General features: G+C 47.6%; 2 protein-coding genes across 5 annotated transcripts; both read left to right on the top strand.

The window, feature by feature from the left end:
• Window positions 1-12,991: 12,991 nt before the first annotated feature.
• Window positions 12,992-31,584, top strand: LOC125156597 (zinc finger protein 77-like). The gene is made up of 4 exons (XM_047842755.1): window positions 12,992-14,174; window positions 21,229-21,355; window positions 29,199-29,379; window positions 29,786-31,584. The coding sequence occupies exons 1-4, from the start codon at window positions 14,172-14,174 to the stop codon at window positions 30,795-30,797; spliced, it is 1,323 nt and encodes a 440-aa protein (XP_047698711.1). The 5' UTR covers window positions 12,992-14,171; the 3' UTR covers window positions 30,798-31,584.
• A 17,977-nt stretch (window positions 31,585-49,561) lies between these two features.
• Window positions 49,562-60,682, top strand: LOC125159308 (zinc finger protein 77-like). Of its 4 annotated transcripts, XM_047847527.1 has the most exons (5): window positions 49,562-49,659; window positions 55,178-55,304; window positions 58,291-58,348; window positions 58,489-58,540; window positions 58,785-58,921. In XM_047847527.1, exons 1-4 carry the CDS (start codon window positions 49,597-49,599, stop codon window positions 58,493-58,495), a joined length of 255 nt encoding a protein of 84 aa, XP_047703483.1. In that variant the 5' UTR covers window positions 49,562-49,596; the 3' UTR covers window positions 58,496-58,540; window positions 58,785-58,921. The 4 variants fall into 4 exon arrangements, with proteins under 4 accessions (XP_047703483.1, XP_047703455.1, XP_047703475.1 ...); XM_047847499.1 differs by lacking the exon at window positions 58,489-58,540 and having other exon boundaries at window positions 58,785-60,682; XM_047847519.1 differs by having other exon boundaries at window positions 58,489-58,928.
• The last annotated feature ends 3,741 nt before the right edge of the window (window positions 60,683-64,423 follow it).

The raw sequence follows: 64,423 nt of genomic DNA, 5'->3' as shown, positions 1-64,423 counted from the left end.
GCTGTCCTCAGTCCCCCAATATGACCTGGTCACCGGCCGACAACACACTGAGCTAACAACACGGAAGGTGTGGATCCCAACAACATTGCGATTTCAGCACCGACGGTGGGAAATAGTCTGTCTGTGACATTTTCCGTGGGACTCTTGCTTGTTCATAGCATAACCGTGAAATCCCTGATTTCAAACATGGTCTACAAATAGTTTACAGTTGCAAATACCCAGGTGAGGTTTTCCTTGTGAAGTGGTGTTCCTTTTCTCTCTGGTGCCTTTCTGATTCTGACTCTGCAGTTTTGCAGGGACAACCCCAGAATTCGTGTTTAGAGGCTGTGAATGGGCACCTGTTCTGTGGCCATTAGGGGTTGGCCAGTGTCGTATGGTCACAGGAGGGGGCACAGGATGCCCCAGGACAACAGTTTATTACACTCAGGTCTGAGAGGGATGGTCAGTGCATGTAATGAGGGGGTGACCCCGGGGAGCACCACGGGAGTGAGCACGAGCAGGAGGGTGGGCGGCCGTGAGCCCGAGGCCATGTGGGCAAGTGCCTACAGTGCCTGGATCAGCACGGAATGTGATGGTGTGCTTTGAGCCAGGTGTGTGGCACTCAGCCCCTGACGCTGAGTATAGAGTCTGGGAAAGAAAGGCTGGATTTGAATCTTGATCCTGAGTTGGTTCCTTTCTTGTGGTTTTTGGAAAATCACCTGCACTTACAGGCCTCAGTTACCTCCTACAAGGAGATAAAAATAGTATGTACCTTGTAGAATTTGCTGAGCAGCAACTAGATTTCTATGTGCTGACAGGGTTCCCTTAAGGAGGACATTTAACACACTGCCGGATATGAGTAAGCAGCACGTCCGTGTTCACACAGTCAGTGAGGCAGTCATAGCCTCAGACACGGAAGCCGGCCCGGCGCTCGGTACTGGGCTGTGACATTCACTGAGCAGAAACCATTTCACCCGCCTGTTCTCGGACGAGGCACTCCCTTGTCTGTGATGCGTCAAGGCACATGAAGACCACGATACGGTCATGGGTGTAAAGAGGCTAAAAAATAGAGTCCAGTCCATACAGCTCCCCACATATTTCCTGCTTCTTGCTGATGTGCCTGCCGCCTCTTTTATTTTTTTTAATTTTTTAAAAATGTTTATTTTATTTTTGAGAGAGAGAGACAGAGCATGAGCAGGGGAGGGGCAGAGAGGGAGGGAGACACAGAATCCGAAGCAGGCTCCAGGCTCTGAGCTGTCAGCACAGATCCCGACACGGGGCTCAAACTCACGAACTGGGAGATCATGACCTAGGACACTTAACCGACTGAGCCACCCAGGCACCCCGTGTTGCCTCTTTATTCATAGTTTGAGCTGCACCGCATCCCGCCTGCTTTCTAGACCAGAAGTGTGAAGATCTCCAATCACAAACTTACCTGTACCTCCTGACGGCATCTAGTCCAGAATAAAGGAGCCCTTCCCACACGCCCCCATCATCTGTCACACGTCTGCATGCGTCATGTCAGAACACATCCTCACGCGGTACATGTCACAGTGTGTCCCTCACACCGACACCTCCGCCCACCTTCATGAGTTGTGGTCATCCAATGTCCCGATCCACTGTGATCCTCTCTGCCGACAGGTGTGGTCCTGGTGGTCTTTGAGTGGAGGGCGTTGATGAAGTCATCGCCTTAGTCTTAGTAATGTGTTACAATCACGGTAATGACAAAGATCGTAAGTATATAATAATTTAAAATATCGACCCAAAAGAAAAAATCCCTGAAATCCTGTGCAGCTGGTACCATGACTAAGAATGCATGAAAATATTAACCCAGAATTGTCCTAAACGAGAAATAGCAAGGCTGACTTGACACTACATAAGTGCAAAGGGATATTTTGATAAAATCTCTCTTGTAAAGAAAGTTAGATTTGTTAGTATACAAGTGATAGTTAAACACAACTTAGGAGTTCCTGGGAAACAAGTAGAATCATCTGTTTGAGTAAACAAATGTAGATTGGGGGGGCACCTGGGGGGCTCTGTCGGTTGAGCGTCCAACTTCAGCTCAGGTCATGAGCTCATGGTCTGTGAGTTTGAGCCCCGCATCGGGCTCTGTGCTAATGGCTCAGAGCCTGGAGCCTGCTTCAGATTCTGTGTCTCCCTCTCTCTCTGCCCCTCCCCTACTCATGCTCTGTCTCTGTCTCTCAAAAAGTAAATAAACATTAGAAAAATTAAATGCACACCGTTTTAATCTCACGTAAATAGAATAAGTCAGCATTTACCAATGACTTGGATTCAGCTCTGTGTAAATGGAGAACTCGTACATTTACCCTGAGATATGCGGAAGGTGCTAATTTCTCACACGGAAGGATAGAATATGCACTCAACAAAGCAGCAGAGGGTCAAAATTCCATGTGCCTTTTAGCTGTGCCATTATATCTGTTGTCCTGGCATCGAGATCCCTGATCTCCTAAAATTATTGAGATGACGGATATTTGCTATACAAATGAAATCTCCCCCTTTTTTTCAAGTAACCTCTTCAGCCAATGTGGGGCTTAAACTCATTAACTGGAGATCAAGACTGATCACCGACCAAGCCAGCTGGCACCCACAAATGCTATGTTATTATACAAATACGGTATGATCTAGAAGAGAGGGGAGTCAAAGCACCAAAGAAAATCAACAAACGTGACAACCTAAATTAGGGGCCTGGGGGACAAGGTGTGACTGGCTGGAAAACCCAAAGCTATGGATTTCTGACCCTAGAATCTGTATACCATGATGGGGAAGATCATGAGTGGAACACAGGACTGCTAAGAAAATGGAAGAGAAAAGCTCGGTGTTTGGTTAGGGTACATGGTTGAATGACAGGCTAGTACTCAGAAAGATGGGCCGCGAGCCCCTATGCATTGATTCGTCTGTATGGTGACCCCAACTCTAGACTAGGGCATCTTCACTTGTGCGTTCCTTTTTGAAGTTTATTTTGAGGGAAAGTGTGAGTAGGGGAGGGACAGAGAAAGGGGGACAGAGGATCCCAAAGCAGGCTCTGCATTGAGAGCAGAGAACCCGATGTGGGGCTTGAACTCACAAACTGAGATCATGACCTGAACCAAAGTCGGATGCGTGACCGACTGAGCCACCCAGGCGCCCCTTCATTTCTACTTCCAGTACTCATGCAATTTGACCATTGGTGAATTGTCACCTAGAATCATAAAGACAGGGATTCTGGGAAATATGCCTGCCGGCCTTACCCACGATTAAATAACACAATTCAGCAGAACCATAGTTATCTACATGTAGATTTCACTGACCTTGCATAGTAGTATTGTAGTACAGTGAAGGGATGGAAGGAAGATGCATGTGGAGTTCATATAATGCGTCTCAGCCAGACACATGTGTGTATAATCTGGAATGTTTATGTATATGTCATAGAGATGTTGTGCATGTGGTTGGAAGGACTAGGAAACCAAAATAGTAAAGTAAGGATTTCCCATAACGCTGCAAGTTGGTACCAAAATTGATGATAAGATATACGCAGTGCAGGCATATACATACTCTGGGTCCAGTATTGTATCCCCCAAGTTTCATGTCAAATGGACTTCCGACTACAGCCTTCTCTAGACATAAGGTGTTCGCACATGTAATGAAGATGAAGCCATACTGGGTCAGGGTAGGTCTTGACCCAGTGACGGGTGTCCTTATAAAACTGGGAAATTGGGACACAGAGGCCTGCACTGAAGACAGGGCTTGACCATGTGAGACAGAAGCAGGGATTGGCATGATGTGTCTACCCACCAAGGAATGCAAAGGGTTGTGGGCAACCCCCAGAAGCTGGGAGGGAGGCCTGGGACAGTTTGTCCTTCAGAGCCTCCAGAAGGAACCAGCCTTGCGGACAACTTGATCTCAGGCTTCCAGCCACCTCAGTTGTGACACCACAAATGTCTGTCTCTGTGTTATGGCTGCACCAGATAATGAAGGCATTCTGCAGGAGGGAGGGAGTCTTGGATGTCCGAAGGACACCAGAGGCCACTGTGCCCCCAGCAGAGTGAGGGGGGAGAGGGTGGGTCACATGCACTGGCTGACCAAGAAGACAGACTTTGGTGGTGGGTGGCGTGGACCCTCAAGATGAGCTGATCAGGCACCCGCACAGGACCCCTCTGTTACCATGAGAACAGGCACTAGGAAGGTGATGTCGGCCAAGGTGGTGGGTCACACTGGGTTGGTAGCAGTGGCTATGATGTGGAGGTTGAAGCCCAGATAGTATTTGAAGTTAGAGCCATCAGAATTTCCTGGCTTGGTTGTGGGTTGAACACAAGAAAGAGTGGGAAATTAGGCTTCGGGAAAATCACAATCTTTTGTACGTCAAAGGTCAACATCAAGAGATTGAAATGCCTCCCATAAAATGGAAGATCATATTTGTAAATCAAATGTGTGATGAGATTTTTATCGTCCAGAATACACAAAGAATGCTTATATCTGAATAACAAAAACTCGACCCAGTTAGAAAGCGAGCAAAATGTTGCGTAGACATTTCGTTTCGGATGACACACAAATGTCTAATACACACGTGCAAAAATCCTCAACGTCACTAACTAAAGGGAAACACAAGACAGAACACAAGACAATACCACTTCCCATTCACGAGAACGGCTAGGAGCCAGATTCCAGAAAACAAGCGGCAGTCAGGATGTGGAGAAAAGTGGAACCGTGTGCTTGGCTGGTGGGAGTGTCAGGGCAGCTGACGTGGAAAAAAGTTTGGTGGTTCCTCAAGAAGTGAGGGGCGCCTGGGTGGCGCAGTCGGTTAAGCGTCCGACTTCAGCCAGGTCACGATCTCGCGGTCCATGAGTTCGAGCCCCGCGTCAGGCTCTGGGCTGATGGCTCGGAGCCTGGAGCCTGTTTCCGATTCTGTGTCTCCCTCTCTCTCTCTGCCCCTCCCCCGTTCATGCTCTGTCTCTCTCTGTCTGAAAAATAAATAAACGTTGAAAAAAAAAATAAAAAAAAAAAGAAGTGAAACACAGAATGGCAGTGTGACCCAAGTGTTCCAGGCCTACATAAACGGAAACAGACACTCAGATGTGTGCACACGAATGCCAGGTGCAAAGCTGTGCAGACCCCGCAAAAGAGGGAAACATCCCAAGTGACCCCGGTGTGTGGATGGGTGAACCGGGTGCGGCATAGACACAGGACGCAGGTGATTCAGCCCCAAAAAGGAATGAGGCATGGACACGTACTGCAAAATGAATGAATCTTGAAGGGGGAGTTAAGATGGCAGAACAGCCCGGAGACCCCGAGCGTGTCTCGTCCCTGAAATGCAGCTAGATCAGCACCAAAAGACCTTGGACACCTAGGAGGTTGACCAGAGGATTAACACAACAACCTGCAGAACCCGAGTCACAAAACTTGGCAAGTACGTGGTGCCGAGAGGTGAACTGGGGGAGAGAAAAGCTGCGGAAGGAGAGAGGACAAAGAGAGAAAGAAAGGGGGAGAGTGGGGTGCATCGGCAGTGCGAGAAAAGTACTCCTCTGAAAGTAGCTGGAGTGAAGGAGAGAGAAAGAGTGAAAAACACTGGCAGGGGACTCAACAAGAAACCCGTTCCCCAAAACCACCGATGGGGAGAAAGGAGTGGGTTTCAATACCACCAGGCTTGTATAAACAGTGAAGTAGAGCCTGAAGTTCCTGAGTTTGGTGCCTGACGGTGCTCTGGTGGGGAAGTGGGGTGAATGCCCAGGAGCAGGCAGTGGGGTCTGAGGGGTCCATGGGCGACACGGGGAGAAGCGGTTCCCCCGCTTGGAGTGCATTTGGTAGAGGCCATACGGCCTCCCCATGGGCAAAGGTCCCAGTGGACCCTGGAGGGCAGACTCGTTTGCTGGTATTGGGAGAAAGATGCCAGAGTGCGGTGAAACACGGGGCGGCTGTGTGTTGTGGTTTGCCGTAGTCTGAACCTCTGCTGCCGCGCAATCGCGTGAACGTTTTCTGGGGCCTGCCGGGCACCGACCTTTGCTCAGTGAGACCCTCCCCCAGAGAGTTGGCACGGGTCCAAGCTGCAAGGGTCTCTGAAGCGTGGGGTTTTGAAACAACACCATCCGAGATAAAACTCTGGAGGGAGTTGCCGCCTGGCAGGCGGACAGCTTGGACGTGGACAGGTAGAGGTGCGGAGGGGACAGAGGCCTGAGACAAAGGAGGGGTGCTTGATCGCGGGTCCATGAGAGCAGGAAGTTCCTGCGCCAGAGAGGAGGCAGCTGGGTGAAGCCATTTCCGCCTCTCCCGCCCACGCACATGCGTGCCACACTGATCCACCCTAGCGAGCTAAGCAGCGCCACCAACTGGGGAATGGAGCCCTGACACCAAGCCCCGCGCAGCTGTGCCCTCCATGCTCATCCCCTAGAAGACCAGCACAAGCCCCTCCACCTGCTTAGTGTACGGACTACAGAAGGATTCACAGTTCAAGTTCTAGGGAAAACTAGATGTAACTTCATTCTGGTTTCATTCTCTGTGGGCTGGTTCCTTTATTTGTTCATTTTCTTTACTTCTGCTTTTGCTTAAATTGTTTTTTCCTTCTTTCTTTCTACCTCATTCTTGGATACAGAAAGAAAAATGTATTATTTTTATATTTTGTACTTTTAAAATTCTTTTTGTTCTCATTTCATGTTGTTCTATTTTATTATGTATATATATTTTTAATTTTTAAATTTTTCTTTTTTTTTTTTTTTTTTTTACTTTTCCTTCTATTCCGCCCCCCCCCCCCCCCCCATTCTACCAAGCTTCCTTCCACAAGCAGATCAAAACACACCTAGGATCTAGCTTCCTTTGATCTTTTGTTTTTAATTTTTCGATTTTAGTTTTTTATTTCATTAATTTTTCTTCCTCCAAAATCAGAAACAGGGAGAAATTCACCCCAAAAGAAAAAACAGGAAGAAATGACAGCCTGGGGCTTAATCAACACAGACATAATCAAGATGTCTGGACGGGGTGCCCAGGTGGCTCATTCGGTTAAGCGTCTGACTTCAGCTCAGGTCGTGATCTCACGGTTTGTGAGTTCGAGCCCCATGTCGGGCTCTGTGCTGACAGCTCAGAGCCTGGAGCCTGCTTCAGATTCTGTCTCTCTCTCTCTGCCCCTCCTCCACTTGCACTCCATGTCTCGCTGTCTCTCAAAAATAAACATTAAAAAAAAAAAGATGTCTGAACTAGAATTTAGAACCATGCTAATAAGAATACTAGCTGGGGTTGAAAAAAGTATAGACTCCCTTTCTGTGGAGATAAAAGAAATAAAATGTAATCAGGACGAAATTAAAAGTGCTGTAACTGAGATGCAGTCTTGAATAGATGCCATGACGGTAGGATGGGCAAAGCAGAGCAGGGAGTCAATGATTTAGAAGATAAAATTATGGAAAATAATGAAGCAGAAAGAAGAGGGAAACAAAGGCAAAAGATCATGATACAAGACGTAGAGAACTCAGTGACTTATTAAAAAGGACTGACGTCCGAATCATCTGAGTCCCAGAAGATGAAGAGAGAGAAAAAGGGGCAGAAGGTTTATGTGAGCAATGTTTATGGGAGAAAACGTTCTAATCTGGGGAAGGACACAGATATTAAAATCCAAGAAGCACAGAGAACTCATTTGGTTCAACAAAAACCGGCCATCACCAAGGCATATCATAGTCAAACTCACAAAATACACAGACAAGGAAAGAATTATGAAAGCAGCAAGGGGGAAAAAGTCCTTAACTTATAAGGGAAGACAGATCAGGTACACAGTAGTCCTATCCACAGAAACTTGGCAGGCCAGAAAGGAGCAGCAAGATATATTCAACATACTGAATTGGAAAAATAAGCAGCCAAGAATTCTTTATCCAGCAAGGAGAGATTCAAAATAGAAGGAGAGATAAAGAGTTTTCCAGACAAAGAAAAACTAAAGGAGTTCATAACCACCAAACCAGACCTCCAAAAACCAAAACTCATCTATATGCTGCTTACAAGAGACTCATTTTAGACCTAAAGATACCTGCAGATAAAAGTGAGTGGATGGAGAACCATCTATCATGCTAATGGTCATCAAAAGAAAGCTGGAATAGCTATGCTTATATCAGACAAACTAGATTTTAAAATGAAGACTGTAACAAAAGATGAAGAAAGGTGTCATATCATAATTAAGGGTTCTACCCACCAAGATGATCTAACAATTGTAAATATTTATGCCCCCAACGTGAAGCACCCAAATATATAAATCGATTAATCACAAACATAAAGAAACTCATTGATTATAATACCATAATAGTAGGGGACTTCAACACCCCAATTACAGCAATTGACAGAGTATCGAAGAAGAAAATCAACGGCTTTGAATGACACACTGGATCAGATGGACTTAACAGATATATTCAGAACATTTCATCCTAAAGCAGCAGAATTCACATTCTTCTCGAGTGCACATGGAACATTCTCCAGAATAGATCCATACTGGGACACAAATCAGCCCTCAACAAGTACAAAAAGATCGAGATCATACCATGCATGTTTTCAGACCACAGTGCTAGGAAACTCAAAATCAACCACGATAAACAATTTGGAAAGACCATGAATACTTGGAGATAAAAAAAAAAAAATCATACTGAAGAATGAATGGGTTAATCAAGAAATTAAAGAGGAAACTAAAAAGTACATGGAAGCCAATGAAAATGAAAACACAACAGCCTAAAACCTCTGGGAAGTAGCAAAGGCGGTCGTAAGAGGGAAGTCTATAGTAACCCAGGCCTTCCTAAACAAGGAAGAAAGGGCTCAAATACACAACCTAACCTTACACCTAAAAGAGCTGGAAAAAGAACAGCAAATAGAGCCCCAAACCAGCAGACAAAGGGAAATAATAGAAAATTAGAGCAGAAGTCAATGATACATATAAAAACAAAATCAAACAAAACAAAAAACAGTAGAACAGATCAATGAAACCAGGAGCTGGTTCTTTGAAAGACTTAACAAAATTGATAAACCCCTGGTCAGATTGATTAAAAAGAAAAGAGAAAGGACCCAAATAAATAAAATCACAAATAAAAGAGGAGAGATCACAACCAACACAGCAGAAATGCAAACAATAGTAAGAGAATATGATGAACAGTTACATGCCAACAAATTGGGCAATCTGGAAGAAATGGACAGATTCCTAGAAACATATAACTTACCAAAACTTAAACAGGAAGAAATAGAAAATTTGAACAGACCCATAACCAGTAAAGAAATTAAATCAGTAATCAAAAACCCTTTGGGGCGCCTGGGTGGCTCAGTCGGTTAAATGTCTGACTTCGGCTCAGGTCATGATCTCACAGTTCGTGAGTTCGAGCCCCGCATTGGGCTCTGTGCTGACAGCTCAGAACCTGGAGCCTGCTTCAAATTCTGTCTCTCCCTCTCTCCCTGCTCCTCCCCCGCTCATGCTCTGTCTGTCCTTCAAAAATAAATAAAAAACATTAAAAAAATTAAAAAAAAACACACAAAAAAACCTTCAACAAACAAGAGTGGAGGGCCAGATGGCTTTCCAGGGCAATTCTACCACTCTTAAGGAGAGTTAACACCTATTCTTTTGAAGATGTTAAAAAAAAAAAAAAAAAGAAATGGAAGGAAAAGTTCCAAACTCATTCTACAAGGCCAGCATTACCTTGATTCCAGAACCAGACAAAGACTCCACTAAAAACGAGAACCACAGACCAATTTCTCTGATGAACATGGATGCAAAAATCCTCAACAAGATACTAGCCAACCGGATCCAACAATACATTAAGAAAATTATTCACCACGACCCTGTGGGATTTATACCTGGGTTGCAGGGCTGGTTCAATATCCACAAAACAATGTGATACATCACATTAATAAAAGAAAGGATAAGAACCACAGGATACTCTCAATAGATGCTGAAAAAGCATTTGACAAAATACAGCATCCTTTCTTGATAAAATCCCTCAAGAAAGTAGGGATAGGAGGATTATACCTCAAGATCATAAAGGCCATATACGAAAGACCCACAGCTAATATCATCCTCAATGGGGAAAAACTGAGAGTTTTCCCCCTAAGGTCAGGAACATGACAAGGATGTCCACTCTCACCACTGTTATTCAACATAGTGTTGGAAGTCCTAGCCTCAGCAATCAGACAACACAAAGAAATGGAAGGCATCCAAATCAGCAAGGAGGAAGTCAAACTTTCACTGTTTGCGGAAGACATGATACTCTATGTGGAAAACCCAAAAGACTCCAGCAAAACACTGCTACAAGTGATACAGGAGCTCAGCAAAGTTGCAGGATATAAAATCAATGTGCAGAAATGGTTTGCATTTCTATACACTAATAATGAAGCAACAGAAAGAGAAATCAAGGAATTGATCCCATTTACAATTGCACCAAAACCCATGAAATACCTAGGAGTAAACCTAACCAAAGAGGTGAAAAATCTATACACTGAAAACTCTAGAAAGCTTATGAAATAGGGGTACCTGGGTGGCTTAGTAGGTTAAGGGTCTGAGTTTGGCTCAGGTCATGATCTCATGGTTTGTGAGTTCAGTTGCCACATCAGGCTCTCTGCTCTCAGCACAGAGCCTGCTTTGGATCCTCTGTTTCCCTCTTTCTCTGCCCCCTCCCAGGCTCATCCTCTCTCAAAAATAAGCGAACATTAAAAATTAAAAAAAAAGGAAGTTTATGAAAGAAATTGGAAGAAGACACAAAACAATTGAAAAACATTCCATGCTGATGGATTGGAAAACTATTGTTAAAATGGCAGTACCTACCCAAAGCAATCTACGTATTCAGTGCAATCCCTATCAACATAGCACCAGCATTCTTCACAGAGCTACATCCTAAAATTTGTACGGAAACTGGAAAGACCCCAAATAGCCAAAGCAATCCTGAAAAAGAAAACTAAGGCTGGAGGCATCACAATCCCAGACTTCAAGCTGTATCACAAAGCTGTAGTCATCAAGACAGGATGGTACTGGCACAAGAACAGACACGCAGATCAATAGAACAGAACAGAGAACCCAGAAATGGACCCAGAAACGTATGGCCAACTAATCTTTGACAAAGCAGGAAAGAATATCCAATGGAAAAAGACAGTCTCTTCAGCAAATGGTGTTGAGAAAACTGGATACCAGCATGTAGAATGAACCTGGGCCACTTTCTTACACCATTCACAAAAACAAACTCAAAATGGATCAAAGAGCTAAACATTAGCCAGGAAGCCATCAAATCAAGGAGAAAGCAGGCGAAACCTCTTTGACCTTGGACACAGCAACTTCTTACTCAACACGTCTCGGGAGGCAAGGGAAACAGAAGCAAAATTGAACTACTGGGACCTCATCAAAATAAAAAGCTTCTGCACAGCGAAGGAAACAATCAGCAAAACTAAAAGGCAACTGACAGAATGGGAGAAGTTATTTGCAAATGACATATCAGATAAAGGGTTAGTACCCAAAATCTATAAAGAAATTATCAAACTCAACACCCCCCCCCAAAAAAATAACCCAGGGAAGAAATGGACAAAAAACATGAGTAGACACTTCCAAGGAAGACATTTAGATGGCCAACCAACACATGAAAAAATGCTCAACATCACTCATCAACAGGGAAATACAAATCAAAACCACAGTGAGATACCACCTCACACCTGTCAGAATGGTGAAAATTAACATCTCAGGCAACAACAGATACTGGCAAGGATGCGGAGAAAGAGGAACTCTTTTGCGCTGCTGGTGGGAATGCAAACTGGTGCGGCGACTCTGGAAAACATATGGAGGTTCCTCAAAAGATTAAAAATAGAACTACCCTATGACCCAGCGATTGCACCTACTACATATTTATCTAAAGGATACAGGAGTGCTGGTTCAAAGGAGCACATGCACCTCGATTTATTATAGCAGCACTATCAACAATAGCCAAAGTATGGAAAGATCCCAAATGTCCATCGACTGATGAATGGATAAAGAAGATACACACACACACACACACACACACACACACACACACACACACACACTGGAATATTACTTGGAGATCAAAAATACTGAAATCTTGCCATTTGCAACAATGTGGATGGAACTAGAGTGTATTAGGCTAAGCGAAATAAGTCAGAGAAAGACAAATACATGATTTCACTCATATATGGAATTTAAGATACAAAACAGATTAACATAAAGGAAGGGAAGCAAAAATAAGATAAAAACAGAAGGAGGTAAACCTTAAGAGACTCTGAATTACAGAGGAGAAACAGGGTTGTTGCGTTGGGGGAAGCCTAAGGGGTGAGGGGCAGTAATGAAGACACTTGTTGGGATGAACTCTAGGTGTTATACGTAAGTGATTAATCACTGAATTCTATTCCTGTAATTATCACTACACTATATGTTAACTAATTTGGATTTAAATTTAAAAAAGAGAAAATAGCCTATGTGAAAGAGACCAGACTCACATGGACACGTACTCATATATAAAATGCAGAGTAGACAAATCCATAGAGACATAAACTATGTTGTGACCAGGAGACATGGTTTCATGGCTGTTTTGAACTTTAAATCTGTTTGAAAAAATGGAGCTGTAATTCACATACCATAGCTCACAATTTTTTTAAGATTTATTTATTTATTTATTTATTAAAAAAAATTTTTTTTTCAACGTTTATTTATTTTTGGGACAGAGAGAGACAGAGCATGAACGGGGGAGGGGCAGAGAGAGAGGGAGACACAGAATCGGAAACAGGCTCCAGGCTCTGAGCCATCAGCCCAGAGCCCGACGCGGGGCTCGAACTCACGGACCGCGAGATCGTGACCTGAGCTGAAGTCGGACGCTTAACCGACTGTGCCACCCAGGCCCCCCAGATTTATTTTTATTTAGTTTTATTTATTAAAATTTATTTAAGTGTTTTTATTTGAGAGAGAGAGTGCTAGGAAGAGGCAGAGAGAGGGAGGGAGAATCCCAAGCAGGCACCATGCCATTGGCAGGGAGCCCAACTGGGAGTGCCAGCGGGATTAGGGGTGCAAACCCATGAACCCACAAACGGTGAGATCAGGACCTGAGCCCAAACCAAGAGTTAGATGCTTAATGGACTGAGCCACCCATGCTCCCGGTGCTCACACGTTTAAGAGTAAAACTCAGTGCTCTGTTTTTTGAATGGTCACAGAGCTGTGCCACATCAGTGTACTATGTGCAGAAAGGAAATAGAGCCTTTTACATTCCACATTCACAGGAACTGACTACAAACTGCGGTGATTTTCCTTGCAGAATATAACGCACACCTGAGTACTATAACATGTCACACCTGTGGCTGTGTCCTGCTGGGGCCCAGGGGTCCCATGTCCCACGGAGGCTGAGAGCACGGGCATGTTTGGTTGACCTGGGGACAGAGAAGCGGGAGCGGGGCCTTGCGGTGTCAAGAGTCAGGTCAAAACGCTGGGAGACCTTATCTTATGTTCCGTGACATCACTGGTCATTGAACTGTTCTTAAACCTGGGACAGGGGCACCGTCACCTCGCCCGCGTGTGGACCACAGACACAACCGTCACCAGGCCCTTCTGCCCTGTCTCGTTCCGATCCGGCGCGGGACAAGGGAGGCTCCGCGGAGAAACCGAGTCAGGTTCCCGGGACAAAGGAAGAGGCAGGCGGGTCAGCGGGCCAGGAGGGCGTTCGGCCCGAGCCGACCTCAGGGCGGGCGGATCAGACACGTGTGTACCGCCGGCCCGTCACTCAGGGCGTAGGAGGCGGGGCCTGGGGGATCTGCCCAATCTGGCGCCACAGGGGCGGTGCCGGGACCACCCTCCAATCAGAACATGAAGGGCCTCAGGCTGCCCTATCACAGTGCGGCAGTGCGGTGTCTCGGAGAATTGTCCAATCGAGGTGGTGGGGAGTTATCTTCGGAACAGCATCCAATCAGATCGCATTGCCTGAAGCAACGCCCAATCCGTGCTTGGGGGCGCATAGCGCGGTGCATTTATATTACCGGGTCCGGAAACACTCCAATCAGGCCCTGGTGGGTGGGGGATGGGGTGATGCCATCCCGCTCGGTGAGTGTGAGCTCTGAGTCGTGGCTGCTGGTGTGCGCTTGTCCCGCGCTCACCCAGTTTTCCGGTCCGCTAGCTCCTCGGTTGGAGGAGGGGCACGTGAGGGCCGCGGAGTCGCCGGGTCGCGGGATCAAGAGGAGGACGCCCGGAGAGCTCCGTGAGCGGCCGCGAGATGGTGAGTGGCCGGTCCCTGGCCCGGGACGCGGAGGGGCTGGTTCCAACCGGCCTGAACCGGTTTGTAGCGACCGCGGACCCCTATTTCCCTGTTCCCCGCGAGTTCTCTCCCGAGTTTCCCCTGCGGGCCTTCGGATGGGATCCCGGCGTTCTCTCCCATCCTCGCGAGTGGGTCTCATAGTCTCTACCCGAATCTCCGCCGTGGACCGCGGTCCTAACCCTAGATCGGCCATGGGCCTCGGGGTGAGGTTCCTTTGTCCTGTCCCCTCTCCTCGTGGGGTCCCGGGGGTCCCGTCCAGGGATCTGTGGGCCGCGGGGTGGGGTTCCGGCGTCCTATCCCCTCTCCTCGTGTGGGTCCCGCAGGTCCTGACCCAAGTCTCTGTCTCTGGCCATGGGGTGGGGTCCCCGTGTCCCGTCACAATCACGGGTTTCCATGTGACCACCCGAGTCCTGGCTGGTGGAAGGAGGCGGGGACCACCACGTGCGGGGGCAGTAAAACCTGGGAATCGGAGTCCGGGAACTCGCGATGGACCTGAGAGATAAATCCAAATTCGAGCTTGTCGAGGACACTTTGTTACAAAGGAGTTCCAGCAGGGACCAGGTCCCGTCTCAGAGATCCTCGGATCCTCAGAGATTCAGCCTCTCCCGTGAAACAGAACCGGCGCTTGGCTGTTCTGCAAGAGGGGGATGGGCAGGAAGGCCCAGTGTCAGGATCCCACCCCTGCGGTGGAGGAAGGCCTCATTGGCTCAGGTCCCCCGGGCCTCGTTCCTCAGCTCAGTGGATGTTCAGCGTGTGGGCCACCCACAGCCAGGGGCCTGTGGGGAGGACAGTGGCCTGGGTAAAGTTTGGGTAGGAAAGGGGCAGTGGTGGACAGTTGGTCAAACCAGGTTCAAAGGAAAAATCCAAACTGAGTAAGGAGAGACGTGTGTTGACAAAAATGATTGCAAAGGTGGGGGAGGGGACTGTTGCACTAGGGGCAGGGACCCTGCAGGGGGGAAGGACTGTTGCACTAGGGGCAGAGGCTGTGCGGGGGGCTAGGCAGGCTGTGGCAATAAGGTCAGGTCGGTGTGGCGGGGGCGGGGGGGGGGCCTGTTGCATTAGGGGCAAGGGCTGTGCAGGAGGGCGGGGGGCTACATCGACAGGGAGGACACTGTGAGCCTAAGACCAGCGAGTATCTCAAGGGTCGTGTAGAAGCGAGGAGAGGAGGAAAGAAACCAGGCATGAGCAGGTGTGGTGCTGACGTTGGGGTTCCCTGAGGCCAGCCTGACCCCTGTCCCCCAGGAGGGGCTGTGTGTGGCTCAGGCTGAGAGCAAGCCCACGTTCAGGGGTCTGGAGGAAGGAGAGAAGCCAAAGCAAAGCGGGACCAGCCAGCATTTTGTGCCCCTTGGTCACGGGGACAAGCAGCTGAGCTGATCGCAGATGAGGCACGAAGTGTGGGTGTGGGGGGTCTGCGCGTGGCCCTGTCGTGGGTGAGCCAGGGGGACTTCCTGTCAGTCTTCTGCTCTGACGGGGGAGGGGCCCTCGTGCGGCCTGCTGTTTTCCAGACCCCGACAGGGTGGGGGAGGGAGTGCCTTTCCCTCCCACTGAGGTTTTCCTGGGAGCACAGGGCTCAGGTAGGCGTCTGCATGTCACCTGGGAGCAGGACCTGTCACCCTGTCCAGCTCAGCACGGATGGCTCTGTCCTCCGCCAGCCGCGCGTTGAGCAGGTGTAAAATGCCCGAGTTCTTTCTGCCTCCTTTCTTCCCCTTCAGGGCAGAGGGTGGTAAGTGTGTCAGGTCGTTCCTGTCCCTGCTGACCCGGGTTACTGGGGGCTTTATCCAGAGAGCGTCCCCTGGGGAAAAGTGTCTCCGGACAGAACTGTCCTTCTCCATGAGGGTTGGGGGGGATCTGCAGGGGGCTCCACACCTTCATGCCAGGTGGGTGGAGTCACGGATCAGAGGATTCATCCAAATGCTGGTGACAGTTCCATGCAGGTCCAGAGTTGCAAAACTGTGATCCTGACCCACTTCTGGTTAATTGATGGTGGTCTGAGATACACAGAAATCCCTTGAACTGGGTTGTGTTCAGTTGTGACTTATGATTTGCTATCATGAGGCTAAAGTTAACAAGCACCTGTTCTCTGAAATGGATACACAGTTTCCATTTATTTAAAACCAGAGCGTGCCCTAGAACTTCCTTTCTTTCATCTCAAGCACACGTGGAAGCAGTGATTCTGCACGTTTTCCTTCACATGCTGGGAGGGGGTCTTTGTGTCATTCGGATGACCCAGGGTGCTCGAAGCTCAAAGCAAAGACCCAGGTCTCAAGTTCCTGCTTGTGGCTTCATGTCTCTAAGTGTAAATGCATCGCCATTTTTACATGATGGGGAAAATTGCATATTGTAGATTGAGGGTAAGTTAAAATTTACTAAGTGATGGGGATGCAGCGTGTGAATCAGCCATCAATGCTGGGTCCTGTCACATGCGGCAGTGGGAGTTGCCCGCTTTATGGTCCCGCCCGAGGGCGTGACACGGATCTCCTGGAGGTCAGGATCTCCCGGACGTCACACATTGGTTTATCTGATTCCCCCGGGGCTGAGCATTTCTCACTTGTGGAGTTCCCTCTTCTGTGGAAACGTTTCCAGCGTGTTGTCACCTGTAACTCACGGGTCTGCTTCCTGATGTTCTGTTTCCTTCACATCCTGTGGACATTTGTCTGTTTCATTTCTACGTGTTGTGTTTTGTCCAGGTCAGGGTGTGTCATTTCTCTGTGCTGCCTGCGTGGATGGACCTGTCATATTTCCCTTTTTTTTTTTAAGGTTATTTATTTATTTATTTTGAGAATGAAAGAGCACGAGGGAAGGAGGGGCAGGGAGAGAGGGAATCGCAAGCGGGCCCAGCACAGAGCCCGACGCCGGGCTCCATCTCAACCCTGAGATCATGATCTGAGCTGAAATCTTGAGTTGGGCGCTTAACAGGCTGAGCCAGCGAGGCACCCCCTGCACATTTTCAGTAGACTTGAACTTCCTCATCTCTTCCTGTGCAGACAACCTTCTTTTGTTCTGTGAGAAAACTCCTCCTTCACTCAGGTCATAATCACACGCGCTGGAACTTTCTGTGTGTTCCACTTGTTTCCATGACGGTTAAATCCACAGGTCTTGGTTACTGTCCATGAAGAGGACGAGGGAAAGGATTCCTTTTTTTTTTTTTTTTTTTTTAATGTTTATTTATTTTTGAGACAGAGACAGAGCGTGAACAGGGGAGGGGCAGAGAGAGAGGGAGACACAGGATCTGAAGCAGGCTCCAGGCTCCGAGCGGACAGCACAGAGCCCAACGTGGGGCTCGAACCCACGAACTGCGAGATCATGACCTGAGCCGAAATCGCAGGCTTAGCTGACTGAGCCACCCAGGCTCCCTAGGATTCTTTTTACCCCTTAGATAACCATCCTTCCCTGGCCCCATGTGTCCAAGTGTCCCCATCTCTGCTGATGCCCTGTGGCACCCGCTGAGCGTGTACCCACTTGCTAGAGTCAGGGGCGCCTGTCTCTGCATTTCTTTGTCAATCAGGCTGTTCATCCGTCTGTCTGTTACTGCCTCGTGTTCTAGTTACTGGTAAGTTGTAAGTTGAAACTGTCACTGACTTTACCCCCAACACTGAGTTTGTTCCGGAACAGCAGGGAATTAGTTCTGAACGTGTAAGATACACAGGACCACAGGCAGTTACTAGAACAGAGGAGAGGGACGCTCTCCTAGAGAGGCCAGGAGGGGCCGGGATGCGGAAGAACCTAGAGCTGGAAGCACAGGGGCTCCCCACTGGCAGGGCGGGGGTGGGGAGGCGGCGTCCCAGCTGAGGCAGGCTGGGCTTGCAGGGCGCTGGGCTTGCGGCTGGGGCGCCCGGGGAGGACGGGGCAGGACGCGAGGGCGCCCCCTGCCGGCCCCCCACTCCGTCCCTAAGGAGCTTTCCGTGTGCGAATCTCTCCATGTCCTCCGTTTGACCTCCGTGTTTCCTCAGAAGCATCTGGGAGTGAGAGGCGGGTTTGCTGTATTTAGTGGATTTGTCCCTCAGCGCCAGGAAGGACGTCTCCCGCTTGGCGTGTCTCGTGTTGGAGGGAACGAGCAGAGCCGTGGAGACCAGTCGAGGCCACACCTGAGTGACAGGGACGGTTCGGAGGGAGATGCCGTCAGACACTTGTCATCTAGGCCGTGTGCATCAGCAGCGTCAGCCTTGCAGAGCGTGTACTTGCATGAATCACACGATTCCCCGGCAATAAAATGCGAAAGAAAAGTAACATAACCCTATGGATTGTTCTAATCCGGGACCCCGGGTCTGAAGGCAGCCCACCGAAATGTTTGTTGGCACTTATGCCAGCCCCGGGGAGAAAGTTCTCCCTGTGGAGGCAGACCCGGAGTCCCGTTTGCCTCCAGAAGTATTGTTCTTGGGGTGTCTGGGTGGCTCAGTTGGTTGATGATGGTACTCTTGATTTCAGGGCAGGTCATGTTCTCATGGTTCGTGGGTTCAAGCCCCCGGTTGGGCTCTGTGCTGACAGTGCAGAGCCTGCTTGGGATTCTCTCTCTCTCCCTCTCTCTGCCCCTCCCCTGCTCCTGGTCGCTCTCTTTCTCTCTCTCTCAAAGAAAAAAAAAAAAAAAAAACCCAAAAGCAAAACAGAAGTCACTTATTTTTCCAGGAACAAGTGGGCGTAGCTGGGTATAGCAGAGAATTACAATTTGGGACAGGTAAGCCACAGGAAAACCACAGGCAAGTCTGAAGAAGAAAGGGAGGAACAAAGGGAGGAACACTCTTTTCTAGAAGAGAAGGGGGCGTTGGGAGGGGCTGTGCCAAGCTAGAAGTCCATTGGAGCAAACTGGGAGAATCCAGGTGTAGCGGCTTCTCATTGGCTGGCATGTGACTGTCTCACTGGCTGAGCCCTGGCTCGCTCTCATTGGCTGAGCCATGGTTGTCTCACATTGGCTGGGTTGTGACTGTCTGTCTCTCATTGGCTGGGCTGTTGCCACCCGAGGAAATAGTCTTCCTTCCTCCTGCATGAGCAGTGATGCGTTACGGGTGTGCAGGTGCGTCTCTCCGTCTTGTGTCTGCCCTTGGCCCTGAGCGGCAGTTTCGGGAGCTTCCCCTGTGGACTCCTGCCTGCACTTCAGTCGTGTCGCCTTTACTCAGCCTGGAAGAGGTGCCCGGCCTCTGGGTGGTTTTCATCGCTGGCGATCGGGAGTCGTGCCGCGGGGAGCAGAGCGCGTGCGCACGCGTGTGTGTGATGGCGCTCGTCCTCCCGGGTCTGGGGCAGGTGGATACGAGGAGCGGACCTGCCGTGTGGGGTGGGAACGCCACGTTGCTCATGTTGGGGGTCCACCAGACTCTTCCAAAGCGGCCGCCCCCGCTTACATCCGCAGCAGGATAAATGAAGGAGAATGCGCCCCGCTCACGTCCTCGGCCGGCGCTTCCTGGGGCGTCTTTATAGCCAGTGTGGTGGGTGCGAAGGGGCCTCTGCTGGTAGTTCGAGGTGCGTGTCCCGCGTGACGAATGTCTAGCATCTTTTCATCGACCCGCTGGCCATTTGCATACGTTCTTTGGAGAAGTGTCTGGGTGCGCAAATGTTAGGCGTGGACTTTTCCCCGCCGCCCCTTTTCCGGGATGAGGGAGTTCCTTTCTGTTCCTAGTTGGCTGAGTATTTTTGTCAAGAGAGGGTGGTGGGTTCAAGGAGATACCTTTTCTGTGTGTAAATGATCATGGGGTTTTTGTTTCTCTTCTGTTCATGAAGTTTATGACTGCTATTTTCTTGCTGAACCAACCATTTTATTCCCAGATAAATCCCGCTTGGTCACGTTGTAGAATCCATTTTATATATGACTGGTTTTGGTATCACCATAAACTGGCCTCATAGAGTAGGTTGGAAGTGTCTGTGCACAATTAAATTTTGTGGACGGACCCCAGATGATTGGTGACATCGAGCATCATTTCATGTGCTTTTTGGCCATTTGTGTATCTTCCTGGGGAAATGTGTACTCGCATTCTTTGTCCGTTATTTGGTTGTATTATTTGTCTTTATACTGTCTTTTTTATTGTTGTTACATGAGTTTTTAAAAACCTGTTTAGATCACAAGCCTCGTATCAGCTGTGTGACTAGCAAACCCACATTGTAGCCCCAGACGAAGGGGTGTTGCCTTTGTTGTAACTGTTGTAGCTGGGTTCTGTGTCCTTAGGTTTTGGGGACGTGTCTTTTGTTTTGCAACTTCTGATTATTTTTATCATAGTTGTTTGCTCTCTATTTCAATGATGCAGTGTTCTCTGATTTTGCTGAGAAGATATTATGTGTTTTTTTTTTCCTCTCTGTTAAAGTCACCTCTTGCCCTTTTAGTATCAATCTCTCAGGGAACTTTTCTTTCTGGTGCCCTTTTGCTTGAATTCTGGGTACTGGGTTATATATTTCAGAGGCCCTGCTGACTTCTGAGTTTCTTCAGGAACCAGAACTTGTCTTACACACCAGGTGTGCCAGGCGCCCGGGCCCTGGCCTGTGTCCGTGCCCAGAGCCCAACTAATCTGGGGAAAGGGTCGTGTCTGCCTCTGTCGGAAGAGAGGGGACGCCACCAGGCTTCTTGCCCTTGTTCCTTCCAGGGCGAGAGCTGCTCCCATCAAGCAGCCCTGAAATCTGAGTGTCCACAGCATCCTGACATTCTGGTTCCAGTTCTTGGAGCTGATGACGAGGCATAATCGTCTTTGAGCAGGCCAAACGTGTGTCCTCCAATTTGTGTGCTGTCCGAGTGAATATCTCACTTTTCAGTCTGTACAGAACTGGTCTGCTCAGATGTGTCTCAGTAGAAATAACCCAGTAAATTGGGTGTGTGCAAGTCTATGGCAGCTGTTGTCATCACCCTCTGCTTCAAGTCCCAGCCCTTCCCGTCACTGTGCGCAGTGCAGTGGGTCTGCCTGGGTGTTGTCACTCCCTACTCACGTGTGACTCATGGTCCTAGGAATGGAGTGCAGCTCCCTGCCTGTCACACTTTATCCTCCCCCACACGTAGGTGATGATGGAGCTTTGCTGCAATAGAGTGTGTGGTATGTTTCAGGACTCTGTGGTCTTTGTGGATGTGGCTGTGAACTTCACCCCGGAAGAGTGGGCTTTGCTGGATAGCAGTCAGAGGAACCTCTACAGAGATGTGATGCTGGAGACCTGCAAGAACCTGGCCTCAGTGGGTAAGGACGGCTCCATCCCTTCCCTAGTCTTGATGCAACAAATGTTTCTTACAATTGTCTGATTTTGCTGGGGCCGAGGAATGGGAGTACGTTGGAGGAGGGGTAGACATGGTCCAAGCCTTCATGGAACCTACGTAGAGTCACATAGCTTTTCCACGAGAAAAGTTTTATGTGTTAACTTGCTCTATTCATCTTGATTAAGGTCTGAGACTCCCTAATTTAATAAACGTGAATGCGGTCTCTGGTGAGTGCTGTTTTGTGGTTTTTACTCCTGTGGAAGTTACACGGTGGCGAATACACATTGGACACCTTAATATTGCTGCACTTAAATCCTCACTTAACGAGCAGGGAAGGCGGCAGAGTAGGGGACCCTGAACTCACCGCGTTCCCCGGACACTCTGAGGCAATAGGAACGTGTACTCCCACTAACTCTGCGATGCCTCGAAAACTGGCGGAACAGGTCTTTCAAAGCTAACATGAAGGCTACATGGAAAAGGGTAGGCAGGGGGGAGATGTGGTTGGAAACCAAACCCCCAGTGTGGCTGTCCACAAGTGGGCGGGACATCCCAGTTACCGAGAAGCTGGGGAATCAGTCCCCACACCATGCACCCCTGGCCCGTGGGACTACAGTGGAGAGACCAGGACCCATAACACCTGCCTTTGAAAATCAATGAGCCTTAAGTTTTGGGGGTGAAACGTCACAAGGGCTTCACTCTAGGCTGTATCGTTTGGCAGAAGGTCCGGCATAGGGGCAGCCTTTTGAAAATCGCCTTAGTTGTATGTGATAGAGATTTATTGATTAATTTTAGGACACGCACTGGAGGCTCAGGGAACTTCCTCCAGGAACAGACGTGTAGGCAGGTGTCAGTTCCCTTGCCCCCCTTCACCCTAGATGGTCAGGTGCTTGTGGGAGCCAGTTCTGATGCTCTGCGTCTATGCTGCCAACACCAGTTGCCACACGACAGCATCCCCCCAGAGGACCCCCACCGCCCCCAGGATACAAAATCAATGTACAGAAATCTGTCGCATTCCTATAGACTAATAATGAAGCGGCAGAAAGTTAAATTAATGAAGAATGCCCTCTTTTTAAAAAAATTTTTTTTTCTCTCAACGTTTTTATTTATTTTTGGGACAGAGAGAGACAGAGCATGAACGGGGGAGGGGCAGAGAGAGGGAGACACAGAGTCGGAAACAGGCTCCAGGCTCTGAGCCATCAGCCCAGAGCCCGACGCGGGGCTCGAACTCACAGACCGCGAGATCGTGACCTGGCTGAAGTCGGACGCTTAACCGACTGCGCCACCCAGGCGCCCCTGAAGAATGCCCTCTTACAATTGCACCAAAACCAATACAATATCTAGGAATAAGCTCAACCAAAGAGGTGAAAGAACTGCATTCCAAAGAGGGTAAAACACCAATGAAGGAATTTCAAGACAACACAAAGAAATGGAAAGACTGTAGTACCCCAAGCAATGTAGAGATTTAATGCAATCCCTGTCAAAATTCCAACAGCATTTTTCACACAGGTAGCACCGACATGCTAAAATTTGTATGGAACTACAGAAGACTTCAAAAGCCGAAGCAATCTTGAGAAAGGAACACGAAACTGGGGGTATTCCGATTCCAAATTTTGAGTTCTATTACAAAACGGTAGTAATTAAAACAGGATGATACAGGTACAAAAATAGAAACAGAGATCAGTTGAGTGGAACGGAAAACCTAGAAATAAGCTCACAATTATATGGTCGACTAACCTTTTTTTTTTTTTTTTTTAAGTTTATTCATCTTGAGAGAGCTCGAGAGTGAGTTCAGGGGAGGGGCAGAGAGAGAGGGAGAGAGAGATCCCAAGCAGGGTCTGCACTGTCAGCAAGGAGCCTGATGCAGGGGTTGAACTCCCCAACTATGAGGTCATGACCTGAGCCAAAATCAAGAATCAGATGCTTAACTGACTAAGCCACTCTGGCACCTCGTCAATTAATCTTTGACAAAGGAGGAAAGAACATACAGTGGGAAAAGTATAGTCTCTTCAACAAATGGCACTGGGAAAACCGGACAGCCACATGCAGAATGAAACCGGACCACATTGTTCACCACACACAAAAATAAACTCAAAGTGGATTAACGACCTAAATTTGAAACCTGAAACCATAAAACTTCCTGAAGGGAGTGTAGGCAGTTCTCTCAGACATTGGCTATGGCAACATTTTTCTAGATCTGCCTCCTGAGGCCAAGAAAATAAAAGCAAAAATAAACTATTGCAACTGCATCCAAATAGAAAGCTTCTGCACAGTGAAGGCAACAAGCAACAAAAGTAAAAGGCAGTCTCCGGAATGGGAGAAAATACATCCTATAATGGGTTAGTATCCAAAATATATAAAGAACTGAAACAATACAATACCCCACAAGAAGCAATCTAATAAAAAATGGCCAGGATGGCTCAGGTTGTTGGGCGTCTGACTCTTGATTTTGGCTCAGGTCATGGTCTCACGGTTCGTGGGATCGATTCCCACCTTGGGCCCTGTGCTGATAGCAAGGAGCCTGTTTGGGATTCTCCTCTCTCTGCTCCTCCCCCATTCATGCTGTCTCATTCTCTGTCTCTCAAAATAAATACATATTTTTAAATACATATATGCATATTTTTAAAAATAAGTTTTTTGAGGGGCGCCTGGGTGGCGCAGTCGGTTAAGCGTCCGACTTCAGCCAGGTCACGATCTCGCGGTCCGTGAGTTCGAGCCCCGCGTCGGGCTCTGGGCTGATGGCTCAGAGCCTGGAGCCTGTTTCCGATTCTGTGTCTCCCTCTCTCTCTGCCCCTCCCCCGTTCATGCTCTGTCTCTCTCTGTCCCAAAAATAAAAATAAACGTTGAAAAAAAAAATTAAAAAAAAAAAATAAGTTTTTTGATTAAAAAAATTTTTTTAAATAAAATTTTTAATTTTTAATATTTTAATTTTTTTAGACTTACTTAAATTTATTTTTTAACTTTTTATTTTTAAATAAAAATGTTTATTTTTGTGAGAGAGAGGGAGGGGCAGAGAGAAAGGGAGACAGAATCTGAAGCAGGCTCCAGGCTCCGTGCTGTCAGTACAGAGCCCAACGTGGGGCTCTAACTCACCAACTGTGAGCTCATGACCTGAGCTGAAGTTGGAAGCTTAACCGACTGAGCAACTCAGGTGCCCCTATTTTTTTTTTTTATGTTTGTTTATTTTTGAGAGAGAGAGAGAGAGACAGTGCATGAGTGCAGATGGGCAAAGAGAGAGAGGGAATCTGCAAGAGTCTCCAGCCTCCAAGCTGTCAACACAGAGCCCAATACAGGGCTCGAACCCACAGACCATGAGATCATGACCTGAGCCAAAGTGGGAGCTCAACCAACTGAGCCACCCAGGTGCCCCAATAAATAAACAATTTTTAAAAATGGGTAGAAGACACGAAGAGACACTTCTTCAAAGAAGACATCCAGATGACCAACAGGCACGTGAAAGGGACTCGGCATCACTCCTCATCAGGGAAATGCAAATCAAAACTATAAAGACATATCCCCTAACACCTGTCAGCATGTCTGAAAGAGAAAACACGAAAACAAGTGTTGGTGAGGATGTGGGGGGAAAGGAACCCTCGTGCAGTGTTGGTGGGAATGCAAACTGGTGCAGCCATTGTGGAAAACTGCGTGGAGATTCCTCAAAGAATTAAAAATAGAACTGCCCTATGATCCAGGAATCATAGCGCTTCTGGATATTTACCCCCAAAACACACACACACACACAAACCACTAATTCAGAGGGATACACGCACCCCTGTGTTTATTGCAGCATTAGCTACAATTGCCAGACTATGGAAGCAGCCCAAGTGTCCATCACTAGATGAATGGATAAAGAAGCAATGGTGCATATACAAATGGAGTATTGCCCAGCCACAAAAAAGAATGAAATCTTGCCATTTGCAACAACATGGATGGCGCTAGACAGATCACACTAAATGAAATAAGTCAGAGAAGGACAAATACCAAATGATCTCACTTATATGTGGAATCCATGAAACAAAAGCAAACGAGCAAAGGGAAAAAATGAGGGTGAGACCAACCAAGAAACAGACTCTTAACTATAGAGAACAGAACAGACTGGTGGTTACAAGAGGGGAGGTGGGGGGCATGGGGGATGTAGGGGTTGGGGATTAAAGAGTACCCTTATGATGGAAAAAAAAGAAATTGAAGATGATACAAAAAGTTGAAAGATACAGTATTCTCATGGATTGGAAGGATTAATATTGTTAAAGTCCGTACTACAAAAAGCACCCTACAAATTTAGTGTACCTACCAACCTACCAATAAATAGTATTTTTCAAAGAGCTAGAGCAAATATCCTAAAATTTGTATGGTACCTGAAAAGCCCCCAAATGGCCAGAACAGTTTTAGGGAAGTGTAACAAAGCTGATGATATGATAATCCCAGATTTGAAAATATACTGCAAAACTGTAGTAATCAAAACAGTATGGTATGGCACAAAAACAGACGTAGATGAAGGGAACAGGATAGAGATCCCCCAAAGAAAGCCACGCTTATATTGTCCAAATATCTACAACCAAGCAGGTCAGAATATATGATGTGGAAAAGACTGTGTTCAGTAAATGGTGTTGGGGAAAACTGGACAGCGACCTCCAAAAGAATGAAACGGTGCAGAGAAAGGGGAACCCTCCTGCACTGTTGGTGGGAATGCAAACTGGTGCGGCCACTCTGGAAAAAAGTATGGAGGTTGCTCAAAACGCTGAAGATGGAACTACCCTACAACTCAGCGACTGCACTACTAGGTATTTACGCAAAGGATTCAAAAATACAGATTTGAAGGGGTACACGCACCCTGATGTTTATAGCAGCATTATTTATCATAGCCAAGCTATGGAAGCAGCCCAGATGTCCATCGACTGATGAATGGATAAATAAGATGTGGTTTATATACACAACGGAATATCACTCAGCCACCAAAGATGATGAAATCTTGTCATTTGCAACTACATGGATGGAACTGGAGTGTATTAAGCTAAGCGACATAAGTCAGAGGAAGACAAATACCATATGATATGAGTCATATGTGGAATTTAAGAAACAAAACAGATGAACATATGGGAAGGGGGAAACAATAAGAGACTCTTAAGGATAGAGAACAAGCCGAGGGTTGATGGAGGGAGGTGGGCGGGGGATGGGCTAGATGGGTGATGGGATAGCACCAGGGGCTGTATATAAGTGATAAATGATGGCTTCCACTCCTGAAACCAATATAATGCATATTTACTAACAAATTTAAGTGAAGACTTGAAGGGGCGCCTGGGTGGCTCAGTCAGTTCAGCATCCGACTCTTGGTTTCAGTTTGTGATTTCACAGTTCATGAGTTCAAGCCCCGAGCTGGTATTCTCTGTCCCTCTCTTTCTGGCCCACCCCCACTCATACTCGTCACTCTCAAAATAAATAAACTAAAACAACAAAACGGGGCCACTTTCTTACAGCTTACACAAAAGTAAACGATATGGGTTAAATACCTAAACGTAAGACTTGAAAGTATATACCTCTTGAAAGAAAACAGAGACAGTAAACTGTAAGGACATTAGCCTTAGTGATATTTTTGTGGACTTGTCCCTCAGGGAAGGGTAAAAAAAAAAAAATAAATAACAACAAAAAACAAAAAAAACCCCACACTAAACAATTGAGACTATACGAAACTGAAAAGCTTTTGCAGTGAGGCAACTATCAACATGATGAAAAGGCAACCCTTCGTTTATGGGAAGGGGAGAAGATATTTGCAAATGATATTTCCGATAAAAGGTCTGTATCTAAAACATAAATAATTCCTACAACTCAACACCAAAAAAAAATTTGATTATTAAATGGGCAGAGGAACTCAACAACAGACATTTTCCTGAAGAAGATATTGAGATGGCCAATAGACATTCAAAAAGCTGTTCAGTATCACTAATCCTCAGGGAAATGCAAATCAAAACCACAATGCGATATCATCTCAGAGAAGATAGATTGGTTAGTATCAAAAAGACAAGTATTGGTGAGGGTGTGGAGACCAGGAAACCCGTCGTTGTTGGTGTGAAGGTAAACTGGTGCAGCCATGTTGGAAAACTGTATGGAGCTTCCACAAAAAACTAAACCACAAGTACCATATGGTCCATAATTCCACTTCTGGGTAGTTGACCACAGGGGAAAAAAACTAACACGCAAAGATATGTGCGCCCCCACGTTCACTGTGGCACTAGTTATGGTATTCAAGATGTGGAAGCAACCCAGGAGTCCATCGACAGGTGAATGGATAGGGAAGATGTGGTATCTACATACAAGGGGCATCACTCAGCCGTATAAAATGGATGAAGTCTTGCCATTTGTGACCACATGGATGGACTGCAGGGTGTCATTCCAAGTAAATAAGACGGGAAGACAAACACCGTGTTGTAACTTAACACGTGGGATCTAAACAACAAAATGGAGGCACAGACAACAAAAAAAAAATAGAAACAGGTGTAAAAACAGGAGATCCACATGGTGTTTGTGAGGTTGGAAGGGGCTGGAGGGACGGGTGAATGGATGAAGGGGATTGAGAAGTACAGAGTTGAGCTTATTAAATAAAGAAGTCTTGGGAGCGAAGAGTGCCACACAGGGAATATGGGCAGTAATATTGTAGTTTGTATAGTGCCAAGTGGTAATTTCACTTATCGTGGTGAGCATTTTGTAATGTATAGAACTGTCCTATCACTATGTTGTACCCCTGACACTAATATTATAGGTCAATATGGTTCCCTCTCCACCCCCCAAAAAAGCCCAGGGGCTCCTGGCTGGCTCAGTCAGAAGAGCATGTGATTCTTGATGTCAGGGTCATGAGTTTGAGCCCCACGTGGGGTGTACAGGTTAGTAAACAAAAAAACAAAAAAAAAGCCCACACTTATCCATCATCAATGACCCTGAAGACGAAAGTCAGGCCCATCTTCCAGATTGCTTGTGGTCCTTCAAATCCTCCCTCCTGCTGAGCTCTTCTCAGGGGCAGGACAGCAGCCACACACACACCATCTAATCTCCCTCCTAGCGGCAGCTGGGGCAGTGCAGACAGGCTCCACCGAGGGCCTATGTGCCTTCAGAACAGGCCAACCCTCGGTTGAACCAGCTTCTGGAGAAGGGATTGGCGTTTGGACACATCCATTAGAAACATGACTCGGGGGCGCCTGGGTGGCTCAGTCGGTTAAGCATCTGACTCTCGGTTTTGACCCAGGCCGTGATCTCATGGATTGTGGGATTGACAATCCCTGTGTCGGGCTCCAGGCTGACAGTGCAGAGCCTGCTCGGGATTCTCTCTGTCCCTCTCTCTCTGCCGCTCACCTGCTCGTGCTCTCCCTCTCTCTAAAAATAACTAAACTTAATAAAAAGAAAGAAACATGACGCAGTCTGTTTGAGAAGGGTGGTGTTTGTCACTTACCTGGCTTCCCTGTTGGACTTTTCATCCATCCTTATGCACGTGGTGAGCCTTTCTGTGGTTTTCTTACAGAGGTAGTGTGTCGATGTGTGTATCTTGCCCAGTTCCTTCCTATTTTGTTTTTCTAAAAATACTGATCTCTGCATTAGTCTCCATCTATATTGAAGTATTTCTGAGTGAACAAGTTGCCATTTGATAGTTTTCCTATCATTCCCAAAGTCCCAGATTACCAAGGTCCTCAGAATTTTTCCTTGGTCACCTGACCTTTCTTCCTGATGAACTTCATTTACATTTGAGATCAGTATATGAATGGAAGTCTACATTCAGTCTGTTTTCTTCCTTTTATCCACTAATTCTTTTCCAGCAAACTAAATTTTGCTACCAAATGTTGCAGATTATTGCATTCGAGTTAATACCAGTGGATCAAGTCCTCAGTGGGATGTTTTGGAGGATGAACCATCTCATGAAGAAAAAATAGTAAGATTTGCAAGAAATGATTCCTGGTCTGTTTTTGGAGAAAACCAGACATTTCGTAGCAGAGGAGATTACCTGCAAACCCAGGAAAGGCGTTTGAGGTGAGTGACACTTGCAGGGAGGGGGGGTGGGGACGTTGGCAGATTGTGAGACTAACTTGAAATTAAAGAACAGCTGAAAACCTAGCGCAACAATTGTGTAATTGATGGGAAAAATGCATTCTACGTATTGATCATCTGAAACCCCATTCAGTTGGAAACCACGGTCAGGGAAAACTCTACGTAAGAAGCCCTGAATGTTATGACTCTATTTGAGTCCTCAGCCAGACCAGTAAGCTTGTACCACTTTGTAAGCACGCAGACAGTGCCACAAACGTACCCATTCATTGACAGTGGCCATTGTGCAGTCCCAACACTGATGAGCAAACATCAGTAATAGATCATTAGTGAATAAAGAGATCGCTTCTAATCACTAGTCCCTAACCGTGTGCCTTCCCGTTTTGAACAGAAGTCCTTTTGTGGAGAGTGTCTGTGAACGTATCGAAGGAGATCAACGCGGAGGCACCCTGAACCCGATTACAAGTCTTACCGCGCACCAGGGGTATCCCACCGGAGGCAAACCCTGTCAATGCGCTAAGTGTAGAGAAGCCCTCACAGGTGGTTTTTTCCTAGGGAATCTGCGAAGATTTCACCCAGGACTCAAACCTAGTCCCTGTGAGGAATGTGGGCTGGCCTGTAGCTGTGTCGCGAGCCTCAGCACTCAGGTGGACGCGGGCCTTGTAGAGAAACCCTATGAAGGTCAGGACGCCGGGAGAGCATCGGAGACGTACGCGAAGAGTCTCAGTAGTAAAATATCTCTAGAGTGCAAGAAATGTGGAAAAGCTTTCATTTGCACGTCTTCCTTTCAGGGTCACGTGCGAGGTTCCTGTGGACAGAGTGTCCATGCGTGTGGCGTGTGCGGGAATGCCTTTATGTTTCACTCCCGTCTTACGTGTCACGTGAGAACTCACGCCGGGGAGAGGCCCAGTGATTGCATAGACTATGGGAAGGTTTACAGCTGCCTCTCTTACGCTCAAGGTCACTCCAGTAATCAACCTGGGGAAAGAGTTTTTCAGTGCGGGCTCTGTGGGAAAGCCTTCACTCGTCGGACCTACCTTCAAAGTCACGTGCGAACGCATACTGGGGGAAAACCCTACAAATGTCAGGAGTGTGGAAAAGCCTTCACTCGTCGGGCCTACCTTCAAAGTCATCTGAGAAAGCACAGTGGAGTGAAATCTTTCAAGTGCCAGCAGTGTGGAAAAGCCTTCTATTCGTCCTCGTACCTTCAAATACATGCACGGATACATACTGGGGAGAGACCCTGCGTGTGTCAGCATTGTGGGAAAACGTTCAGATACCCCGCAAACCTGCGAGCTCACGTGAGGACACACACCGGGGAGAGGCCCTACGAATGTAAGGAGTGTGGAAAAACCTTCAGTCGTGTCTCCTCCTTTCGAAGGCACGGGAAAACCCACAGTTGAGTCAAACATCTGAAAGTACGGAGTGTCGTTCCTAATCCATTCTATTGTTCTTCATTCCTTCGATACGGAACAACGCACGCTGGGGAGAGACGCTTGCGAGTAGTGTGGGAGAGCTTTCAGGCAGCTCCAGCATTTGCAAAGTCATTTGAGATACAGTTGCGTGAAACCCTAGGAGAGTAAAGAGTGTGGGAAAGCGTAGTGGGTTTACTCCTTCCTTGGAGGACGCACAGTGGGGAGAGACCCTTTGAAGGTCAGCACTGTGGGAAGACGTCCAGGCGTCACGGCTCCCGTCAAGAACACGTGAGGCTGCCCAGTGGACGGTGAGCCGGTGAATCTGAGGACTCTGGTGGGGCCTTCCAGTGCCCCGTAGACCTGCGGGAGCGTGTGACGACTCACACCGGGCACTGTGGGAGAGCCCCCAGTCGTCCCTCCTCCCACCGAGGACACGTGTGAAGGAAAACACGGCGAAGAGTAGCCTGAGAACGTAGGGACCGTGGAAAAGCCTTCGGGCATCCCAGGAACCTGTGAGCACGCACACACTGGGGACTAGCCCTGAGCACGGCACCTGTGGCAAAGCCTGCATTCTCCCCTAATAGTCATATTTAAAACATGAGCAAACACCACGGAGAGAAATCTTCTCGATGGGAAAAGTGTCGGAAAATCTTGGAAGGATCGTAGGTCACGTATTGTGTCCACGGCAGGTCAGGCAGCCCCGGCATCTTCTAATTGTTGTAAATATGGATTTGTCTTTGCAAATGCCTCTTCCTTACAGGGATCCCAAGTGCGTTAATTCCAGCTCATGCCTAAGAAGCATCCCACTGTGTCCTTCTCACCTGTAGGGCATTATTTTGTTATCTCAGATCCGAAAACCGCATACAGTTATGGCGAACGTGTCTCCACGACGATGTCTTCTGGACCCAGGGCTGATCAGTGGTCTGTACGTGTATCTCGTCCTCTGGTGCAGAGACCAGAACTCCCCGACTCCGCCCTGCCCCTCCTCGCGGTCTTTATTATTGAAAGTTGTGTCTCCACGTGTGCTGTTGCTGCCGTGTGCCCACCTGTGTTCCCCATGGACGTTAGTAAACGCGCAAGGATACCGGAGGAGGTCAGTCTCCTCTGATCGTGTTCATGGTTTGACCTCCGCTCATCGCCCTTGATCTCGGTTGTTCATCAGTCATGACCCATTGAGTTACGAAGAGAAACTCTGTTGGGGGTGCCTGGGTGGCTCAGTGGGTTAAGCGCCCCACTCTTGATTTCGGCTCTCAGGTCATGAGCTTGCGGTTTGTGGGATTGAGCCCCGTGTCAGGCTCTGCGCTGACAGCTCTCTCTCTCTCTCTCAAAGTAAATACATACACTTAAAAAAAAAAAAAAAAAGAAGAGAAACCTTGTGGCTTGAAGTGGAAAGCTAGTGTCCGGCTGGTTCTGCTGGGTTTCGTCGTGAGCCTTGTGAGGCGGGAGGCCGTCTGTCCCAGAGTCCTCCTCTGTGCGGCTCTGAGAGGAAGGCCCTGAGAAGAGAAGCTGTGTGGGGCTTGGAGAGCAGCAGTGAGGAACCGTGATTCTCCATCCTTCCGTGCCGCCAGGGGACAGACGCGTGGGGACCCAGGTGGGCCCGAGTCACGGCGTGTCGTCCTGGCTTCTGGTCTGCCGTCTGGAACAGCCCCCATGTAAGAAAAGTTTGACATTAGTTCTTGTTAGCATGTTCCAGAGACTTCCACGAGCTGTCCCGTGACAGACCGTCTTGGCTTCCCGGTCCCCACGGATCCTTGTGTTGCCCTGTGACTCTTTGTGTCCGTGAGGCCGTCTCTTCAGGCTGTCGTGCTCAGCGAGCTCTCTTATCCTGTGACCCCTTCATCTCCATGCTTTTCTTAAAAATGTTAATCTTACTTTTTTTTTTTTTTTTTTTGAGAGAGAGCGAGTGAGCGGTGGAGGGGCAGAGAGAGGGAGACAGAACCCCAAGGGGGCTCCTCACCGTCAGCACAGAGCCCGACTTCAGGGCGTGATCTCACGAACCGTGAAGTCATGACCTGAATCGAAATTGAGAGTTGGACGCTTCACCAACTGAGCCACCCAGACGCCCCTCCATGCTTGCCCTCGTAAGGGATTTCTGTGGTGGGCATCTCGGGGTAGGTCTGTGTCCTGCCTCCCTCAGACCAAAGGCTGTAGCCACAGATGCAGGAAACCTCTGTCCCTGGTTGCATTGTAGAGAGGCTGTGCTTTCTGGATGTTTCCGTGATTGGAATTAGCACCTGTGAGTGTATTTGGCAGTTTGTGGGAGTTTTCCTCTATAGCTGGCCGCTGTCTTAAGAGAGAAACCCAGTATGCTTACTGACTCTTGTTACACGTGATTTCCCAGTGTTTAATTCTGTTTTTTTTTTTTTTAATTTTTTTTCAACGTTTATTTATTTTTTTGGGACAGAGAGAGACAGAGCATGAACGGGGGAGGGGCAGAGAGAGAGGGAGACACAGAATCGGAAACAGGCTCCAGGCTCCGAGCCGTCAGCCCAGAGCCCGACGCGGGGCTCGAACTCCCGGACCGCGAGATCGTGACCTGGCTGAAGTCGGACGCTTCACCGACTGCGCCGCCCAGGCGCCCCAATTCTGTTGTTTTTGTGAAACAATCGCACCCACCCCCCCCCCATTATTTCTTAGAAAGCATCTTACCTGGGTTTTCCAATCTTTTACATCTTTAGAAGTGTTTTCTGATTCGTTACCCGAGATTTTATGTTCAAATATGACCTGCTGGGAAGTGACTCATTTTTGGAGTGTGTCATTTTTTCCATGCATATTCAGAAGCAATAGTACTAAATACTGTTTATCTTAAAAGTAAAACTGAACAGTTCCTTCGCCAGGAAAAATGTTTATCTGTCCTTAGCAGTTCAGCAGAGGAACGCTTCAGCAAGGGTATAGACGTGTCTGGAGAACAAAGGAGAGGAATGCTCTTTTATAGAGGAGAGGGGGGTTTCTAGGAGGGGCTGGTATAACAGCGCATTGTCGTGAAGCGGGAGTTCAAGTGGAGTGTATTTTCATGGGCTGAGCTGTGACGGTCTGCCACTGGCGAGGCCATTCATGGCAGAGGAGGAGACCTTTCTTCCTCCTGGTGGGACAGTAAAGCAGTAGCTGAAGGCGTATCGAATCCGAGGGTGTCTTTCCTTCGGAGTGTGTAGTTGACAATCAGCGCTGGGTCATGAGACCTCCCCAAGATCGCTCTTCAAAGGCATTTCTGACCAAGAGACCGGCTTTACGTTGTTAGTGGTTTTGTCCCTCAGTGCTGGGGACGATGTGTCTTGGTTCTGTGTCTCACGTGAGCGAGGGAAGATACACAGCGGTGGAAACCAGTTAGGGCCCCACGAAGGAAAGCTGGGCAGAGAAACTCTCCAGCACTTCCCACCTCGCCTGTATTTATCAAGCTGATAAGCATCGGAGGGGCGGCCGGCTGGCTCGGTCAGTAGAGCGCACAGCTCTTGATCTCAGGGTTGTGAGTTCAAGCCCCACGTTGGGTGTAGCGATTACTTAAAAATAAAATCTGAAGAGACAGAGAGAGAGATGGTAAGTATGGGAAATCATCTAATTATTAGGTACATCATTTTCACAAAAGTTTGACAGGCAACAATATAGAAACCTTAGAATAAATATACAAAACTAAGTAGCTTAGCTTGGCAATTCTACATTATGTGAATAATATTCTTTTTTTAATAATTATTTGTTTCTCTAATTTTTTTTGAATTTTTATTTTTATTTTTGAGAGAGAGACAGAGTGCCAGCGGGGGAGGGGCAGAGAGAGAGGGAGACACAGAATCCGAAGCAGGCTCCAGGCTCCGAGCTGTCGGCACAGAACCCGACATGTGGCTCGAACCCGTGGACTATGAGATCATGACCTTAGCCAAAGACAGGCTCCCAACCGACTGAGCTACCCAGGCGCCTCAAAATGATTATTTGTTTTTGAGAGAGAGACAAAGTGTGAGCAGGGGAGGGGCAGAGAGAGAGGGAGAGCGAGAATCCCAAGCAGGCTGTGTCCTGTCAGCACAGAGCCCAATGCTGGGATTGATCCCACAAACCATGAGATCACGACCTGAGCCGAAACCAAGAGTCGGATGCTTAACTGACTGAATGAACCAGGCGCCCCAACAGGTGAATATTCTAAACCGGACCCTAGGTCTGAAAGTACTCAACTGAAATAGTTATTGTCACTTACTCAGACTTCGGGGAGAAAGGTCTTATTTATAAAAGCAAACCCGGAGTCCTGGATGCATCCTGGAAGTCTCTTGGAGAAGCAGCATAGAAGGTAGAACAGTGGAAGGGTGCCTGGCACGTGACTCTTGATCCCAGGGTTGTGAGTTTCGGCCCCATATTGAGCGTAGGAATTGCTTAAATTATTATTAAAAAGAAAACAATAGTGGGTCCTGTAGGAGCACAAGAATCAACTCGGGACTGGGGCAGATGTAGTGCAAATAATGCAAAGCAGTAGCTGGTGAAATTTTTTGCAATAATGGCAAAACCTCAAAGTTTATTATTTATTTAAGTTCTCTGTATCTCCAACGTGGCTCTCAAACTAATGACTCCAAGATCAAGAGTCCCATGGGGGGCGCCTGGGTGGCTCAGTCAGTTAGGCATCCGACTTCGACTCGGGTCATGATCTCACGGTTCGTGGTTGGAGCCCCGCGTCAGGCTCTGTGCTGACAGCTCGGAGCCTGGGGCCTGCTTCGGATTCTGTGTCTCCCTCTCTCGCTGCCTCTCCCCTGCCTGCATTCTCTCTCTCTCAAAAGTAAATAAGCATTAAAATAAAATTCTTTTAAAAAAGAAAAAAAAAAGGGTCCTGTGGCTGCTCCCACCCTGCCAGCCAGGCACCCCAAAAGACATTTTAAAATGTATTGTTAGTGGCGCCTGGGAGGCTCAGTCACTTGAGTGTCCAACTCTTGATTTTGGCTCAGGTCATGGTCTCACGATTTCGTGAGTTCAGGCCCGACATCAGGCTCTGCACCGACTGCACGAAGCCTGCTTGGCATCGTCTCTGTCTCTGTCTCTGTCTCCCCTCCACCCCCCATCCCCTGCTCTCTCTGTCTCTCTCTCTCTCTCTCTCTCAAAATAAATAAACTTAAAAAAAAAAAGTGGTATTGTTATTCCAAAAGAACTGTCTGGAACCAAATGTGTTATCAAATGCAGCCTATAGAGCTGCATTTTTAGAAACTACTGCATAAGAATCCCGTGTCAGTGAAGAGTTCAGATGAAAGAAGGGCTTCTTTAAATTCTGAACGTCTTTGGGGCGCCTGGGTGGCGCAGCCGGTTAAGCGTCCGACTTCAGCCAGGTCACGATCTCGAGGTCCGGGAGTTCGAGCCCCGCGTCAGGCTCTGGGCTGACGGCTCGGAGCCTGGAGCCTGTTTCCGATTCTGTGTCTCCCTCTCTCTGTGCCCCTCCCCCGTTCATGCTCTGTCTCTCTCTGTCCCAAAAATAAATAAACGTTGAAAAAAACTTTTTTTTAATTCTGAACGTCTTACCTCTTAGGAGAAAGCCAGTGAAAATGACTGTATCACAGGGCCGTGATGAGGGGGTTTCTGAAAGGCCACAACTCGAAGAAGAGATTCCCCTCTTTTGTAACAGTTTGGGAAAGGTGGACAAGGGCATGTTCTTTCCGCGAAGGACAGAGAAGCAGCAACGATGAGAAAAAGGAACCCAGGTGAGGCTGAACGTCTCAGGAGGGCTGCGACCCAGATGTTGCCTGCTGCCTTTTGGGGAAAGCTGTACCAGCTATTGGTCTAAATGTGTGGTTTTACCCTTGGCTGAGGAGAGAGAGAGACAGTGTGAGTGGGGGAGGGGCAGAGAGAGAGGGAGACACAGAATCCGAAGCAGGCTCCAGGCTCCGAGCTGTCAGCACAGAGCCCGACGCGGGGCTCGAACTCACAGACTGTGAGATCGTCACAGTCGGAAGTCAGACGCTTAACCGACAGCCACCCGGGTGCCCCCACTTTGATCCTTTTTAAAACCCCAATCAATAAGCTATGAAAAATCTTTATCGTGTAGAGGGGTGGCATGTTCAATGCCATAGGGCGTCCAAAGGATGTGTCAGCATTAACCAGCCGTGAGGGGTTTTGTCTGGATCCAAATGTCCAGATCCAAGATCGAGTGCCCCGAGTATTGATCCTGAGTTTGAGCAGACTGCAGATTTTTGAGACTTTATGTCCCTTTAAACCCCAGAGTTTAACAGGTAGATAATGTCTTCCATTGAAGGGCAGCAGAGAATGGAATTATCTCCATAGTGTAACAAAGGAGAGAGGCAGAAAACTTTCTATCCTCCAGATCAGCTTTAGGGGCTTATGAAGTCAGACGCTGTGTGGGTCCCTGGGGCACGACTGTCCGGTGTATTTCTGTGCCTCCAAGTGAGAGCAAAAACTCGCTACGCTTCCCAACTGGAATCCGAAAATCCACTGTGTAGATAAGTCCCAGTGAAAAGTTTGCTCTCAGTGGCAGTGGGTGTCTATAGCCAATGGGGGTTGGGAACAACGGGGTGGAGGGAAGATGTTATTTATTGCCGAGACGTCTTGGACAGATGTCCAAGGTCAGCCACTGGATTTTCTGCTAAGTAAGATGGATGTTCCAGGGAGTAGTGCAGGGGGTCGTGAGACACCGAGGCTTTCAGTCTGTCATGGGCTTGATGCCCTAAAGGGCTTCCTTATTTATAGGGTATGGACTAATTCTGGGAAGAGGTGTTTTTTTGTTGTTTTATTGGGGTTTTTTGTTTGTTTTTTTTTTTTGAGAGAGACTGCCAGTGGGCGAGCGGCAGAGAGAGGGAAACAGAGCGAGGCTTGAGCTCTCCTGATGTGGGACTCGAACTCACGAACAGTGAGATCATGACCTGGTCAAAGTCAGATTCTGCGCAACGACCGAGCCACCCAGGCACCCTTTAAAAAAAATTTGTTTAATAAGACTTTCTTTTAAAATTTATTTACTTTGAAAATTTATTTTGAGGGGTGCCTTGGTGGCTCAGTCGGTTGAGTGTCCAACTTCGGCTCAGGTCACGATCTCGCTGTCTGTGAGTTGAAGCCCTGCGTCAGGCTCTGTGGGCACAGAGCCTGGAGCCTGTTTCAGATTCTGTGTCTCCCTCCCTCTCTGCCCCTCCCCCACGCATGCTCACGCACGCTCTCTTTCTCTCTGCAAAAATAAGTGAACTTAAAGAATAAAAAATAGAATAAAATTTATTTTGAGAGAGAGAGAGAGAGCATGAGCAGGGAGGGGCAGGGAGAGAATCCCACGCAGGCTCCCCGCTGTCAGCACGGAGCTGGGTGTGGGGCTCCATCCCAAGAACTGAGATCATGACCTGAGCTGAAATCAAAAATCCAGAGTCAGACGCTTAAAAGGCTGAACCCCGCCCCCCCAGGCGCCCCTGGGAGGAGGTTTTGAAGGATCTGGTTGAGTCTTGATGGGAGGTCACTGGATTCTGCCCAGAAAGAGCATGGTAGCTGACCCAATGGGAACAAATGACCCGTGTTAGACTCTGCTCTAGTGTCTCAGAGACAGAGCATAGAAGAGAGGACCTGGGCTCACTTATTTCCTCTCATTGGCTATTTTGATTACTACTGCCCCATTCCAGAATTACTTGCCCATTTTGAGGAAGTGAAATTCTGGGATTTTACCTTTCTTGGAAGACTCGGCCTAAGACGTGAATAGGGGAGGAGAAAGGAAGAAGAGGGTATTTCTCAAAGCGCCTAGACAAGGAATAGGCTGACAGGCAGGAACCTGCTGAGATATTTTAGAGACGCCCCCCCCCCCCCCCATAGTGGAGCTGTTTTTTAGCCCTTCCAGGCAGGGGCTGCGTTACAGCAGGGGGCTGGGCACCAAGAATGTACTGGTGTCAACAAGGATAGAGATCCCTTCCCAATGTGGAGGTGGTTCTGATGGGGGAGGATGGGGCAAGCTGAGGGCAAGGTACAGGTTGCGGCGTGCGCGCACACACACACACACACACACACACACACACACACCAGGTGAGCTATGTGAGACATTCCTCGGACACTCCTGGCTACCCACGAACAAAGGAAAGGGGTTTAAGTGCTTGCCATGGCAATGTGGGAAACTAAGGCAAATGAAAAATTAAATTCCCTTACTGGCTACAGCTCATTGACAAGTCCTTGAAACTGGCAGAGCGGCTTCCTTCTAGGAGCTCAGCTGCCTCCGTGAGGACACTTTGCTGGGAGCAAAAGGCAATCTGGGCTTGACATTTTCCTGACCTCGTGGACCCTGTCAGTCTACTCCCTTTATCTCACCTCCCCCAAGATACATGCTGGCAATCGTCCGCCAAGCCTGTGGACCCCTGATATACATCTGAAGGGTCTCATGACTGAGGTTTTATTAAATGGTAATCAATGGTGTTTTCCCTAGCAGCAGCCAGCCCCTCAAGGTCCTGGGAACCTTGCTTCCAAAATACCTTAGAGACTTACTCTATCCCTGACCCCCTGCCAACCTGAGGGCGTATATAATGAGTCACCCGTCACAACCCCAGTGCGGCTCTTCCTGCCCATGGGTCCTGTTCCCGTGCTTTAATAAAATCATCTTTTTTTTTTTTTCAACGTTTATTTATTTTTGGGACAGAGAGAGACAGAGCATGAACAGGGGAGGGGCAGAGAGAGAGGGAGACACAGAATCGGAAACAGGCTCCAGGCTCTGAGCCATCAGCCCAGAGCCCGACGCGGGGCTCGAACTCCCGGACTGCGAGATCGTGACCTGGCTGAAGTCGGACGCTTAACCGACTGCGCCACCCAGGCGCCCCAATAAAATCATCTTTTGACCCCAGAGATGTGTTCAGGAATTCTTTCTTCGCTGTCGGCTCCGGACCACCCCACCATCACCCCAAAACTTCAGTTCCACAAGCTGACTGAGAGGGAGGACTGAGAACAGCCCCTGTGGTTCCCTGGAGCTCCGTCGCTGGGAATGAGGAGGGTGTGGGAAGGGCTGGCTGGAGGGACACGGGGGGTGGAGTGCTTACATTTGTAACAAGCTTTTTCCCCAACACCCTGGCTCTTTGCAATAATTGCAGAAAGCAGAGTTTTTTGTTTTCATCATTTTGTGTAGGGGCTTCCATTTGCCGTAAGTGGAAATTGAGAATGTATTCGTATTCGTCTTTCTTCAAGTGAGGAGCGTGTCCGTGAAATTACCTGAGTCTGGAATGGTCACAGTTTCTCATTCCACGCTGGTTTCTTTTGCCTAAATGAGAAAGAATTCAGTTGTGCTCATGCATAAACAGAGTTATGAGCTACCCAGGTACATTCAGTAACTAAAGTTCAACCAGAATTTTCTTGAAAGGCAATTTGGAGTCCATTGTAATCATCATGAAAAGGTTCATCAGGTTGTGATGTGCAAGGCTGAGTTTTGTGCCCCTCCCCAGGCTTAAGGGAAGATGGCATCGCTCAGTATTTCCAGTGAATGTTCTAGCATCCTGGCCAACATGTAGGTGTCTGATTCCCCAATACTCTTTAGGGTGTTCCCACTGGGCTAGCTTCATCCAGTGTTTGGCCTGGCCGTCTCCAGCAAGCATGTGATCCAACTGGTATAAATCTGAGAAACCAGGGTGGTGAGTTTGAATAACTGTTAAATTCTTCAGCAAACCACTGGGGATCCTCAGTCACTTTGGGAAAGTCTAACTCTGGCTCCCTGTTCAGCCTCTGACCACCAGGCTTCACCTTGGGCTTTATTTGGATCCCCACGGGGGCGTGTTTTAAAAGGTTCAGGAGAGCAAGGATTGGGGAGAGAATCAGAGGAAAAGGACCTTCACTGAAAGGATTAGGAGGAGGGTGGGGGTACACAGGTGGTAGGGAGGGAGCAGAGGGAAGAGAGGAAGGGGGCACTGATGGCCTGGTCTGCACTGGAAGAGGCACCCACGTGTCTGGAGACAAGATGGGGAGGGAGACGGAGACTCGGAAGCCATTTTGACATCTTTCAGTGGTTTGTCTCTGATAATTTAGAAATAGTGTTTTGCAGAGAAGGGAATTTACATCTTGATAGTGTTTGGAAGCTTCCAAATACCCATTGAAGTAGACATCCCATCTTGATGGGGTTTTGGGGCGATGGTGGGGGTCCAGAGCCAATGGTCAAGAAAGAATTCTTGAGCCATCTTTGGTGCAAAAAGGTGCTATTAGTAAAGCACGGGGACAGGACCTGTGGGCAGAGACACTGTGTCCTTAGTGTGGGGGGTGACCTGGGACTTGGGGGAGGTAGAGAAGGAAAGTTTCCAAAAGGACTTTCATATGCTAAAGAGGACTCCTAAGGTAGCAGGGGCCTTGCTGTGGTCAAGCTAAGGTGGTTTTCCCTCTTGTAAGGCATTAACATGAAGACGAGACAGTTGAGAGTTAATTGGTGGAATGTTTTACTCTGCCTGTCTCAAATATTTGCCAATGGGCCACAGGTTACAAAGAAATTTAATTAGAAAAAAAAATTTTTAATGTTTATTTATTTTTGAGAGAGAGAGAGAGAGAGAGACAGAGTGAGAGCAGGGGAGGCACAAAGAGAGAGGGAGACACAGAATCTGAAGCAGACTCCAGGCTCTGAGCTGTCAGCACAACAGAGCCCCACGCAGGGCTTGAACCCACAAACCATGAGATCATGACCTGAGCCGAAGTCGGACACTTAACCGACTGAGCCACCCAGGCGCCCCAAGAGGTTTAATTTTATTTAAATTTTTATCTGGCGTTTGTTCCCCACATCACCATGGAGTGGGAGGGTGATGTTAGGGCTTCAGGAAATTGAGTCTATGGGTTTCTGGTGGCTAGACGCTATCGATAAGATTGCCTTGTTCCTTGTAATTTACTAGGACATTTGTGAGCTGATGGAGACTCACGTCCTGCACGACTGTGCTCAGTTGACCATTGGGGTTTTTTTCCCCCTTTCTTTTGTTCTTGGGCAGCCAGGATTGCCTGAGGAATGTCACACAGATCCCACTCTGGGGCGTGGGGGAGGGAGTTTGCCGGGTCTCAGCTTGCTTTGCGCTCCCTCATCAATCTGGTTTTGGCAATTTTAGAGCCAAAGCTGTCCAATTCAACTTTGTTAAGAATCCATCTGGGGAGATCAGAAGTCTCTAGTAATGGCCATTGATGTTCTAAGTTACTTCTAATGAAGTTAGTTAGAAATGTGTGTGAGGATGAAAAAATGCTCAACTTCGCTCATCATCAGGAAAATACAAATCAAAACCACCATGAGATACCCCCTCACACCTGTCAGAAAGACTAACAGTAACCACTCAGGCAACAACAGATGTTGGCGAGGATGCGGAGAGAGAGGATCTCTTTTGCATTGTTGCTGGGAATGCACACTGGTGCAGCCACTCTGGAAAACAGTGTGGAGGTTCCTCAAAAAATTAAAAATGGAACTACCCTACGACCCAGCCATTGCACTACGAGGCATTTACCCAAGGGATACAGGTGTGCTGTTTCGAAGGGACACATGCACCCCAGTGTTTATAGCAGCACTATCGACAAGAGCCAAAGTATGGAAAGAGCCCGAATGGCCATCAATGGATGAATGGAGAAAGAAGATGTGGTACATATATACAATGGGGTATTACTTGGCAATCAAAAAGAATGAAATCTTGCCATTTGCAACTACGTGGGTGGAACTGGAAGGTATTATGCTAAGTGAAATTAGAGAAAGACAAAAATCATATGACTTCACTCATATGAGGACTTCAAGACACAAAACAGATGAACATAAGGGAAGGGACACAAAAATAATATAAAAACAGGGAGGGGGACAAAACAGGAGAGACTCATAAATATGGAGAACCAACTGAGGGTTGCTGGAGGGGTTGTGGGAGGGGAGGATGGGCTAAATGGGGGAGGGGCACTAAGGAGGACCCTTGCTGAGATGAGCACTGGGTATTATACATAGAGGATGAATCACTAAATTCTCTTCCTGAAATCATTGTTGCACAACGTGTTAACTTGGATTTAAAGTTTAAAAAATAAGTTAAAAAAAAAAAAAAGAAATGTGTGTGAGGAGAGACCATAATTTTTTAAATATAAAACCAGAGGGTGGGGTGCCTGGTGGCTCAGTCAGTTAAGCATGTGACTTCAGCTCAGGTCATGATCTCACGGTTTGTGGGTTCAAGCCCCGCGTGGGGCTCTGTTGTGCTGACAGCTCAGAGCCTGGAGCCTGCTTCAGATTCTGTGTCTCCCTGTCTCTCTGCCCCTCCCCTGCTCACGCTTTGTCTCTGTCTGTCTCTCAAAAATGAATAAATGTTTAAAAAAAAAATAAAAAAAAACCCAGAAGGTATGACACAATGGGTCTTGAGGGATGCTCTTCAAGTATTTTGATGACTGGGATCCCCTTCCTTAGCTTTTTCTTTAGAACAGAAAGAGAAATTCCTAAATACCGCTGTTTCAACAGGAACAGGTTGGTTCCAGAAGGACTTGGTCAAAGACCTCTACCCAGGAACAGTCTGCGCCCACATGATGCAGAGAGGAAAGGCGAAAGAACTGTAGATACAATTAAATTTCCTTATGGCTTGTAGCCCATTGACAAATACTTCAGGCTGGCGGAGTAGGACTTTCCTCCAGGAATGCCCAACTGTCTTAATCCCTTGCTAGAGATAAATAAATAAATAAATAAATACCCAAACAAAACCACAAACAAACAAAAACACAAAAACAAAACCCCAACAACAACCTTAGTTTGTCAACAGCTAGGCCTCCAGGATCCTGTAAGCCTTCTTTAACGTATTAAAATGGGTTTGGATGGGAAGGCAAGCTGGTGCAGCCACTCTGGAAAACAGTCTGGAGGGTCCTCAAAAAACTAAAAACAGAACTACCCTACGACCCAACAATTGCACTACTAGGTATTTATCCAAGGGATACGGGTATGCTGTTTTGGAGGGGTACATGCACCCCAATGTTTATAGCAGCGCTATCGACAATTGCCAAAGTATGGAAAGAGCCCAAATGTCCATCGATGGGTGAATGGCTAAAGAAGATGTGGTGTATACACACACACACACACACACACACACACACACACACAGTGGAGTATTACTCAGCAATCAAAAAGTATGAAGTCTTGCCATTTGCAATTACGTGGATGGAACTGGGGGGTGTTATGCTAAGTGAAATTAGTCGGAGAAAGACAAAAATCATATGACTTCACTCATATGAGGACCTTAAGATACGAAAGAGATGAACATAAGGGAAGGGACACAAAAATAATGTGAAAGCAGGGAGGGGGACAAATCATATGGAGACTCTTAAATATGGAGAACAAACAGAGGGTTACTGGAGGGGTTGTGGGAGGGGGGATGGGCCAAATGGGAAAGGGGCACTAAGGAATCTACTCCTGAAATCATTGTTGCGCTATACACTAATTTGGATGTAAATTTTAAAAAATAAATAATAAAATAAATAAAATAAAATGGGTTTGGAAACTTCCTCTGTCTTTCCCTCCCCGAACTGCAAAGGATAATCAGTTGCCCCTCACAATTGCACTGCAGCTCTGTCTGCCCACAGGTCCTGTCCCCACGCTTTATAAACCACTTTTTTTTGCACTAAAAACATCTCCAGAATTCTTTTTTTCTTTGTTTCTTTTTTTTGAGAGACAGCGAGACAGAGTGTGAGGGGTGAAGGAACAGAGAGAGAGGGCGACACAGAATCCGAAGCTCTGGGCTCTTGATCTCTCTTTCACTCCTGAGCCCCACTGACCATCACATCTTGCAGAGGACTTGGACAGAAGGCCAGCACACTGCTAACGGGCTCAGTTTCTGACACCAAGTAAGGTTGACCTTTAGCATCACGTATTCCACCCGCAAAAAAAGTGGGTTTATGGGCGCTAGGAAGAATTGCAAATCGGGACACGCAAGAATTGGCAAATCCATGCGCAAGTTCAGAGAGGAAAGGGAGGATGGTCTTTTACAGGTAAGGGGGAGGCGGGGGGAGGGGGAGGACGGTGGGGGCGGAGTTGGGAGCGGCTGTTATAAAGAAAAAAATCCTTGGGGGCACATCGGTGGTTAGACGATGGTGGCTTCTCATTGGCTGCGCTGTGTCCGTCTCTCATTGGCTGGACTGTTGCTGGGCAGAGGAAAGCTTTCTCACGCGGGCGGGGGCAGTAAAGTTGTGTGCGCCCGCGCCTCTTTCGTGTGGCGTCTACAGCTGCCCGGGGATTGGATGGGGAGCGCCCCCTGCTGGCCTCCTGCCCTCATCGTGGAGGGTTCGCTTTTGTATTCATTTTCTTTCTGGTGTGATTTTCCTTAATTCTTTTGCAGCTACCACCTTTTAGTTCTAGAAACGCCTTAGTCATTCCTAATGATGCTTATGTAATGGTCTTTGACAAAGAACACCGGGAGTCACCCTCTTGCAGGTTAAGATTGGGGAAGGGGGAGGGGCGCCTGGGTGGCTCCCTCCTTTAAGCATCTGACTTCAGCTCAGGTCATGATCTCATGGTTTGTGAGTTCGAGCCCCGCGTGGGGCTCTGTGCTGACAGCTCGGAGCCTGGAGCCTGCTTCGGATTCTGTGTCTCCCTCTCTCTCTGCGCCCTGCACCCCCCTCCCCATGCTGTCTCTTGCTGCCTCTCAATAATAAATAATTGTTAAAAAAAATTTTTTTTTAACATTGGGGAATGGGGAGACAGACACGCATCTTCCCTGCTTGCCTGTGAACAACCAGAACAGTGTTGTTGGTGAGGTGAGTGTTAGAGGCGGTGGGAATGAGTTCTTACACGGAACTCCAGGCATAACTGCCTTGAGGAAACTGCTAATTTCTGGAAATGCTGCCTCCCCCTGTGTGTTTTCCAAATAGCTCTTAAATGTTTACATGAAAATTGATACCAGAATTGGAAACCTGTCCTTCCCCCCTTACTTATTCTCGCTAGGAATAGTGCTGATTATGCTGAACAGGACGTTTCTTCCCGTGATGGGTGGGTAATTGATTGGTAATGCTCCACCCAGTGGTGTCTCCTTGTGTGATGCCAGTGGAGGAAAAATGGGCCAGGCCTTTCTCTTTTATTCAGATCACTCATGGTTCTGTTGATACGCCCCCAGTTGACACAGTTTAAAAAAAAAAAATGTTTATTTATTTTTGAGAGAGACAGAGACAGAATGTGAGTGGGTTGGGGGCAGAGAGAGAGGGAGACACAGAATCCGAAGCAGGCTCCAGGCTCCGAGCTGTCAGCACAGAGTCTGACGTGGGGCTCGAACTCACAAGCTGCGAGATCATGACCTGAGCCGAAGTCGGACGCTCAACCGACTGAGCCACCCAGGCGCCCCAAAGAGATATTTTGATATAACTCTCTGCCAGTTAAAGGTGAAGAGAGTGTCATTTGTTAATATACAGGTCATATTTAACCACAGTTCAGAAGACTATTCTGGGAAACCTGCATAGCATCTTCTATCTGGGTAAACTTGCATCAGAGATACAGGTACAGGAGGTTGGTGGGAATAGGAAAGTGGAAGAGTAAAATAGTGATTTCACGTAACACTGGAAGTTGATACCTAAATTCATGACAAGGTATATGCAGTACAAACACACACATACTCTGGGTTCAGTATTGTACCCCCACATTTCCTGTCTACGTGGAACCTCAAAATACAGCCTTATCTAGAAATAAGGTGTTTGCACATTTAAGGAAGATGAGGCCACACTGGATTAGGGTAGGTCTTGACCCAGTGATGGGTGTCCTTATAAAACGGGGAAATTGGGACACAGAGGCCTGCGCTGAAGACAGGGCTTGACCATGTGAGACCGAAGCAGGGATTGGCATGATGTGTCTACCCGCCAAGGAATGCAAAGGGTTGTGGGCAACCCCCAGAAGCTGGGAGGGAGGCCTGGGACAGACTGTCCTTCAGAGCCTCCAGTAGGAACCAACCTTGCAGACAACTTGATCTCAGGCTTCCAGGTGACTCATTTGTGACACCACAAATGTTTGTCTGGCACTGTGTTACGGCAGCCCCATATAATGAATGCATTCTGGAGGAGGGAGGGGACCTTGGATTCAAAGGATACCAGAAGCCAGTGTCGCTGCAGAGGAGTGAGGGGGACGGGGGGGGAGGAGGAACAACAGACATGGGGTGGTTTCCATGCACTGGTTGACCAAGAAGTCTCGCTTTGATGGTGGGTGGTGTGGATGCCCAACACGAGCCGATCGGGCTGCCTCACAGGATCCCTCTGTTACCATGACAACGGGCACTAGGCTGGTGATGTCCGCCAAGATGGTGGATCATGCTGGGCTTGTAGCAGTGGCAATGACGTGGAGGCTGGAGTGCAGATAGAAGTTGAGTTGGAGCCATGAGCATTTCCCGGGTTGCAGGTGGGCTGAGAGATTCGAGGAAATGTTCCAATGTGTCAATACTTACCAAATAGTTGGATCGCGTCAGTAGAACTCCATCAATACCATAACCAAGTTTTTCTTGGAACTTCACAAATCCCACTTCAGAATTTTATACGTAAGAACAAGTGTTCAATCATGGACATGCTTTTCTAATAATGAGGCAGAGGGAATTACCCCAAATCGAGCAGTCGTCAAGAACTTGCATGTTGGAAGCATAATGGTGAAGGTACGGATGTATAGAAGTGTATTTGCATAAGAATCAAAGATCATCGCTTAAACCAGAAACTCCTTCATGGCCTATCACATTAAACAACTGTCTAGGGACATGTGTGATACCAGAGCATCTCAGTTCCAGGCCTTGGAAACATCTCTGCCGAGAATCCCCAGCCCTGAGGGGCCTGACCTGGGTAACCTGAGAGTGAAAGAAATCCAGGGAGAAATCCTCATGAACTTGTATTTGGTAAGATTTCTTAACTGTGACCTGATAATCACAGGGAACACAAGAAAAAGTAGGTAAATGAAGCTTCCGCAAGACGAAAGTCTTCTGCACATCAAAGGTCACTAACAAGAGGTTATAAGGACACCCATAAAATGGGAGAACGTCCTTGTAAATCGCATGTATGGTAAGACTTTATCCTGCAGAATACACAAAAAACTCCTATCTGAATGACAAAAACTCATCGCTGTCAGAAAGGGAGCAAAACCTTGATCAAACATTTCTCTTAAGATGACGCACAAATGTCTAATAGACACATGAAACGATCCTCCCATCAGGACGATGCGAGTCAGAATCACGATGAGATGCCACTTCCCACTCACGAGGACGGCTAGGAGCCAGAATCCAGAAAGAAGCGGCGGCCAGGATGTGGATGGAGAAAGCGGAACCCTGTGCTTGGCTGGTGGGAGTGTCAGGGCAGCTGACGTGGAAAAAAGTTTGGTGGTTCCTCAAGAAGTGAAACACAGAACGGCAGTGTGACCCAAGTGTTCCAGGCCTACGTAAACGGAAACAGACACTCAGATGTGTGCACACGAATGCCAGGTGCAAAACTGTGCAGGCCCCGCAAAAGAGGGAAACACCCCAAGTGTCCCCCAGTGCGTGGATGGATAAACAGGGTGCGGCATAGACACAGGACGGACGGTGATTCAGCCCCAGAGAGGAATGAAGGACAGACACATCATGCACGTGAACGTATGGTGACAATGTTATACCACGTGGAAGACACCAGCCACACGAGGCCACGTGGTGTGAGTCACTTACATTAAATAGGCAGAGTGGGCAAATCCGCAGAGACACGAAGTATTTCAACAGTGCCCAGGAGGCATGATTTCCTGGCTATTGTGGCCTTTAAATTTGTTTAGGAAAATGGAGATATTCACATCCCATAGGGCTCACGCTTTTAAGAGTAAAACTCAGTGTTCTTTTTTTTTTTTTTGTACGTTCTCAGAGCTGTCCCACATCAATGCACCACCTGAAGAAGGAAATGGAACCTTTACATTTCTCATTTACAGGGTCTGATTACAAACTGGATGTGCTGTGACTTTCCTTGCAGAATATAACGCAAACCTGAGGGTTGTAACGTGTCACACCTGTGGCTGTGGGCCGCTGGGGCCGCGGGGTCCCACGTCCCTTGATGGCTGAGGCCCCAGGGCACTTTTTATTGACCTGAGGCCTGAGAAGTGGAGGTCGGTTCAGAGAGCGGGGCCTCACGCTTTCAAAGGGCCAGGTCAACACCCAAGGAGGTCTATTTCCCCTTAGGTGAGCTCACACAGTGAGCTGTTCTGTCTCTCTCTCTCTCTCTCTCTCTCTCTCTCTTTTTTTAAATTTTTAATGTTCATTTATTTTTGGAAGACAGAGAGCACAAGCGGGGGAGGGACAGAGAAAGAGGGAGAGACACCGAATCTGAAGCAGGCTGCAGGCTCTGAGGCACCCCATCGGTGAGCTGTTCTTAAACACAGGGGACAAGTGCACCGTCACCCTGTAGGGGCCATGGACTGAAGGCTCATCGGGTCCTTCTGTTCTGTCGCGTCCCGATGCGACGCTGGACAAGGGAGGCTAGTCGGAAACTGAACCAGATTCCTGACACAGAAGAAGGAGGCAGGCGGCTCAGCTGGCCCGGAGCGCATTCTGCTGAGAGCCGATCCTGGCAGGCGGATTGGACACGTGTCTACCGCCAGCCTGTCACTCAGGGGGCAGGAGGCGGGACTGCGGGGGGGGGGGGGGGGGGAATCTGCCCAATTTGCGGCCACAATGGGCGGTGCCAGGATTACCCTCCAATCACAACGTGAAGGGCCGAAGGCTGTCCTATCAGGGCGCGGAAGCGAAGTGGCTCGGTAATGTCCAATCAGGATCGGGGGAATTATCTTCGGAGCACCATCCAATCAGATCGCAGGGACTGAAGGATCGCCCAATTAGGGCACGGGACCTGTACACCACCCAATCAGGCCCGAGCGAGAGCCCGGTGGGTGTGGCTCTCAGCCGGGGCGGCTGGCGCAGTAGGATCCTGCGCTGCCATGGTTGCGGGTGTGCGCGGCTTAGGAGGACACCCCGAGGGCGCGGAGCGGGGCCCCGAGATGGTGAGTGCGTGGGCCGGAGGGGCGGATGGGACCCGCCGGAACTAGGTGGAAGCGTCCGCGGCGGGGTGTCCCCCTCCCTAGGGTTGGCACCTGGGTCCTGGGCGGATGGAACTGGGAAGGAAGGCTGGGGGAGGGCAGGGGGGAGGGCAGGGGGAGGCCTGGGATTCGGGGAGCGTGTGCGACGACCTGACTAAGCAGGAGTTTTGCTCCTCGGTGGAGGACAGGTAGAGACTGTCCGGTGAGTTGTCTCATAAAGGAAACTGTTTGCAGCCGTAAAGAGGCCGCAGGGAATAGCTTCCGAAGCCGCGACTCCCCGGGGGGGGGGGGTCTTTTTTGGAGGGTGAGGATGAATATTCAGAAAGGGGAGCTTTGTCGGGGGCGGTCTAGGCGGGCGTGAGGTTGCTCGGGCCGAGCTGGAAGACGTGCCGAGAAAGCACGCGTGCAGTGTGACGGTCACGGAGCCAGAGCTGCTCCCGGGGGCTGAGACTTGGACGTTAGAATCCAGCGGAGGTAAGTGTGGGACGTGGGGCCGGGGCTGAGCGCGCGCTGAGGGAGCAGGTGCACGCGCATGGGGTCCTGGGCTGCGATCTCGGCTAAGAAATGCAGGGTTTTCTCGCTTTGGAAACGGCGCGGAGAGTTTCACGGGTTTGGCTGTTTCCTGGCCTGGTGCAGACACCCGCTGTTCCCTTCAAGTCGTAAATGGCTGAGATTGGTTTTCTGTTTTTCCATTTCTTTGTGATTCTGACCCGGACCAGGAAGTTCTGCAAGGGGTGTGCTGGGCAATTAGAGCCGGAGAGGCGTAGATCACGGAATGGAGCGGGGGTCCTAAAACGATTATTTTTCTGGGCACCCCTTAACCCGTTGAGCTTACAGGGGGACCCACGGTGGACCTGTCACCCAACCAACCTGAGTTCTCTGCTTGGTGAGTCAGAAACTGCTCCACACTGAGCAGTCCCAGGAAGAAAACTTTATTAGCAGCAGATACAGAGATCAGTAGACCACAGGAAATAACTTCCAAAGCCCTGACTCCCCGGAGGGAGGGTGGATGGGCTCTTCTGGTTTAGGGCTGGGATGGATATTTCCATGGGGAAGCCTCCTCGTCCTGTGTGGGGTGGGAGGAGGGGTGATGGAGGTGGGCCTTAGGGCCGCAGGCCTGTCCCCAGGAAGTAAGTCATGTACAGGAGGCTGTGCTCCTCCCCCAGTGGAGACTTCAGTGTGATAATGAGGTAAAGGTAATTGGTGGTCATTCCAGAGGTCCCTCCAGGTCCCTCTGCACAGACAGGAATCCCCGGGCTCCTCAAACTGGTCGGGGAGGTTGGGGCCCTGGAGGTCTGGTGAGGGCAGTGGGTCTGCTCCAGGGGCGGGTTCCTGTCATTTGCCTGCGTTAAAAGGACAGCTGGAAAGGACAGCTTAGAGAAACGTGGGGCAAAGTTCTGTGAGTACAAGCTCATCAGCTTGAGGTCTAGCTGAGGTGACAGACTTGGGAGATGACCTCAAATCTGCACCTGGCTGAGGACAGTTTATTACAATCGGTTCCAACAGGGACCAGCTCCCATCTCAGGGACCCTCCAGTGAAAGAGAACGAGGCTTGGCTGTTCTGCAGGAGGCGGATGGGAAGGAAGGCCCAGTGTCAGGATCCCACCCTTGTGGTGGAGGAAGGCCTCATTTGGCTCACGTCCCCAGGGCCTTGTTCCTCAGCTCAGTGGATGTTCAGAGTGTGGGCCACCTGCAGTTCAGGGATCTGTGGGGAGGACAGCAGCCTGGGTAAAGTTTGGGTAGGAAAGGGGTGGTTTTGGACAGTTGGTCAAACCAGGTTCAAAGGAAAAATACGAATTGAGTAAGGAGAGACATGTATTGACAACAATGATTGCAAAGGTGGGGGAAGGGATTGTTGCACTAGGGGCAGGGGCCTTGCAGGGGACAGGGGCTGCTGCTGCCGGCAGTGTGGCCTTGTCTCCAGGGTAAATGCCTCATAAGTCCTTCTGTGCTGGGGGGGACATTGCATATTGTAGCTCGTGAATAAGTTACACGTCAGCAGGAAACGAGGAGCGGAGTGTGAACCATATGTCGGTTCTGGGTCCCGTCACTTGCGACTTCATGGTGTCCAGCTCGAGTGTGTCACATGGGGTCTCCTGGACGTCACACGTTGGTTTATCTGATTCCCTCAGGGCTGAACATTTCTCATGTGTGGGATTCCCTCTTCTGTGGAAGCATTTCCAGCATGTTGTGACCTGTAACTCACATGTCTTCTTCCTGATGTTCTGTTTCCTTCACGTCCTGGGGACATTCAGGCTGTTTCATTTCAGCATGTTGTGTTTTCTCCACGTCAGGGTGTATCCTTTCTCTGGGTTGTCTGTGTGGATGGATCCTTCACGTTGTTAGTAGAGTTGAACTTCCCGGTCTCTTCCTCTGTAGATGACCGTCTTTTGTTCCGTGCGAAAACTACATCACGCGGGTCATAATCACACATGCTGGAACTCTCTCTCCATGTGTTCCTCTTGTTTCCGCGACAGATAAATCCACAACACTCAGTTATTGTCTGTGGAGCTGATGATTCCTTTTCCTCCACAGATGTCTAATCTTTCCTGGCCCTGTGTGTCCTAGTGTCTCCATCTCGGCCACTGGTCTTGGGCACCTGCCTGGTAGACATCCACTTGCTGAAACCAGGGGCGCATGATGTCTCCCCTTAACGATATATTACGGGAATCAATAGCAAATGGGAGATACTTGTTGTGGGAGATAAGGGCATCCCCACATGTGTCATCCAGTCCAAGATCAGGAATGTGATCCCATCTATTATTTCCACAAGTCCATAGTTAATCCCATGGAGTGGGGTATACTCTGGGTTTTAAGGAGTGATTTTCCTTACACATTCATGCAGAATTGGTCAAGGTGATAGTTGAGTCATGCATTTGGGGAGTCCTTCCCATTTTCCAGCTGTTCAAATAATCCTGTGTCCCTGGGGTCTTATTATTTTCCTGACAGAGTAACAAGCATGGAGATTCTCTATCATGAGCTGTTGTGGAAATTTCTCTAAATTTCACCTCAAGTTGTCTAGCATTGGTATTCAGAATTTTAAGAAAAACAGTTTTAATTTTTAATGACTTTAGGTCATGACAAAGGAAGATTCAAAACCTTAGTTTGGAGATCTATGGCCAGGTATTTGAGGAACCAGAAGAATTCAGGATCTAATCTGGTTTATAAGGAATACTATCAAATTCCAATATCTCCAAAGAGGTGGTTTTGAAACATAATTATTTTCTCTCTGAATTCACTCCTGTTTCCAAAGATAGCCAAATCAAGACTGATGGTTTGTGAAACAAGTTCAGTTTTAACAGTCATTGCCTAGTTACTTACAAAAGCTCAGGAAGAACAGTGATTGGCCAAAAAGGTTTTTCAAGAAGCTTGCTTTGCTCAAAATTGTTATCAGGAATCTCTGGATTGAACTTTTATAGCCCCTTGAGGCCAGAAGACAAGCCAAATATTTGTCACCAGACTTGTCTGCAAGACCTGTAGATTTATGTGATTTCTTCTCAAGGTCCCCAAACCATCCTGAGGTTTCCGGCACCTGCCAGGAGTTGACTTGACTCACCTGGTAAGGCTGCTGGGAACTCTGTCAGCAAGGCATCAGGCCAGTATTTCCAGGGGGGTTGATTGGGTCCACAAAGTCCACCTTAATTCCTTCAAGCTGTCTGGTTAGTTCTGGGTCTATGCAGGTCTGTCTCAAATCCGACATTCCTGTCAAATCTTTGGTGAAATAACCAATGTGTCCAATGGTGTCTTGTTACAAGGAGAACAGATTCTCATTGTACTTAAGCAAAAAGGAGGGGAGGACTCAGCACTCAGATGTGTAGGAATGTGTTTGCTTGTAGATCAAGATGGCAGCTGCATACATGGGAACTAAGGAGTTAAGGGGGGAATCTGACAGAAGCAAGGCTGGTGAGACTCAGCCAGCATCAGGAAAGGGTCCCAGCTGAGTCCTTCACATGTGCGGATTCACCACGGCTGAGCTGCCATTGCCATATTTGCCACTCATTGGGAATAGACCTTGGGAACAGAGTGGAGAGGAGAGGAAAGGGGTCATTCACCCGTACAGACCCGAATGGTCTGACCTTGTTCACCCTCAGACCCATAGACCATACCAGGGACCCCCTTGGATAGAGAACTTTGGCTGCCTGGTGAGGACTGTGGTTACACCTGCCAAAGGGCAAAAAGAAAGGAGAAGGAGTCAAGGATCCCCCCTGAAAGGCAAGAGGGGAAATCCCTCATCCTGTTGGGCAAGGGGTGCCCCATAGACGCCCCCTGGGACTTGGGATCCTCACCAAGGAGGAACCTCTCAGGTGGAGGTTGTCAGCTGCCCAGAGAACACTAGAGTCAGGCCACCAAGGGAAACTCCCAAGAAATTCCTAGGAAATCCCAGGAGAGGCCGAGTATAGCAGAGGGTCCCTGTGAAGGCCATCAAATGTGGGGTGACCTGATCAGGGGGAGGCCCGCAGCTCAGGGGGTGAGAGATTCCCCCCAAGGCAGAACAGAGGAGATGGGAGTTTGCTGAATACCCTGCAAGGGAGCAGCGGGCAGGATGGCAAAGGAGAGACCGTCTGCCGGGAGGCAATGCTGGGGGGCTACAGTTATGGGGTCACGAGGGAGCATGGGAACCTTTGGAATGCTCCCTGTGTGGGACCTGTGCCCGGTTGTAAGTATCCAGGGGTTAGTTGGGGCCTGTGGCCATTTCGAGGCAGGTCACTCAGGAGCCCGTGTGCATTCAGCTGTGTGCTCACTGTGCCCTTTGCTGCGTATCTTTCCATCATTCAGGCCTGTTGCCTAAAAACGGTCCATACACTGTGATTCTTCCTCCTGTGTTAACGTGAGCGGTGGCTGTGTCCCCATCAATCCCTTAGGGACTCTTCCTTCTGGTGCCCTTTTCCTTGAATTCTGGGCCCTAGGTTAAAAGTTTGAGCGGCCCTGCTGACTTCCACGTTTCTTAAGGCCCCGGACTCGTCTTACACATCAGGTGTGCCAGGCGCCCGGACCCTGGCCTGTGTCCCATGCCCAGAGCCCAACCAATCTGGGGAAAGGGTCGTGTCTGCCTGTTGGAAGAGAGGGGACTCCACCAGGCTTCTTGCCCTTGTTCCTTCCAGGGTGAGAGCTGCTCCCATCAAGCAGCCCTGGAATCTGAGTGTCCACAGCATCCTGACATTCTGGTTCCAGTTCTTGGAGCTGATGATGAAGCATAATTGTCTTAGAGCAAGCCAAACGTGTGTCCTCCGGTCTGTGTGTTGTCCGAGTGAATATTTCAGTTTTCGGTCTGTACAGTACTGGTCTGCTCAGATCTGTCTCACTGTAAATGCCCCAGTAAATTGGGTGTGTATAAGTTCATGTCAGCTGTTTGTCCTCACCCTCTGTTGTGACTCAGGGATCCTAGGAATGGAATGCAGCTCCCCGCCTGTCACCCTTCATCCTCCCACACACATGGGTGATGATGGCGCTTTGCAGCAATAGAGTATGTGGTATGTTTCAGGCCTCTGTGGTCTTTGAGGATGTGGCTGTGAAGTTCACCCCAGAAGAGTGGGCTTTGCTGGATCGTGGTCAGAGGAAGCTTTACAGAGATGTGATGCTGGAGACCTGCAGGAACCTGTCCTCCGTGGGTAAGGATGGCTCCATACCTTCACTGGTCTTTTCAGGAGGAGGAAGAAAAGCTCAATATTTGCAAATCACATGAGACTGTACATAGAATATCCTTAGGACTTTACCAAATACTAATAGAACTAATACATGGATTTAGTAACGTTGCAGAACACAAATTAATATTCCAAAATCTGTTCCATTTCTATATTTACTACCAGAACAGCAGAGAAATTAAGCAAACAAACCCATATTCAGTTACTTCAAAAACTACAGGATACTGTCTTAAAAGTAACCAAGGAAGTTGAAAGATTTGTACTCTGGCAGGTATAAAACATTTAATGAAAGACATTGAAGATGACACAATAAAGGGAATGTTACACCTTTGTCATGGATAGTATGGACCAATTGTTTTGCAAATGCCTGTACTATGAAAAGTGCTCTACATATTCAGTGCAATCCCTATCAATATATTGATAGTATTTTTCAAAGAACTATAGCAAGAAATTCTAAATTCTGTGTGGAACAGAAAAGATTCCAAATAACCAAAGCAGTTTTGAGAAGGCATACCAAAGTTGAATAAAACAGTCCCGATTTTAAACTATACTCAACAAAACAGTATAGTACTGGCACAAATCCAGACACCAACATCAAGGCAACAGAATAGAGAGTCCAGAAATGAACCCTTGTATATATGGTTAAAGAGTCTCTAAAGAAGGAGCAGAGAATATACACGGGGGAAAAGACTGTCTCTTCAATAAGTGGTGTTGGGAAAATGAGGCAGCTACTTGTAAGGAGGTGAAACTGGGCCAGCTTCATACCCCTTACCTGAAAGGAAACTCAGTATGGATTAAACACCTCGGTGTAGGACTTGAACCCATACACGTTTTAAGACTAAACGGAGGCACTGAACTCATGGACATCAGCCTTAGCATTATTTTTGTGGAATCATCCCTTCAGGTAAGGGAAACAAAAGGAAAAATAAAAAATTGGAAGGGGAACATAACAGACATTTTCCCACAGAAAATAATAGAGATGGCCTCTTGGCACATGAAAAGCTGCTCAGTATCACTAATCCTCAGGGAAGTGCACGTCGAAACCACAATGAGCTGTCCCCTCACAGCAGCCGGAATGGCTAGTGTCAACAAGACAGGAAATACGAGTGTTGGTGAGGATGTGGAGAAAAGGAAACTCCTCGTCGGTGGGATTTAAATAGGTGCAACCAGCTTGGCAAACAGTTTGGAATTTCCACAATAAAATGAAACACAACAGTACCATGTAGTCCATAATTCCGCTTCTGGGTAGTTCACCAAAGAAAAAAAGCCAGCACGATAAGACATGTGCACCCCCTGGTTCACCAGACTGTTACTCGCTGTACTCAACATAGGGAAGCAATGCAGGAGTCCTTCAACAGATGAATGGATAATGAAGATGTTGTATCTACATACAAGGGACTATCCCTCAGTAATACAAAAGGGACAAATTTGTGATGTTTGTGACAACATGGATGGACCTAGAGAGTATTATACCAAGTAAATAAGTCCGACAGAGAGACCAACAAAACACGTTACTTACATGTGGAATATGTGGAATCTAAATGACAAAATGAACAGACAACAGAAAATAGGAACAGACTTAAAACCGTAGACAACAAATTGGTGTTTGTGAGATTGGAATGGGATTGAGAGACAGGTGAAATCATGGAGGGGATTGAGAAGAACAGATTTGCACTTATTGAATAAATAAGTCATGGGAAGGAAAAGTAGAGGACAGGGAATATGGTCAATAATTTTGTAGTTTTGTATAGTGACAGCAATTACACTTCTTATGGTGAGCATTTTGTAATGTATGGAATCGTTGAGTCCCCATGTTGCACACCTGACACGAATATATAGGTCAGTATGCTTCTACCAAAAAATGAGTGAGTGAATGAGTGAATGAATAATAAAAAGTCCCACAATTATCAGTCATCATGACTGTGAAGACGAAAGTTAGGCCCATCTTCCAGATTGCTTGTTGTCCTTCAGATCCTCCCTTCTGCTGAGCTCTTTTCAGGGTCAGGGCAGCAGCCACACACACACCATCTAATCTCCTAATGGCAGCTGGGGCAGTGCAGGCAGCCTCCACTGAGGGCCTATGTGCCTTCAGAACAGGCCAACCGTCAGGTGGACCAGGTTCTGGAGAAGGGATTGGCGTTTGGACACATCCATTAGAAACGTGACTCAGTCTTTGTTTGAGCAGGGTGATGTCTGCCATTCACCTGTCCTCCCTGTTGGACTTTGCATCCACCGTAGCCCACATGGCCAGTCTTTCTGTCTTCCTGTAGAGGTAGGGTGTGGATGTGTGTGTCTTGCCCAGTTCCTTCCTACTTGGCTCTTCTGATAATTCTTAACTCCACATTAGTGTCCATCTAGTTTGAAGTATTTCTGAATGAACGGGCTGCCATTTCAGACACTTTCTCTATTATTGCCAAAGTCTCGAGTCACAAGGGTCCTCGGAATTTTTTGGTCACATGACCATTCTTCCTCATGAAGTTCATTTCCATTTCGGGATCAGTATATAAATAGAGATACATGGTCTGTTTTCTTACCTTACATATCAGGTCATTTCCACGAAATTCAACTAGGCTCCCGATTCTTTTGTTTTTTTTTTAAAAATTTTTTAATGTTTTTATTTATTTTTGAGACAGAGAGAGACAGAGCATGAGCAGGGGAGGGGCAGAGAGAGAGGGAGACACAGAATCGGAAGCAGGCTCCAGGCTCCGAGCTGTCAGCACAGAGCCCGACGCGGGGCTTGAACTCACGGACTGTGAGACTTGACCTGAGCTGGTTAGACGCCTAACTGACCGAGCCACCCAGGTGCCCCCTAGGCTCCCACTTCTTGTAGTTCCTCCCAGTCAAGGTAAAATGAGTGGGTCAGAGACTCAGCGGAATTCTTTGCAGAACGAGCCTCTGAGTGAAGAGAAGATACTAATGTTTACAAAAAACGATTCCCGTTCTGTGTTTGTAGAGAAGCAGGAGTTTCACAGCAGTGGAGATCTGACCCGAATGCAGCAAGGGCTTTTGAGGTGAGTGACACTTGTAAGGGAGGAAGGGGGGGGATGTTGGCAATTGTGAGACTGACCTGAAATTAGAGAACAGTTGCAAACCTAGCGCAACAATCGTGTAGTCGAAATTTTCACAAGAAATTTTTATAAATTTATTCTAGGTATTGATCATGTGAAAAAACATTGCGTTGGAAAAAATGGTCAGAGAAAACTGTATGTACGAACCCCCAAATGTTATGACTCTGTTTGAGTTGTCAGCCAGAGATTATGGCATAAGCATGATGGGTTTTAGGCTTTTACCATTTTGTAAACATGCAGACAGTGCCACAAACATCACTATTCATTGACAGTGGCCATTATATAGTGCAATAATGATTAACAAACATCAATAGATCGTTAATTAAGAGATAGTTTGTAATCATCATTTCCTAACCATGTACCTTCCTATTTTGAACAGAAGTCCTCTGGTGGAGAGTGTCTGTGAACGTATTGAAGGAGATCAATGTGGAGAAACGCTGAACCCAATTACAAGTCTTACTGTGCATGAGGGGTGTCCTACTGGAGGCAAATCCTGTGAATGCACTAAGTGTAGAGAAGCCTTTGCAGATGGTTCCTTACTAGAGAAGCCGCGAAAACCTCACCCACAACTCAAACCTAGTCCTAGTGAGGAGTGTGGGCAGGCTTGCAGCTCTGTTACAAGCCTCAACACTCATGTGGACACAGACCTTGTAGAGAAACCCTGTGAAGGTCAGGTCACCGGGAGAGCATCGGAGACATATGCGAAGAGTCTCCGTAGTAAAAAGTCTATAGAGTGCAAGAAATGTGGAAAAACTTTCACTTGCACAGCTTCCTTTAAACGTCATGTGCAAGGTCACTGTGGACAGAGAGTCCATGTGTGTGACACGTGTGGGAAAACCTTCGTGTATCACTGCTACCTTACACGTCATGTGAGAATTCACACTGGGGTGAGACCCTATGAATGTCAGGAGTGTGGGAGAGCCTTCGGGTATAAGTCAAGCCTGCAAAACCATGTCAGGACCCACGCTCGGGAGAAACCCTATAAATATCAGCCGGGTGGGAAAGCCTTCCCTGGTCAGCATTCCTTTCGAATACCTGAGAGAAAACACACAGGGTATGCACCCTTTGAATGTAAGGAGTGTGGCAAAACTTTCAAGAAACGTCTACATTTTGAATGTCACATGACCACACACAATGTAGTGAAACCCTATGAATGTCTGGAGTGTGGCAGAGCCTTTAGGCATCACTCAGACCTGCGAGTTCATATGAGGACACACACTGGGGAAAGACCCTATGAATGTAAGGGATGTGGGAAATCCTTCCGGAAGTATCATCATATTAAACGTCACATGGTTATTCACAGTATAGTGAAACCCTATGAATGTAAGGAATGTGACAGGGGCTTTGGGGATCAAACACACCTGAGAATACATATGAGGACACACACTGGGGAAAGACCGTATGAATGTAAGCAGTGTGGGAAAGCCTTCAGATATCAGTGGAATCTGCGAGGACATGTGACAACACACACCAGGGAGAGACCCTATGAATGTCCGGAGTGTGGGAAAACCTTCAGGTATAAGTCATGCCTACAAGAACATGTGACAACACACACGGGGGAGAAACCCTATGAATGTCAGGAGTGTGGGAAAGCCTTCAGGTATAAGTCGTGCCTGCGAGAACATATGAGGAGACACACTGGGGAGAGACCCAATAAATGTCAGCACTGTGGGAAAGCCTTCCTTCGTCACTACACCCTCGTACTACATACTGCGAGAAGACACTCAGGGGATGGACACTTGGAATGTAAGGAGTGTGGGGAAACTTTCAGGAAGCATCGGCCTTTTGAACGCCACATGACCACACACAATGTAGTGAAACCCTACGAATGCGAGGAGTGTGGCAAAACCTTCAGGTATCACAGAGACCTAAGGATACATGTGCGGACCCACACTGAGGAAAAACCCTTTAAATGTCAGCACTGTGGGAAAGCCTTCCCATCTCCTTCAAACCTGGGAGTACATATGAGGACACACTCTGGAGGGAGATCTTACGAATGTCAGCGGTGTGGGAATGCCTTTACCTCTCCTGCTAGCCTGCGAGCCCATATGAGGACACATGCTGGGGAGAGACCTTTTGAGTGTATCGAGTGTGGGAAAGCTTTCAATCAGCTGCAAATTTTTCAAAGTCATTTGAAAACACACAGCACCATTAAATCCTATGAATGTAAGAAGTGTGGGAAGGTGTACAAGTTCTCCTCGTCTCTTCGAGCGCATATGAAGAAACACCCTGGGGAGAGACCTTGACAGATCACCGCTTCCTTCAAGAACAGGTGAGGCTGCATAGTGGACAGTAAGCCTCTGTATGCAAGGACTCTGCTAAGACCTTCCAGTGTCCCAAAGTCCTGGGCAGAACCTTATGAATGACTGCTGTGTGGGAAAGCCTTCAGTCGTCCCTCTTCCCTTCGAGGACCCATGTGAACTTAAGCACCATGGAAAAGCCTTCAGGTATCCCAGGAATCTGTGAGCACAGACACACTGTGGCATAGCATTTATTCTCCCTTAAATTCTTAACTGAAAATGTGAGCCAGTACAATGGAGATGATCCTGAATGGACACAATTTTGGGAAAACTTCAGGTATAGAACTTCATGTATTTTGTTCATGAAAATTCAGGCATGAGAGAAATCTTTTCATTGTTGTGAATATGGTTTTGAGTTTCCAGGTGCCTCGTCCTTGATTGGGATCCCAAGTGTATGAATTCCTAGTTCGTGTCACTGATGTTAACACTGATGGTTTTAAGTGGCCTTCTTTGTCCTCTACATCTGCGTGACCTAGATGTTGTTACCTCAGACTTGAAGTAATCACACGGTTATGTACATGTCTCTTTCCCATTACAATGTCTTTTGGACCCATAGGTGATAAAAATGTGTATGTTGCTGGTGTGTACATATAACTTTATATACTCTTACAAAGAAAATTTATTGAGTTATACATTCCAAAATGTTCTTGTTACATTATCATGATATGAGACTTGTATTTTCGAAAGTTCTTTTCTGTCCCTCTGTTGTGAAACTGGAATATTCTCATTTTGTGTCTACTCTACTTTTCTGTCCTTATTATTGGGTGATATATTTTCATATCAATTCTGTCTTTTTATTCAGTTTTTTGAAAAATTTAAGAAATGTTTATTTTTGAGAGCAAGAGAGTACACACATGGGGGAGGGGCAGAGAGAGAGAGGGAGATATACAAGCAGGCGGCAGGTTCTGAGCTGTAAATGCAGAGCCCAGTGTGGGGCCCGAACCCATGAACTGTGAGATTGTGACCTGAGCTGAAATCGTATGCTTAACCAACTGAGTCAACCGGGTGCCCGTTCTTCTTCAATTTTTAAAGTTGATGCTGGTTTTGTGTGTCTGGGAGTCATTATTACTGTCTTTGGTTGATTTTCTTCTAAATTATGACTTAGAAGGACATCCCTTTGAAAAGGGATTTCTTTGGTTGATTTTCTTCTAAATTATGACTTAGAAAAACATCCCTTTCTTTTTTTCCACGAGCAGTGATTGTGGTGGAAATACCACTGGGGTGCTTTCCTCTGGCCCCGAGGAGGTAAAGTGTGGAATGACCAGTACCCTTAATATCAGCCACATCAGCCAGCCAAAGTATGCCATCTGATAAATTCTGGACATAGGAGCCTCTTCATTTTTATCCTTATTAGAGATAAAAACACTTCATCGTTTCCATAACATTCTGCAGTTCTGAGGTGCCCCAAAGACATTCCAGCTATGGGACGAAATGTTTTTGGTGGTACCCTTGGCTATGGTATTTGGTCATGCAATGGTGCATAACATCCTGTTGGGCTGGATGTCGAAGGGAAAAGTATTGCTGCTTCGGTGCCTTTAAAAGGATTTGCAGGGTATGTGATTGACTAGGTCAATAGGGCACGGTATTCTTGGTCTTGGATTGTGGGTTTGTGCCCCACATTGTGTGTAGAGGTGACGTAAGCAAATAATAAAATGGAATCTTTTTTTTTTTAATTTTTTTTTAACGTTTATTTATTTTTGAGACAGAGAGAGGCAGAGCATGAACGGGGGAGGGTCAGAGAGAGAGGGAGACACAGAATCGGAAGCAGGCTCCAGGCTCTGGGCCATCATCAGCCCAGAGCCTGATGCGGGGCTCGAACTCACGGACCGTGAGATCGTGACCTGAGCTGAAGTCGGACGCTTAACCGACTGAGCCACCCAGGCGCCACAATAAAATGGAATCTTAATGGGCAACTGGGTGGCTCAGTCGTTTTAAGCGTCTGATTTCGGCTTAGGTCATGATCTCACAGCTTGTGAGTTTGAGCCCCGCATTGCGCTCTGTGCTGACAGCTCAGAGCCTGGAGCCTGCTTTGGGTTCTGTGTCTCCCTCTCTCTTTGTTTCTGTCCCACTAGCACTCTGTCTTTGTCTCTCAAAAATAAAACGTGAAAAAATGAAAAAAAAATAATAAAATGGAATCTTAATTGGAAAAAAAAAAAAAAGGATTTGCAAAAGTATGCCCAAGGTAATATGATCCTCTCTGGCTATAGGTATGGTCCTGGTGTTCTTTGGAGGTCTTTAACAAAGTCATTATCTTAGAGTTATTAATGTACTACAGTCATGCTAACGACAGTCTTGCGTATGCAAGGATTTTAAAAATTGACCTGAAGAGAAACAACCATACAATCATAATGTACCTGGTATTATGACCAACAATGCATGAGACTTTCAACTAAGAATTGTCTCATGGGAACTAGCCAGACAGATTTAACACCCCATAAGTGGAAACGCATATTTTGATAAAATCTCTCAGCCAATGAAAAGTAAAGAGAATTACATTCATTAGTATACAGGTGGTTTAAAATTGATTAACGAGTTTTCTTCTGGGCAACATGCATACAAACTTGTGTTTGACTAAACAAATGCACACCGTTTTTAATCACAATATAAAAAGTGAACACTTACTGAATTCTTGGCTTCAAGTAAGAGAAATCTCCCACATCCCGCCTGAGATATGAGGAAGGTGCTCATTTCTCACACGGAAGGATACAACAGTGCAGACACTCAACAGGGCAGTGGAGGGTCAGAGTCCCATGTGGTTTTTAGCTGTGCCATTATATCTGTTGTCCTGGAATCAAGATGTCTGGTCTTCCACAATCACTGAGAGAATGGGTGCTTGCTCTACAAATGATACGTTACACATACTCAAGACTGTCATTAAGAAAAGGGGAGTCAAAGCACCAGAGAAATTCAAGAAGCATGACAGTTTAAATCAGTGGCTCAGGAGACACAGTGGGGCTGGGTGGAAAACTCAAAGCTGTGGCTTTCTGACCATGGCATCTGATCCATATTTGGGGGGGTCATAGAGACATGAGTGGAAGGCAAGACTGCTAAGAAAATAGGAGGGGAAAAGGTTAGTGTTTGGTTTGGTACATGCTTGATTAACAGGCTGCTAGTAAGAAATTTGGGCTGCAGGCTGTTGGCAAATAAGCCCCTATGCATTTGTCCATCTGTATGGTGACCCCAACACTAGACTAGGGCATCTTCACCTCTACTTTCAATACTCAGGCCATTGGTCAGTTGTCACCTAGAACCACGAATATGGGGATTCTGGGAAAAGTGGCTGTTAGCCTTACCCACAATAAAATAATTCAGCAGAACCATAATTACCTACGTAATTTTGTTGACCTTTCACAGTCGCATGGAAAAATGGAGTACAGTGAAGGGACAAAAGGAAAAGGTATATGGAGATCATGTATTTCTTACAAATACATATAGTCTGAAACGGGTATATTTTAGAGAGATAGCTGTATATATGGTCAAAAGATCTAGGAAGACAAAGCAGTAAAATAGTGATTTCACGTAACACTGGAAGTCAATACCTAAATTCATGACAAGGTATATGCAGTACAAACATACACATACTCGGTTCAGTATTGTACCCCCCACATTTCATATCCACGTGGAACCTCAGAATACAGCCTTATCTAGAAATAAGCTGTTTGCACATGTAAGGAAGATGAGGCCACACTGGATTAGGGTAGGTCTTCCCCCCAGTGAT

The sequence above is a fragment of the Prionailurus viverrinus genome, chromosome A2 (assembly GCF_022837055.1).
Source record: "Prionailurus viverrinus isolate Anna chromosome A2, UM_Priviv_1.0, whole genome shotgun sequence".
Classification (NCBI taxonomy): domain Eukaryota; kingdom Metazoa; phylum Chordata; class Mammalia; order Carnivora; family Felidae; genus Prionailurus; species Prionailurus viverrinus.
The sequence above is the reverse complement of the archived record's forward strand: the minus strand, read 5'-3'. Positions and strand labels throughout refer to the sequence as shown.

Coding starts and splice junctions, on each gene's coding strand:
- LOC125159308 (XM_047847499.1), top strand. CDS start 49,597: ATGGTTGCGGGTGTGCGCGGCTTAGGAGGACACCCCGAGGGCGCGGAG. Junction 49,660..55,177: donor CGGAGCGGGGCCCCGAGATG/GTGAGTGCGTGG, acceptor GGTATGTTTCAG/GCCTCTGTGGTCTTTGAGGA. Junction 55,305..58,290: donor CAGGAACCTGTCCTCCGTGG/GTAAGGATGGCT, acceptor CTGTGTTTGTAG/AGAAGCAGGAGTTTCACAGC.
- LOC125156597 (XM_047842755.1), top strand. Junction 21,356..29,198: donor CAAGAACCTGGCCTCAGTGG/GTAAGGACGGCT, acceptor CAAATGTTGCAG/ATTATTGCATTCGAGTTAAT. Junction 29,380..29,785: donor ACCCAGGAAAGGCGTTTGAG/GTGAGTGACACT, acceptor CGTTTTGAACAG/AAGTCCTTTTGTGGAGAGTG.